This window comes from Jaculus jaculus, unplaced genomic scaffold, assembly GCF_020740685.1.
Source record: "Jaculus jaculus isolate mJacJac1 unplaced genomic scaffold, mJacJac1.mat.Y.cur mat_scaffold_49_1_773495_arrow_ctg1, whole genome shotgun sequence".
In the NCBI taxonomy this organism is placed as follows: domain Eukaryota; kingdom Metazoa; phylum Chordata; class Mammalia; order Rodentia; family Dipodidae; genus Jaculus; species Jaculus jaculus.
The window spans coordinates 547178-619266 of record NW_025423501.1 but is presented as its reverse complement, the minus strand read 5'-3'; positions in this window follow the sequence as shown (position 1 = coordinate 619266).

Genomic DNA, 72089 nt, shown 5'->3' with positions numbered 1-72089 from the left:
CTGTGAGGCCATGAAGGAAGGGAGACTTTATAAAAATTAAATTTCCCTTTTATGAAATGTGCATATGGGATGGAAAAATGGTGAAGCAGCCAAGGCACTTGCCTTTGAAGCCTGAGGACCCAGGTTCAATTCCCAGTACCCATGTAAAACACATATATAGGTGGGAAATGTGTCCACAGATTGTTTGCAGTGAGTTGAGGCCCTGTCGTGCCATCACTCTAAGTCCCTCTCTCTCTGTCTCACTCTCAGAGCCCCATCCCCTCTTTGTCTTTCCATTACTTTCTCGACCTATCTCAAATAAATAAGTAAATATTTACATAAATCTTTGGAAAGGTCTGTTGTAGTGGCACAAACCTTCGATCCCAGCATGTGGGAGGAAAAGGTGTGGAGATTTCCATAAGCTCGAGACCACCATGAGATTCATAGTGAATTCTAGGTCAGACTGAGCTAGAGTGAGACCCTTCGTCAAAAAGCAAAGGACAAAACAAAGGAAAACAGAAAGAGTATGGTAAAATGTGTCTGTGCTGGAGAGATGGCTCAGGAGTTGAGGGGCTTGCCTAGGTGTCATTCTCCAGTAGCCATGTCAGCCAGATGCAGATGCTGGCATTTGCATCTGGAGTTCATTTGCAGTCGCTGGAAGCCCTGGCGAACCCCTTGTCTTTCTCCCTTTCTCTATGTCACTTTGTCTCTTTCCCTCTCACATCTAAATAAACGACAATAGAAGTATATAGATATTTTAAATTCACCTCAGCAATAAGCAGCACATAGCAGTGTAAGACAGTGCCGTGTGATTCAAGGAATGACACAATGTTACCAAGTCCAGAGCTAGGTGAGGACAGGAGCCCGGTCCTAGTTCCACCATGACGACTTAGCCCAGAGCTAGGCACAAGTGCCCAGACCGTGACTACATGCGGGAGGACCTGGTCTACCGGAAAATGGTTTCAGAGGCTTCCAGAATTCATGGGGAACTGCCAATTTAGAAGAAAGCTGAGCTTGGAGCACCACCTAAGGCTTAAATGGTGATGAACAAGCAGCGTGCTGTAAACCTGCATTTCAGGAACCATCAAGTGCTGAGAGCAGAAAGACCTCCAGGCTCCCAGTAGGAAGCGGCCACTTGAATTTCTGCAGAAACAGACCCAACGCGAGGTGGTAATGCCTGCAACAGATACCTGATCCTTCCCATTGTGGATGACATCACACATCAACAGGCATCAAGAACTGCACATGGGGGCTGGAGGGATGATGGCTTATCAGTTAAGGCAATTGCCTATGACGCCTGAGGGTCAAGATTCAATACTCCAGGTGCCAGTTAAATAAGAAAACCATGTTGGCACATGCATCTGGACTTCCCTTGCCGTGGCTGGAGGGCCTGGTGCACCCACTATAGTAAGCTCACGCTCCCCCCCTCCGCGTCTTGTACTTTGTCACCACTAAGTCAGACATAAAGACTGCTCCTGAACAAGTGCAGAGTTAAGTCAGTGGTGAAGGCACTTGCTGGCCAAGCCAAAAGGACCTATCTTGGATTCCACAGTAGCCAGGAAAAGTCATGGGCATAAGGTGGTACATTTGGCTAGAGTTCATTGGCAGGGGCTGGAGGCCCTGGCATGCCCATTGTCCCTCTACTCTCCCTCAATGTATATCCAAAAACTGCTCCTGGACCTGAGTTGTGATCCACAGAACCCACATCACAAGCAAAATCCACAGTAAACATCTGGGAATCACAGTGCACCTACGAGAAAAGAGGAGGCCAAGCCACAGAACCACAGAAATGAACCAGCATGCTAAATAAGAGACTATCTCGAAGTAGAAGGAGCCGATATACACCCTATGTTGTCCTTTCACCTCCACATATGATCTGTGGTGCATGTGAACCAAAAGGCGTGTGCATGTTTGTGTGGGCGTTTATAGGACAGAGAAGCAGGATGTAACTATATAGTGCCAGAAACTAACCAGATAATAGGTATGTCCAAAAAGTCCACTGAAGAAGTGTTTAAAACCTTGCTGGAAATCCATGAGATTTCAGCAAACTTGAAGAAACTCATCAATATTCTAACAAAAACTCAACTGACAGGAAGAATTCATATTTGCTTGTTTCCAGTTATGGTCTCACTCTCGGCCTTGAACTCACCCTGGGTCTCCACGCTGACTTTGAACCAAGTAATCCTCCTATATCTGCCTAACAACTGCTGGAATTGAAGAAAACAAACCATCATGCCCTACATTTCAGTTTAAATGTTTCCAAGCTTCTATTTATATCCATGCAGAGAGAGAATGAAGAGATACATAGAGAGGAAGCGAGAGCGTGAGTGTTGATCACCAGGACGTCTCTGCTCTGCAAATGAACTCTAGATGCAAGCAGTATTGTGCATCTAGCTTTATGTGGGAAACGGAAAATAGAACTTGGGTCAATAGACTTTGCAGGAAACTAACGTGGCCTTTCAGGCATTTCTCCAGTACTTGAATAAAAGAAATCCAAAAGGGTGAGTATTGCAAATCATGTGACAGCTGACTTCTCAAAAGACACCCTAAAGACCAGCAGAAAGTGATGTCACATAAATCAGATTTTTTGACTAAGGAGGGAAAATACTACCTTTTCACCACCCAAACAGAGTCATTCTTAACAGTTTTACCACACAATTTATTTTCATTCATTTCCTTCATCGATAGAGAGGCAGAAAGAGAGATATTGAGAGAGGGAGGTAGAGAGAGAACTGTCACCACAAGGCCTCCAGCCACTGCCAATGAACTCCAGACCTACGTAGCCCCTTGTGCATCTGGCGAACCTGGGTCCTGAGAATTTGAACCTTGGTGCTTTGGCTATGGAGGCAAATGCCTTAATCACTAAGCCTACTATCTAGCCCATTCCTTCTAATACATGTTTGATTTTGTTGAGATGAGTAAAATAAAAAGTTCCATTTTCTAGGGGGTGAGTGCATACGCAGGCAAGTGTACACACACACACACACACACACACACACACACACACAGACCCGACAAAATAAAGGAGGGGACAAAGCTGATCCAAATATGACTTGCTGATGTCAACACTTTTGAAAACCTATGGGTTATCTCTCCATCCTTCTTTACTTCCTGATGTCACTAACCAGACCAAGAGCTTTTGTGAGCTCTCACTTGCATCTTCTGCTGATGAAATGTCCTTCATTTGCCTGACTTTCCCTAGGAAGTTATGTATCCTACCGCTTCTTTTTGATGGAGGGCATCACGATCACTACTTGTTTGCCTACCTAGTTAATACCGCGTTATCCTGGCAGAGTGTGCGACTCTACCACTAAAACGAGAACAAAACACAAAAAGATATGTTGAATGGGGTAGACAGATGGCACAGTGATAAAGGTGCTTCCTTGCAAACAGTTAGGGCCTGGCTTCAGTTCACTTACACTCAGGGCATGGTGGCACACACTTTTAATTCCAGTGCTCAGGAAGCAGAAGTGGGAGGACAGCTGTGAGTTCAAGTCATCCCTGGGCCATATAGTAAATTCGAGTAAAGCCTGCACTAGACTGAGATAGTGCCGTAAGAATTAAAGAAAAACATACAATAAAATCAGAGTGAGTGATAGAGACCGGGAGAGAGACAGAGGGAGGGAGATAGAGAGAGGGGCCGGCACAAAGTGGGGCATGAATCTGACATTACATGCTAGGGGACCCTGGCACATCCATTCTCTCTGTTTTTCTGTCTCTCTCTCTCTCCCCACCCTCTCTGTGACACATCCCAGCCCTCTCAGCTACACACAAAAATGTAATATATATATAAAATAACATAATGTTGAAGAGTGGAGAGATGGATGACTGGTTAAGGCACTGTCCTGTGAAGCCAAAAGTTCCATGTTCCACAATGCAGTTACTACACAAGGAAGACACATGAGCTGATGCATGTTGAAGGTCGCACATGCACTCAACACAGCAAATGCATGTGGAGTTCCATTCCATTGCCTGGAGGCCCTGGCCTGCCAATTATGTCTCTTTCGCGTTAAAAAATGAAAATGAATTAAAGGCCAGTCTATTGTGTTTGGCTCAAAAAATGAGATAAGGGGCTTGAGAGATGGCTTAGCGGTTAAGCGCTTGCCTGTGAAGCCTAAGAACTCCGGTTCGAGGCTCAATTGCTCAGGAACCACATCAGCCAGATGCACAATGGAGCACATGCGTCTGGAGTTTGTTTGCAGTGGCTGGAGGCTGTAGCACGCCCATTCTCACTCTCTCTCTGTCTCTCTTTCTTTCTGTCTGTTATACTGAAACAAATAAATAAAATTAAAACGATATTGAAACAAAGCGATGACGATGATTTGCAAATTTTGCATGTGAATGTGTCTTGTGTGCATGTGCATGACATTGTGTGTGTTTGTGTATCTGAGTTTGTTTTAAGTTCTGGCACATGCGTGTATACACAAAACAACTTCTTTAAATATAATCTGTGTACCCTAATCAAAATCCTCACAAAACAGTAACTTTCCCCAACCAATACCCCCTTAACAAACCCCTGCCATTTTCCAATTTAGTCTCCCTTCTCTTTGGTTGCCATCATGCTTTCCTCCTATAATGCAGGTCCTGTGCAGGTAGCATCAGCCACTTTGAGGTCGTGAAGGAAGGGAGACTTTATAAAAATTAAATTTCCCTTTTATGAAATGTGCATATGGGATGGAAAAATGGTGAAGCAGCCAAGGCACTTGCCTTTGAAGCCTGAGGACCCAGGTTCAATTCCCAGTACCCATGTAAAACACATATATAGGCGGAAAATATGTCCACAGACTGTTTGCAGTGAGTTGAGGCCCTGTCGTGCCATCACTCTAAGTCCCTCTCTCTCTGTCTCACTCTCAGAGCCCCATCCCCTCTTTATCTTTCCATTACTTTCTCGACCTATCTCAAATAAATAAGTAAATATTTACATAAATCTTTGGAAAGGTCTGTTGTAGTGGCACAAACCTTCGATCCCAGCATGTGGGAGGAAAAGTTGTGGAGATTTCCATACGCTCGAGACCACCAAGAGATTCATTGTGAATTCTTGGTCAGACTGAGCTAGAGTGAGACCCTTCGTCAAAAAGCAAAGGACAAAACAAAGGAAAACAGAAAGAGTATGTTAAAATATGTCTGTGCTGGAGAGATGGCTCAGGAGTTGAGGGGCTTGCCTAGGTGTCATTCTCCAGTAGCCATGTCAGCCAGATGCAGATGCTGGCATATGCATCTGGAGTTCACTTGCAGTCGCTGGAAGCCCTGGCAAACCCCTTCTCTTTCTCCCTTTCTCTATGTCACTTTGTCTCTTTCCCTCTCACATCTAAATAAACGACAATAAAGTATATAGATATTTTAAATTCACCTCAGCAATAAGCAGCACATAATAATAATAATAATAATAATAAGAAGAAGAAGAAGAAGAAGAAGAAGACAGTGCCGTGTGATTCAAGGAATGACACAATGTTACCAAGTCCAGGGCTAGGTGAGGACAGGAGCCCGGTCCTAGTTCCACCATGACGACTTAGCCCAGAGCTAGGCACAATTGCCCAGACCATGACTACAGGCGGGAGGACCTGGTCTACCGGAAAATGGTTTCAGAGGCTTCCAGATTTCATGGGGAACTGCCAATTTAGAAGAAAGCTGAGCTTGGAGCACCACCTAAGGCTTAAATGGTGATGAACAAGCAGCGTGCTGTAAACCTGCATTTCAGAAACCATCAAGTGCTGAGAGCAGAAAGACCTCCAGGCTCCCAGTAGGAAGCGGCCCTTGAATTTCTGCAGAAACAGACCCAACGCAAGGTGGTAATGCCTGCAACAGATACCTGATCCTTCCCATTGTGGATGACATCACACATCAACAGGCATCAAGAACTGCACATGGAGGCTGGAGGGATGATGGTTTATCAGTTAAGGCAATTGCCTATGACGCCTGAGGGTCAAGATTCAATACTCCAGGTGCCAGTTAAATAAGAAAACCATGTTGGCACATGCATCTGGACTTCCCTTGCCGTGGCTGGAGGGCCTGGTGCACCCACTATAGTAAGCTCACGCTCCCCCCCTCCGCTTCTTGTACTTTGTCACCACTAAGTCAGACATAAAGACTGCTCCTGAACAAGTGCAGAGTTAAGTCAGTGGTGAAGGCACTTGCTGGCCAAGCCAAAAGGACCTATCTTGGATTCCACAGTAGCCAGGAAAAGTCATGGGCATAAGGTGGTACATTTGGCTAGAGTTCATTGGCAGGGGCTGGAGGCCCTGGCATGCCCATTGTCCCTCTACTCTCCCTCAATGTATATCCAAAAACTGCTCCTGGACCTGAGTTGTGATCCACAGAACCCACATCACAAGCAAAATCCACAGTAAACATCTGGGAATCACAGTGCACCTACGAGAAAAGAGGAGGCCAAGGCACAGAACCACAGAAATGAACCAGCATGCTAAATAAGAGACTATCTCGAAGTAGAAGGAGCCGATATACACCCTATGTTGTCCTTTCACCTCCACATATGATCTGTGGTGCATGTAAACCAAAAGGCGTGTGCATGTTTGTGTGGGCATTTATAGGACAGAGAAGCAGGATGTAACTATAAAGTGCCAGAAACTAACCAGATAATAGGTATGTCCAAAAAGTCCACTGAAGAAGTGTTTAAAACCTTGCTGGAAATCCATGAGATTTCAGCAAACTTGAAGAAACTCATCAATATTCTAACAAAAACTCAACTGACAGGAAGAATTCATATTTGCTTGTTTCCAGTTATGGTCTCACTCTCGGCCTTGAACTCACCCTGGGCCTCCACGCTGACTTTGAACCAAGTCATCCTCCTATATCTGCCTAACAACTGCTGGAATTGAAGAAAACAAACCATCATGCCCTACATTTCAGTTTAAATGTTTCAAAGCTTCTATTTATATCCATGCAGAGAGAGAATGAAGAGAGACATAGAGAGGAAGCGAGAGCGTGAGTGTTGATCACCAGGACGTCTCTGCTCTGCAAATGAACTCTAGATGCAAGCAGTATTGTGCATCTAGCTTTATGTGGGAAACGGAAAATAGAACTTGGGTCAATAGACTTTGCAGGAAACTAACGTGGCCTTTCAGGCATTTCTCCAGTACTTGAATAAAAGAAATCCAAAAGGGTGAGTATTGCAAATCATGTGACAGCTGACTTCTCAAAAGACACCCTAAAGACCAGCAGAAAGTGATGTCACATAAATCAGATTTTTTGACTAAGGAGGGAAAATACTACCTTTTCACCACCCAAACAGAGTCATTCTTAACAGTTTTACCACACAATTTATTTTCATTCATTTCCTTCATCGATAGAGAGGCAGAAAGAGAGATATTGAGAGAGGGAGGTAGAGAGAGAACTGTCACCACAAGGCCTCCAGCCACTGCCAATGAACTCCAGACCTACGTAGCCCCTTGTGCATCTGGCGAACCTGGGTCCTGAGAATTTGAACCTTGGTGCTTTGGCTATGGAGGCAAATGCCTTAATCACTAAGCCTACTATCTAGCCCATTCCTTCTAAAACATGTTTGATTTTGTTGAGATGAGTAAAATAAAAAGTTCCATTTTCTAGGGGGTGAGTGCATACGCAGGCAAGTGTACACACACACACACACACACACACACACACACACACACACACAGACCCGACAAAATAAAGGAGGGGAGAAAGCTGATCCAAATATGACTTGCTGATGTCAACACTTTTGAAAACCTATGGGTTATCTCTCCATCCTTCTTTACTTCCTGATGTCACTAACCAGACCAAGAGCTTTTGTGAGCTCTCACTTGCATCTTCTGCTGATGAAATGTCCTTCATTTGCCTGACTTTCCCTAGGAAGGTATGTATCCTACCGCTTCTTTTCGATAGAGGGCATCACGAACACTAATTGTTTGCCTACCTAGTTAATACCACGTTATCCTGGCCCAGTGTGCGACTCTACCACTAAAACGAGAACAAAACACAAAAAGATATGTTGAATGGGGTAGACAGATGGTACAGTGATAAAGGTGCTTCCTTGCAAACAGTTAGGGCCTGCCTTCCGTTCACTTACAATCAGGGCATGGTGGCACACACGTTTAATTCCAGTGCTCAGGAAGCAGAAGTGGGAGGACAGCTGTGAGTTCAAGTCATCCCTGGGCTATATAGTAAATTCGAGTTCAGCCTGCACTAGACTGAGATAGTGCCGTAAGAATTAAAGAAAAACATACAATAAAATCAGAGTGAGTGATAGAGACCGGGAGAGAGACAGAGGGAGGGAGATAGAGAGAGGGGCCGGCACAAAGTGGGGCATGAATCTGACATTACATGCTAGGGGACCCTGCACATCCATTCTCTCTGTTTTTCTGTCTCTCTCTCTCTCTCTCCCCACCCTCTCTGTGACACATCCCAGCCCTCTCAGCTACACATAAAAATGTAATATATATATAAAATAACATAACGTTGAAGAGTGGAGAGATGGATGACTGGTTAAGGCACTGTCCTGCGAAGCCAAATGTTCCATGTTCCACAATGCAGTTACTACACAAGAAAGACACATGAGCTGATGCATGTTGCAGGTCGCACATGCACTCAACACAACAAATGCGTGGGGAGTTCCATTCCATTGCCTGGAGGCCCTGGCCTGCCAATTATGTCTCTTTCGGGTTAAAAAATAAAAATAAATTAAAGGCCAGTCTATTGTGTTTGGCTCAAAAAATGAGAAAAGGGGCTTCAGAGATGGCTTAGCGGTTAAGCGCTTGCCTGTGAAGCCTAAGCACTCCGGTTCGGGGCTCAATTGCTCAGGAACCACATCAGCCAGATGCACAATGGAGCACATGCGTCTGGAGTTTGTTTGCAGTGGCTGGAGGCTGTAGCACGCCCATTCTCTCTCTCTCTCTCTCTCTTTCTTTCTGTCTGTCGCACTCAAACAAATAAATAAAGTTAAAACGATATTGAAACAAAGAGATGAGGATGATATGCAAATTTTGCATGTGAATGTGTCTTGTGTGCATGTGCATGACATTGTGTGTGTGTGTGTGTCTGAATGTGTTTTAAGTTCAGGCACATGCGTGTGTGCACAAAACACCTTCTTTAAATATAATCTGTGCACCCTAATCAAAATCCGCTCAAAACAGTAACTTTCCCCAACCAATACCCCCTTAACAAACCCCTGCCATTTTCCAATTTAGTCTCTCTTCTCTTTTGTTGCCATCATGCTTTCCTCCTATAATGCAGGTCCTGTGCCGGTAGCATCAGCCACTGTGAGGCCATGAAGGAAGGGAGACTTTATAAAAATTAAATTTCCCTTTTATGAAATGTGCATATGGGATGGAAAAATGGTGAAGCAGCCAAGGCACTTGCCTTTGAAGCCTGAGGACCCAGGTTCAATTCCCAGTACCCATGTAAAACACATATATAGGCGGAAAATGTGTCCACAGATTGTTTGCAGTGAGTTGAGGCCCTGTCGTGCCATCACTCTAAGTCCCTCTCTCTCTGTCTCACTCTCAGAGCACCATCCCCTCTTTGTCTTTCCATTACTTTCTCGACCTATCTCAAATAAATAAGTAAATATTTACATAAATCTTTGGAAAGGTCTGTTGTAGTGGCACAAACCTTCAATCCCAGCATGTGGGAGGAAAAGGTGTGGAGATTTCCATACGCTCGAGACCACCAAGAGATTCATTGTGAATTCTTGGTCAGACTGAGCTAGAGTGAGACCCTTGGTCAAAAAGCAAAGGACAAAACAAAGGAAAACCGAAAGAGTATGTTAAAATGTGTCTGTGCTGGAGAGATGGCTCAGGAGTTGAGGGGCTTGCCTAGGTGTCATTCTCCAGTAGCCATGTCAGCCAGATACAGATGCTGGCATCTGCATCTGGAGTTCACTTGCAGTCGCTGGAAGCCCTGGCAAACCCCTTCTCTTTCTCCCTTTCTCTATGTCACTTTGTCTCTTTCCCTCTCACATCTAAATAAACGACAATAAAGTATATAGATATTTTAAATTCACCTCAGCGATAAGCAGCACATAGCAGTGTAAGACAGTGCCGTGTGATTCAAGGAATGACACAATGTTACCAAGTCCAGGGCTAGGTGAGGACAGGAGCCCGGTCCTAGTTCCACCATGACGACTTAGCCCAGAGCAAGGCACAAGTGCCCCGACCGTGACTACATGCGGGAGGACCTGGTCTACCGGAAAATGGTTTCAGAGGCTTCCAGATTTCATGGGGAACTGCCAATTTAGAAGAAAGCTGAGCTTGGAGCACCACCTACGGCTTAAATGGTGATGAACAAGCAGCGTGCTCTAAACCTGCATTTCAGGAACCATCAAGTGCTGAGAGCAGAAAGACCTCCAGGCTCCCAGTAGGAAGCGGCCACTTGAATTTCTGCAGAAACAGACCCAACGCGAGGTGGTAATGCCTGCAACAGATACCTGATCCTTCCCATTGTGGATGACATCACACATCAACAGGCATCAAGAACTGCACATGGGGGCTGGAGGGATGATGGCTTATCAGTTAAGGCAATTGCCTATGATGCCTGAGGGTCAAGATTCAATACTCCTGGTGCCAGTTAAAGAAGAAAACCATGTTGGCACATGCATCTGGACTTCCCTTGCCGTGGCTGGAGGGCCTGGTGCACCCACTATAGTAAGCTCACGCTCCCCCCCTCCGCTTCTTGTACTTTGTCACCACTAAGTCAGACATAAAGACTGCTCCTGAACAAGTGGAGAGTTAAGTCAGTGGTGAAGGCACTTGCTGGCCAAGCCAAAAGGACCTATCTTGGATTCCACAGTAGCCAGGAAAATTCATGGGCATAAGGTGGTACATTTGGCTAGAGTTCATTGGCAGGGGCTGGAGGCCCTGGCATGCCCATTGTCCCTCTACTCTCCCTCAATGTATATCCAAAAACTGCTCCTGGACCTGAGTTGTGATCCACAGAACCCACATCACAAGCAAAATCCACAGTAAACATCTGGGAATCACAGTGCACCTACGAGAAAAGAGGAGGCCAAGGCACAGAACCACAGAAATGAACCAGCATGCTAAATAAGAGACTATCTCGAAGTAGAAGGAGCCGATATACACCCTATGTTGTCCTTTCACCTCCACATATGATCTGTGGTGCATGTGAACCAAAAGGCGTGTGCATGTTTGTGTGGGCGTTTATAGGACAGAGAAGCAGGATGTAACTATAAAGTGCCAGAAACTAACCAGATAATAGGTATGTCCAAAAAGTCCACTGAAGAAGTGTTTAAAACCTTGCTGGAAATCCATGAGATTTCAGCAAACTTGAAGAAACTCATCAATATTCTAACAAAAACTCAACTGACAGGAAGAAGTCATATTTGCTTGTTTCCAGTTATGGTCTCACTCTCGGCCTTGAACTCACCCTGGGCCTCCACGCTGACTTTGAACCAAGTAATCCTCCTATATCTGCCTAACAACTGCTGGAATTGAAGAAAACAAACCATCATGCCCTACATTTCAGTTTAAATGTTTCCAAGCTTCTATTTATATCCATGCAGAGAGAGAATGAAGAGAGACATAGAGAGGAAGCGAGAGCGTGAGTGTTGATCACCAGGACGTCTCTGCTCTGCAAATGAACTCTAGATGCAAGCAGTATTGTGCATCTAGCTTTATGTGGGAAACGGAAAATAGAACTTGGGTCAATAGACTTTGCAGGAAACTAACGTGGCCTTTCAGGCATTTCTCCAGTACTTGAATAAAAGAAATCCAAAAGGGTGAGTATTGCAAATCATGTGACAGCTGACTTCTCAAAAGACACCCTAAAGACCAGCAGGAAGTGATGTCACTTAAATCAGATTTTTTGACTAAGGAGGGAAAATACTACCTTTTCACCACCCAAACAGAGTCATTCTTAACAGTTTTACCACACAATTTATTTTCATTCATTTCCTTCATCGATAGAGAGGCAGAAAGAGAGATATTGAGAGAGGGAGGTAGAGAGAGAACTGTCACCACAAGGCCTCCAGCCACTGCCAATGAACTCCAGACCTACGTAGCCCCTTGTGCATCTGGCAAACCTGGGTTCTGAGAATTTGAACCTTGGTGCTTTGGCTATGGAGGCAAATGCCTTAATCACTAAGCCTACTATGTAGCCCATTCCGTCTAAAACATGTTTGATTTTGTTGAGATGAGTAAAATAAAATGTTCCATTTTCTAGGGGGTGAGTGCATATGCACGCATGTGTACACACACACACACACACACACACACACACACACACAGACCCGACAAAATAAAGGAGGGGACAAAGCTGATCCAAATATGACTTGCTGATGTCAACACTTTTGCAAACCTATGGGTTATCTCTCCATCCTTCTTTACTTCCTGATGTCACTAACCAGACCAAGAGCTTTTGTGAGCTCTCACTTGCATCTTCTGCTGATGAAATGTCCTTCATTTGCCTGACTTTCCCTAGGAAGGTATGTATCCTACCGCTTCTTTTCGATAGAGGGCATCACGATCACTAATTGTTTGCCTACCTAATTAATACCACGTTTTCCTGGCAGAGTGTGCGACTCTACCACTAAAACGACAACAAAACACAAAAAGATATGTTGAATGGGGTAGACAGATGGCACAGTGATAAAGGTGCTTCCTTGCAAACAGTTAGGGCCTGGCTTCAGTTCACTTACAATCAGGGCAAGGTGGCACACACGTTTAATTACAGTGCTCAGGAAGCAGAAGTGGGAGGACAGCTGTGAGTTCAAGTCATCCCTGGGCTATATAGTAAATTCGAGTTCAGCCTGCACTAGACTGAGATAGTGCCGTAAGAATTAAAGAAAAACATACAATAAAATCAGTGTGAGTGATAGAGACCGGGAGAGAGACAGAGGGAGTGAGATAGAGAGAGGGGCCGGCACAAAGTGGGGCATGAATCTGACATTACATGCTAGGGGACCATGCACATCCATTCTCTCTGTTTTTCTGTCTCTCTCTCTCTCTCCCCACCCTCTCTGTGACACATCCCAGCCCTCTCAGCTACACATAAAAATGTAATATATATATAAAATAACATAACGTTGAAGAGTGGAGAGATGGATGACTGGTTAAGGCACTGTCCTGCGAAGCCAAAAGTTCCATGTTCCACAATGCAGTTACTACACAAGAAAGACACATGAGCTGATGCATGTTGCAGGTCGCACATGCACTGAACACAACAAATGCGTGGGGAGTTCCATTCCATTGCCTGGAGGCCCTGGCCTGTCAATTATGTCTCTTTCGGGTTAAAAAATAAAAATAAATTAAAGGCCAGTCTATTGTGTTTGGCTCAAAAAATGAGAAAAGGGGCTTCAGAGATGGCTTAGCGGTTAAGCGCTTGCCTGTGAAGCCTAAGCACTCCGGTTCGGGGCTCAATTGCTCAGGAACCACATCAGCCAGATGCACAATGGAGCACATGCGTCTGGAGTTTGTTTGCAGTGGCTGGAGGCTGTAGCACGCCCATTCTCTCTCTCTCTCTCTCTCTTTCTTTCTGTCTGTCGCACTCAAACAAATAAATAAAATTAAAATGATATTGAAAGAAAGAGATGAGGATGATATGCAAATTTTGCATGTGAATGTGTCTTGTGTGCATGTGCATGACATTGTGTGTGTGTGTGTGTCTGAATGTGTTTTAAGTTCAGGCACATGCGTGTGTGCACAAAACACCTTCTTTAAATATAATCTGATTAGGGAATCAAAATCTGCTCAAAACAGTAACTTTCCCCAACCAATACCCCCTTAACAAACCCCTGCCATTTTCCAATTTAGTCTCTGTTCTCTTTTGTTGCCATCATGCTTTCCTCCTATAATGCAGGTCCTGTGCCGGTAGCATCAGCCACTGTGAGGCCATGAAGGAAGGGAGACTTTATAAAAATTAAATTTCCCTTTTATGAAATGTGCATATGGGATGGAAAAATGGTGAAGCAGCCAAGGCACTTGCCTTTGAAGCCTGAGGACCCAGGTTGAATTCCCAGTACCCATGTAAAACACATATATAGGCGGGAAATGTGTCCACAGATTGTTTGCAGTGAGTTGAGGCCCTGTCGTGCCATCACTCTAAGTCCCTCTCTCTCTGTCTCACTCTCAGAGCACCATCCCCTCTTAATCTTTCCATTACTTTCTCGACCTATCTCAAATAAATAAGTAAATATTTACATAAATCTTTGGAAAAGTCTGTTGTAGTGGCACAAACCTTCGATCCCAGCATGTGGGAGGAAAAGGTGTGGAGATTTCCATACGCTCGAGACCACCAAGAGATTCATTGTGAATTCTTGGTCAGACTGAGCTAGAGTGAGACCCTTCGTCAAAAAGCAAAGGACAAAACAAAGGAAAACCGAAAGAGTATGTTAAAATGTGTCTGTGCTGGAGAGATGGCTCAGGAGTTGAGGGGCTTGCCTAGGTGTCATTCTCCAGTAGCCATGTCAGCCAGATGCAGATGCTGGCATCTGCATCTGGAGTTCACTTGGAGTCGCTGGAAGCCCTGGCAAACCCCTTCTCTTTCTCCCTTTCTCTATGTCACTTTGTCTCTTTCCCTCTCACATCTATATAAACGACAATAAAGTATATAGATATTTTAAATTCACCTCAGCAATAAGCAGCACATAGCAGTGTAAGACAGTGCCGTGTGATTCAAGGAATGACACAATGTTACCAAGTCCAGGGCTAGGTGAGGACAGGAGCCCGGTCCTAGTTCCACCATGACGACTTAGCCCAGAGCAAGGCACAAGTGCCCCGACCGTGACTACATGCGGGAGGACCTGGTCTACCGGAAAATGGTTTCAGAGGCTTCCAGATTTCATGGGGAACTGCCAATTTAGAAGAAAGCTGAGCTTGGAGCACCACCTAAGGCTTAAATGGTGATGAACAAGCAGCGTGCTGTAAACCTGCATTTCAGGAACCATCAAGTGCTGAGAGCAGAAAGACCTCCAGGCTCCCAGTAGGAAGCGGCCACTTGAATTTCTGCAGAAACAGACCCAACGCGAGGTGGTAATGCCTGCAACAGATACCTGATCCTTCCCATTGTGGATGACATCACACATCAACAGGCATCAAGAACTGCACATGGGGGCTGGAGGGATGATGGCTTATCAGTTAAGGCAATTGCCTATGAAGCCTGAGGGTCAAGATTCAATACTCCTGGTGCCAGTTAAAGAAGAAAACCATGTTGGCACATGCATCTGGAGTTCCCTTGCCGTGGCTGGAGGGCCTGGTGCACCCACTATAGTAAGTTCACGCTCCCCCCCTCCGCTTCTTGTACTTTGTCACCACTAAGTCAGACATAAAGACTGCTCCTGAACAAATGGAGAGTTAAGTCAGTGGTGAAGGCCTTGCTGGCCAAGCCAAAAGGACCTATCTTGGATTCCACAGTAGCCAGGAAAAGTCATGGGCATAAGGTGGTACATTTGGCTAGAGTTCATTGGCAGGGCCTGGAGGCCCTGGCATGCCCATTGTCCCTCTACTCTCCCTCAATGTATATCCAAAAACTGCTCCTGGACCTGAGTTGTGATCCACAGAACCCACATCACAAGCAAAATCCACAGTAAACATCTGGGAATCACAGTGCACCTACGAGAAAAGAGGAGGCCAAGGCACAGAACCACAGAAATGAACCAGCATGCTAAATAAGAGACTATCTCGAAGTAGAAGGAGCCGATATACACCCTATGTTGTCCTTTCACCTCCACATATGATCTGTGGTGCATGTGAACCAAAAGGCGTGTGCATGTTTGTGTGGGCGTTTATAGGACAGAGAAGCAGGATGTAACTATAAAGTGCCAGAAACTAACCAGATAATAGGTATGTCCAAAAAGTCCACTGAAGAAGTGTTTAAAACCTTGCTGGAAATCCATGAGATTTCAGCAAACTTGAAGAAACTCATCAATATTCTAACAAAAACTCAACTGACAGGAAGAAGTCATATTTGCTTGTTTCCAGTTATGGTCTCACTCTCTTGCCTTGAACTCACCCTGGGCCTCCACGCTGACTTTGAACCAAGTAATCCTCCTATATCTGCCTAACAACTGCTGGAATTGAAGAAAACAAACCATCATGCCCTACATTTCAGTTTAAATGTTTCCAAGCTTCTATTTATATCCATGCAGAGAGAGAATGAAGAGAGACATAGAGAGGAAGCGAGAGCGTGAGTGTTGATCACCAGGACGTCTCTGCTCTGCAAATGAACTCTAGATGCAAGCAGTATTGTGCATCTAGCTTTATGTGGGAAACGGAAAATAGAACTTGGGTCAATAGACTTTGCAGGAAACTAACGTGGCCTTTCAGGCATTTCTCCAGTACTTGAATAAAAGAAATCCAAAAGGGTGAGTATTGCAAATCATGTGACAGCTGACTTCTCAAAAGACACCCTAAAGACCAGCAGGAAGTGATGTCACTTAAATCAGATTTTTTGACTAAGGAGGGAAAATACTACCTTTTCACCACCCAAACAGAGTCATTCTTAACAGTTTTACCACACAATTTATTTTCATTCATTTCCTTCATCAATAGAGAGGCAGAAAGAGAGATATTGAGAGAGGGAGGTAGAGAGAGAACTGTCACCACAAGGCCTCCAGCCACTGCCAATGAACTCCAGACCTACGTAGCCCCTTGTGCATCTGGCGAACCTGGGTCCTGAGAATTTGAACCTTGGTGCTTTGGCTATGGAGGCAAATGCCTTAATCACTAAGCCTACTATCTAGCCCATTCCGTCTAAAACATGTTTGATTTTGTTGAGATGAGTAAAATAAAAAGTTCCATTTTCTAGGGGGTGAGTGCATACGCACGCATGTGTACACACACACACACACACACACACACACACACACACACACAGACCCGACATAATAAAGGAGGGGACAAAGCTGATCCAAATATGACTTGCATATGTCAACACTTTTGCAAACCTATGGGTTATCTCTCCGTCCTTCTTTACTTCCTGATGTCACTAACCAGACCAAGAGCTTTTGTGAGCTCTCACTTGCATCTTCTGCTGATGAAATGTCCTTCATTTGCCTGACTTTCCCTAGGAAGGTATGTATCCTACCGCTTCTTTTCGATAGAGCGCATCACGATCACTAATTGTTTGCCTACCTAGTTAATACCACGTTATCCTGGCAGAGTGTGCGACTCTACCACTAAAACGACAATAAAACACAAAAAGATATGTTGAATGGGGTAGACAGATGGCACAGTGATAAAGGTGCTTCCTTGCAAAAAGTTAGGGCCTGGCTTCAGTTCACTTACAATCAGGGCATGGTGGCACACACGTTTAATTCCAGTGCTCAGGAAGCAGAAGTGGGAGGACAGCTGTGAGTTCAAGTCATCCCTGGGCTATATAGTAAATTCGAGTTCAGCCTGCACTAGACTGAGATAGTGCCGTAAGAATTAAAGAAAAACATACAATAAAATCAGAGTGAGTGATAGAGACCGGGAGAGAGACAGAGGGAGGGAGATAGAGAGAGGGGCCAGCACAAAGTGGGGCATGAATCTGACATTACATGCTAGGGGACCCTGCACATCCATTCTCTCTGTTTTTCTGTCTCTCTCTCTCTCACCACCCTCTCTGTGACACATCCCAGCCCTCTCAGCTACACATAAAAATGTAATATATATATAAAATAACATAACGTTGAAGAGTGGAGAGATGGATGACTGGTTAAGGCACTGTCCTGCGAAGCCAAATGTTCCATGTTCCACAATGCAGGTTCTACATAAGAAAGACACATGAGCTGATGCATGTTGCAGGTCGCACATGCACTCAACACAACAAATGCGTGGGGAGTTCCATTCCATTGCCTGGAGCCCCTGGCCTGCCAATTATGTCTCTTTCGCGTTAAAAAATAAAAATAAATTAAAGGCCAGTCTATTGTGTTTGGCTCAAAAAATGAGAAAAGGGGCTTCAGAGATGGCTTAGAGGTTAAGCGCTTGCCTGTGAAGCCTAAGCACTCCGGTTCGAGGCTCAATTGCTCAGGAACCACATCAGCCAGATGCACAATGGAGCACATGCGTCTGGAGTTTGTTTGCAGTGGCTGGAGGCTGTAGCACGCCCATTCTCTCTCTCTCTCTCTCTTTCTTTCTGTCTGTCGCACTCAAACAAATAAATAAAATTAAAACGATATTGAAACAAAGAGATGAGGATGATATGCAAATTTTGCATGTGAATGTGTCTTGTGTGCATGTGCATGACATTGTGTGTGTGTGTGTGTGTCTGAATGTGTTTTAATTTCAGGCACATGCGTGTGTGCACAAAACACCTTCTTTAAATATAATCTGATTAGGGAATCAAAATCCGCTCAAAACAGTAACTTTCCCCAACCAATACCCCCTTAACAAACCCCTGCCATTTTCCAATTTAGTCTCTCTTCTCTTTTGTTGCCATCATGCTTTCCTCCTATAATGCAGGTCCTGTGCCGGTAGCATCAGCCACTGTGAGGCCATGAAGGAAGGGAGACTTTATAAAAATTAAATTTCCCTTTTATGAAATGTGCATATGGGATGGAAAAATGGTGAAGCAGCCAAGGCACTTGCCTTTGAAGCCTGAGGACCCAGGTTCAATTCCCAGTCCCCATGTAAAACACATATATAGGCGGGAAATGTGTCCACAGATTGTTTGCAGTGAGTTGAGGCCCTGTCGTGCCATCACTCTAAGTCCCTCTCTCTCTGTCTCACTCTCAGAGCCCCATCCCCTCTTTCTCTTTCCATTACTTTCTCGACCTATCTCAAATAAATAAGTAAATATTTACATAAATCTTTGGAAAGGTCTGTTGTAGTGGCACAAACCTTCGATCCCAGCATGTGGGAGGAAAAGGTGTGGAGATTTCCATAAGCTCGAGACCACCATGAGATTCATAGTGAATTCTAGGTCAGACTGAGCTAGAGTGAGACCCTTCGTCAAAAAGCAAAGGACAAAACAAAGGAAAACAGAAAGAGTATGGTAAAATGTGTCTGTGCTGGAGAGATGGCTCAGGAGTTGAGGGGCTTGCCTAGGTGTCATTCTCCAGTAGCCATGTCAGCCAGATGCAGATGCGGGCATTTGCATCTGGAGTTCATTTGCAGTCGCTGGAAGCCCTGGCGAACCCCTTGTCTTTCTCCCTTTCTCTATGTCACTTTGTCTCTTTCCCTCTCACATCTAAATAAACGACAATAGAAGTATATAGATATTTTAAATTCACCTCAGCAATAAGCAGCACATAGCAGTGTAAGACAGTGCCGTGTGATTCAAGGAATGACACAATTTTACCAAGTCCAGGGCTAGGTGAGGACAGGAGCCCGGTCCTAGTTCCACCATGATGACTTAGCCCAGAGCTAGGCACAAGTGCCCCGACCATGACTACATGCGGGAGGACCTGGTCTACCGGAAAATGGTTTCAGAGGCTTCCAGATTTCATGGGGAACTGCCAATTTAGAAGAAAGCTGAGCTTGGAGCACCACCTAAGGCTTAAATGGTGATGAACAAGCAGCGTGCTCTAAACCTGCATTTCAGGAACCATCAAGTGCTGAGAGCAGAAAGACCTCCAGGCTCCCAGTAGGAAGCGGCCACTTGAATTTCTGCAGAAACAGACCCAACGCGAGGTGGTAATGCCTGCAACAGATACCTGATCCTTCCCATTGTGGATGACATCACACATCAACAGGCATCAAGAACTGCACATGGGGGCTGGAGGGATGTTGGCTTATCAGTTAAGGCAATTGCCTATGAAGCCTGAGGGTCAAGATTCAATACTCCTGGTGCCAATTAAAGAAGAAAATCATGTTGGCACATGCATCTGGAGTTCCCTTGCCGTGGCTGGAGGGCCTGGTGCACCCACTATAGTAAGCTCACGCTCCCCCCCTCCGCTTCTTGTACTTTGTCACCACTAAGTCAGACATAAAGACTGCTCCTGAACAAGTGCAGAGTTAAGTCAGTGGTGAAGGCACTTGCTGGCCAAGCCAAAAGGACCTATCTTGGATTCCACAGTAGCCAGGAAAAGTCATGGGCATAAGGTGGTACGTTTGGCTAGAGTTCATTGGCAGGGGCTGGAGGCCCTGGCATGCCCATTGTCCCTCTACTCTCCCTCAATGTATATCCAAAAACTGCTCCTGGACCTGAGTTGTGATCCACAGAACCCACATCACAAGCAAAATCCACAGTAAACATCTGGGAATCACAGTGCACCTACGAGAAAAGAGGACGCCAAGGCACAGAACCACAGAAATGAACCAGCATGCTAAATAAGAGACTATCTCGAAGTAGAAGGAGCCGATATACACCCTATGTTGTCCTTTCACCTCCACATATGATCTGTGGTGCATGTGAACCAAAAGGCGTGTGCATGTTTGTGTGGGCATTTATAGGACAGAGAAGCAGGATGTAACTATAAAGTGCCAGAAACTAACCAGATAATAGGTATGTCCAAAAAGTCCACTGAAGAAGTGTTTAAAACCTTGCTGGAAATCCATGAGATTTCAGCAAACTTGAAGAAACTCATCAATATTCTAACAAAAACTCAACTGACAGGAAGAAGTCATATTTGCTTGTTTCCAGTTATGGTCTCACTCTCGGCCTTGAACTCACCCTGGGCCTCCACGCTGACTTTGAACCAAGTAATCCTCCTATATCTGCCTAACAACTGCTGGAATTGAAGAAAACAAACCATCATGCCCTACATTTCAGTTTAAATGTTTCCAAGCTTCTATTTATATCCATGCAGAGAGAGAATGAAGAGAGACATAGAGAGGAAGCGAGAGCGTGAGTGTTGATCACCAGGACGTCTCTGCTCTGCAAATGAACTCTAGATGCAAGCAGTATTGTGCATCTAGCTTTATGTGGGAAACGGAAAATAGAACTTGGGTCAATAGACTTTGCAGGAAACTAACGTGGCCTTTCAGGCATTTCTCCAGTACTTGAATAAAAGAAATCCAAAAGGGTGAGTATTGCAAATCATGTGACAGCTGACTTCTCAAAAGACACCCTGAAGAACAGCAGAAAGTGATGTCACATAAATCAGATTTTTTGACTAAGGAGGGAAAATACTACCTTTTCACCACCCAAACAGAGTCATTCTTAACAGTTTTACCACACAATTTATTTTCATTCATTTCCTTCATCGATAGAGAGGCAGAAAGAGAGATATTGAGAGAGGGAGGTAGAGAGAGAACTGTCACCACAAGGCCTCCAGCCACTGCCAATGAACTCCAGACCTACGTAGCCCCTTGTGCATCTGGCAAACCTGGGTCCTGAGAATTTGAACCTTGGTGCTTTGGCTATGGAGGCAAATGCCTTAATCACTAAGCCTACTATGTAGCCCATTCCGTCTAAAACATGTTTGATTTTGTTGAGATGAGTAAAATAAAAAGTTCCATTTTCTAGGGGGTGAGTGCATACGCACGCATGTGTACACACACACACACACACACACACAGACCCGACATAATAAAGGAGGGGACAAAGCTGATCCAAATATGACTTGCTGATGTCAACACTTTTGCAAACCTATGGGTTATCTCTCCATCCTTCTTTACTTCCTGATGTCACTAACCAGACCAAGAGCTTTTGTGAGCTCTCACTTGCATCTTCTGCTGATGAAATGTCCTTCATTTGCCTGACTTTCCCTAGGAAGGTATGTATCCTACCGCTTCTTTTCGATAGAGGGCATCACGATCACTAATTGTGTGCCTACCTAATTAATACCACGTTTTCCTGGCATAGTGTGCGACTCTACCAATAAAACGACAACAAAACACAAAAAGATATGTTGAATGGGGTAGACAGATGGCACAGTGATAAAGGTGCTTCCTTGCAAACAGTTAGGGCCTGGCTTCAGTTCACTTACAATCAGGGCAAGGTGGCACACACGTTTAATTCCAGTGCTCAGGAAGCAGAAGTGGGAGGACAGCTGTGAGTTCAAGTCATCCCTGGGCTATATAGTAAATTCGAGTTCAGCCTGCACTAGACTGAGATAGTGCCGTAAGAATTAAAGAAAAACATACAATAAAATCAGAGTGAGTGATAGAGACCGGGAGAGAGACAGAGGGAGGGAGATAGAGAGAGGGGCCGGCACAAAGTGGGGCATGAATCTGACATTACATGCTAGGGGACCCTGGCACATCCATTCTCTCTGTTTTTCTGTCTCTCTCTCTCTCCCCACCCTCTCTGTGACACATCCCAGCCCTCTCAGCTACACACAAAAATGTAATATATATATAAAATAACATAATGTTGAAGAGTGGAGAGATGGATGACTGGTTAAGGCACTGTCCTGTGAAGCCAAAAGATCCATGTTCCACAATGCAGTTACTACACAAGGAAGACACATGAGCTGATGCATGTTGAAGGTCGCACATGCACTCAACACAGCAAATGCATGTGGAGTTCCATTCCATTGCCTGGAGGCCCTGGCCTGCCAATTATGTCTCTTTCGCGTTAAAAAATGAAAATGAATTAAAGGCCAGTCTATTGTGTTTGGCTCAAAAAATGAGATAAGGGGCTTGAGAGATGGCTTAGCGGTTAAGCGCTTGCCTGTGAAGCCTAAGAACTCCGGTTCGAGGCTCAATTGCTCAGGAACCACATCAGCCAGATGCACAATGGAGCACATGCGTCTGGAGTTTGTTTGCAGTGGCTGGAGGCTGTAGCACGCCCATTCTCACTCTCTCTCTGTCTCTCTTTCTTTCTGTCTGTTATACTGAAACAAATAAATAAAATTAAAACGATATTGAAACAAAGCGATGACGATGATTTGCAAATTTTGCATGTGAATGTGTCTTGTGTGCATGTGCATGACATTGTGTGTGTGTGTGTATCTGAGTTTGTTTTAAGTTCTGGCACATGCGTGTATACACAAAACAACTTCTTTAAATATAATCTGTGTACCCTAATCAAAATCCTCACAAAACAGTAACTTTCCCCAACCAATACCCCCTTAACAAACCCCTGCCATTTTCCAATTTAGTCTCCCTTCTCTTTGGTTGCCATCATGCTTTCCTCCTATAATGCAGGTCCTGTGCAGGTAGCATCAGCCACTTTGAGGTCGTGAAGGAAGGGAGACTTTATAAAAATTAAATTTCCCTTTTATGAAATGTGCATATGGGATGGAAAAATGGTGAAGCAGCCAAGGCACTTGCCTTTGAAGCCTGAGGACCCAGGTTCAATTCCCAGTACCCATGTAAAACACATATATAGGCGGAAAATATGTCCACAGATTGTTTGCAGTGAGTTGAGGCCCTGTCGTGCCATCACTCTAAGTCCCTCTCTCTCTGTCTCACTCTCAGAGCCCCATCCCCTCTTTATCTTTCCATTACTTTCTCGACCTATCTCAAATAAATAAGTAAATATTTACATAAATCTTTGGAAAGGTCTGTTGTAGTGGCACAAACCTTCGATCCCAGCATGTGGGAGGAAAAGGTGTGGAGATTTCCATACGCTCGAGACCACCAAGAGATTCATTGTGAATTCTTGGTCAGACTGAGCTAGAGTGAGACCCTTCGTCAAAAAGCAAAGGACAAAACAAAGGAAAACAGAAAGAGTATGTTAAAATATGTCTGTGCTGGAGAGATGGCTCAGGAGTTGAGGGGCTTGCCTAGGTGTCATTCTCCAGTAGCCATGTCAGCCAGATGCAGATGCTGGCATATGCATCTGGAGTTCACTTGCAGTCGCTGGAAGCCCTGGCAAACCCCTTCTCTTTCTCCCTTTCTCTATGTCACTTTGTCTCTTTCCCTCTCACATCTAAATAAACGACAATAAAGTATATAGATATTTTAAATTCACCTCAGCAATAAGCAGCACATAATAATAATAATAATAAGAAGAAGAAGAAGAAGAAGAAGAAGAAGACAGTGCCGTGTGATTCAAGGAATGACACAATGTTACCAAGTCCAGGGCTAGGTGAGGACAGGAGCCCGGTCCTAGTTCCACCATGACGACTTAGCCCAGAGCTAGGCACAATTGCCCAGACCATGACTACAGGCGGGAGGACCTGGTCTACCGGAAAATGGTTTCAGAGGCTTCCAGATTTCATGGGGAACTGCCAATTTAGAAGAAAGCTGAGCTTGGAGCACCACCTAAGGCTTAAATGGTGATGAACAAGCAGCGTGCTGTAAACCTGCATTTCAGAAACCATCAAGTGCTGAGAGCAGAAAGACCTCCAGGCTCCCAGTAGGAAGCGGCCCTTGAATTTCTGCAGAAACAGACCCAACGCAAGGTGGTAATGCCTGCAACAGATACCTGATCCTTCCCATTGTGGATGACATCACACATCAACAGGCATCAAGAACTGCACATGGAGGCTGGAGGGATGATGGTTTATCAGTTAAGGCAATTGCCTATGACGCCTGAGGGTCAAGATTCAATACTCCAGGTGCCAGTTAAATAAGAAAACCATGTTGGCACATGCATCTGGACTTCCCTTGCCGTGGCTGGAGGGCCTGGTGCACCCACTATAGTAAGCTCACGCTCCCCCCCTCCGCTTCTTGTACTTTGTCACCACTAAGTCAGACATAAAGACTGCTCCTGAACAAGTGCAGAGTTAAGTCAGTGGTGAAGGCACTTGCTGGCCAAGCCAAAAGGACCTATCTTGGATTCCACAGTAGCCAGGAAAAGTCATGGGCATAAGGTGGTACATTTGGCTAGAGTTCATTGGCAGGGGCTGGAGGCCCTGGCATGCCCATTGTCCCTCTACTCTCCCTCAATGTATATCCAAAAACTGCTCCTGGACCTGAGTTGTGATCCACAGAACCCACATCACAAGCAAAATCCACAGTAAACATCTGGGAATCACAGTGCACCTACGAGAAAAGAGGAGGCCAAGCCACAGAACCACAGAAATGAACCAGCATGCTAAATAAGAGACTATCTCGAAGTAGAAGGAGCCGATATACACCCTATGTTGTCCTTTCACCTCCACATATGATCTGTGGTGCATGTAAACCAAAAGGCGTGTGCATGTTTGTGTGGGCATTTATAGGACAGAGAAGCAGGATGTAACTATAAAGTGCCAGAAACTAACCAGATAATAGGTATGTCCAAAAAGTCCACTGAAGAAGTGTTTAAAACCTTGCTGGAAATCCATGAGATTTCAGCAAACTTGAAGAAACTCATCAATATTCTAACAAAAACTCAACTGACAGGAAGAATTCATATTTGCTTGTTTCCAGTTATGGTCTCACTCTCGGCCTTGAACTCACCCTGGGCCTCCACGCTGACTTTGAACCAAGTAATCCTCCTATATCTGCCTAACAACTGCTGGAATTGAAGAAAACAAACCATCATGCCCTACATTTCAGTTTAAATGTTTCCAAGCTTCTATTTATATCCATGCAGAGAGAGAATGAAGAGAGACATAGAGAGGAAGCGAGAGCGTGAGTGTTGATCACCAGGACGTCTCTGCTCTGCAAATGAACTCTAGATGCAAGCAGTATTGTGCATCTAGCTTTATGTGGGAAACGGAAAATAGAACTTGGGTCAATAGACTTTGCAGGAAACTAACGTGGCCTTTCAGGCATTTCTCCAGTACTTGAATAAAAGAAATCCAAAAGGGTGAGTATTGCAAATCATGTGACAGCTGACTTCTCAAAAGACACCCTAAAGACCAGCAGAAAGTGATGTCACATAAATCAGATTTTTTGACTAAGGAGGGAAAATACTACCTTTTCACCACCCAAACAGAGTCATTCTTAACAGTTTTACCACACAATTTATTTTCATTCATTTCCTTCATCGATAGAGAGGCAGAAAGAGAGATATTGAGAGAGGGAGGTAGAGAGAGAACTGTCACCACAAGGCCTCCAGCCACTGCCAATGAACTCCAGACCTACGTAGCCCCTTGTGCATCTGGCGAACCTGGGTCCTGAGAATTTGAACCTTGGTGCTTTGGCTATGGAGGCAAATGCCTTAATCACTAAGCCTACTATCTAGCCCATTCCTTCTAAAACATGTTTGATTTTGTTGAGATGAGTAAAATAAAAAGTTCCATTTTCTAGGGGGTGAGTGCATACGCAGGCAAGTGTACACACACACACACACACACACACACACACACATACACACAGACCCGACAAAATAAAGGAGGGGAGAAAGCTGATCCAAATATGACTTGCTGATGTCAACACTTTTGAAAACCTATGGGTTATCTCTCCATCCTTCTTTACTTCCTGATGTCACTAACCAGACCAAGAGCTTTTGTGAGCTCTCACTTGCATCTTCTGCTGATGAAATGTCCTTCATTTGCCTGACTTTCCCTAGGAAGGTATGTATCCTACCGCTTCTTTTCGATAGAGGGCATCACGAACACTAATTGTTTGCCTACCTAGTTAATACCACGTTATCCTGGCCCAGTGTGCGACTCTACCACTAAAACGAGAACAAAACACAAAAAGATATGTTGAATGGGGTAGACAGATGGTACAGTGATAAAGGTGCTTCCTTGCAAACAGTTAGGGCCTGCCTTCCGTTCACTTACAATCAGGGCATGGTGGCACACACGTTTAATTCCAGTGCTCAGGAAGCAGAAGTGGGAGGACAGCTGTGAGTTCAAGTCATCCCTGGGCTATATAGTAAATTCGAGTTCAGCCTGCACTAGACTGAGATAGTGCCGTAAGAATTAAAGAAAAACATACAATAAAATCAGTGTGAGTGATAGAGACCGGGAGAGAGACAGAGGGAGTGAGATAGAGAGAGGGGCCGGCACAAAGTGGGGCATGAATCTGACATTACATGCTAGGGGACCATGCACATCCATTCTCTCTGTTTTTCTGTCTCTCTCTCTCTCTCTCCCCACCCTCTCTGTGACACATCCCAGCCCTCTCAGCTACACATAAAAATGTAATATATATATAAAATAACATAACGTTGAAGAGTGGAGAGATGGATGACTGGTTAAGGCACTGTCCTGCGAAGCCAAATGTTCCATGTTCCACAATGCAGTTACTACACAAGAAAGACACATGAGCTGATGCATGTTGCAGGTCGCACATGCACTCAACACAACAAATGCGTGGGGAGTTCCATTCCATTGCCTGGAGGCCCTGGCCTGTCAATTATGTCTCTTTCGGGTTAAAAAATAAAAATAAATTAAAGGCCAGTCTATTGTGTTTGGCTCAAAAAATGAGAAAAGGGGCTTCAGAGATGGCTTAGCGGTTAAGCGCTTGCCTGTGAAGCCTAAGCACTCCGGTTCGGGGCTCAATTGCTCAGGAACCACATCAGCCAGATGCACAATGGAGCACATGCGTCTGGAGTTTGTTTGCAGTGGCTGGAGGCTGTAGCACGCCCATTCTCTCTCTCTCTCTCTCTCTTTCTTTCTGTCTGTCGCACTCAAACAAATAAATAAAGTTAAAACGATATTGAAACAAAGAGATGAGGATGATATGCAAATTTTGCATGTGAATGTGTCTTGTGTGCATGTGCATGACATTGTGTGTGTGTGTGTGTCTGAATGTGTTTTAAGTTCAGGCACATGCGTGTGTGCACAAAACACCTTCTTTAAATATAATCTGTGCACCCGGAATCAAAATCCTGCTCAAAACAGTAACTTTCCCCAACCAATACCCCCTTAACAAACCCCTGCCATTTTCCAATTTAGTCTCTCTTCTCTTTTGTTGCCATCATGCTTTCCTCCTATAATGCAGGTCCTGTGCCGGTAGCATCAGCCACTGTGAGGCCATGAAGGAAAGGGAGACTTTATAAAAATTAAATTTCCCTTTTATGAAATGTGCATATGGGATGGAAAAATGGTGAAGCAGCCAAGGCACTTGCCTTTGAAGCCTGAGGACCCAGGTTCAATTCCCAGTACCCATGTAAAACACATATATAGGCGGGAAATGTGTCCACAGATTGTTTGCAGTGAGTTGAGGCCCTGTCGTGCCATCACTCTAAGTCCCTCTCTCTCTGTCTCACTCTCAGAGCACCATCCCCTCTTTGTCTTTCCATTACTTTCTCGACCTATCTCAAATAAATAAGTAAATATTTACATAAATCTTTGGAAAGGTCTGTTGTAGTGGCACAAACCTTCGATCCCAGCATGTGGGAGGAAAAGTTGTGGAGATTTCCATACGCTCGAGACCACCAAGAGATTCATTGTGAATTCTTGGTCAGACTGAGCTAGAGTGAGACCCTTCGTCAAAAAGCAAAGGACAAAACAAAGGAAAACCGAAAGAGTATGTTAAAATGTGTCTGTGCTGGAGAGATGGCTCAGGAGTTGAGGGGCTTGCCTAGGTGTCATTCTCCAGTAGCCATGTCAGCCAGATGCAGATGCTGGCATCTGCATCTGGAGTTCACTTGGCAGTCGCTGGAAGCCCTGGCAAACCCCTTCTCTTTCTCCCTTTCTCTATGTCACTTTGTCTCTTTCCCTCTCACATCTAAATAAACGACAATAAAGTATATAGATATTTTAAATTCACCTCAGCGATAAGCAGCACATAGCAGTGTAAGACAGTGCCGTGTGATTCAAGGAATGACACAATGTTACCAAGTCCAGGGCTAGGTGAGGACAGGAGCCCGGTCCTAGTTCCACCATGACGACTTAGCCCAGAGCAAGGCACAAGTGCCCCGACCGTGACTACATGCGGGAGGACCTGGTCTACCGGAAAATGGTTTCAGAGGCTTCCAGATTTCATGGGGAACTGCCAATTTAGAAGAAAGCTGAGCTTGGAGCACCACCTAAGGCTTAAATGGTGATGAACAAGCAGCGTGCTCTAAACCTGCATTTCAGGAACCATCAAGTGCTGAGATCAGAAAGACCTCCAGGCTCCCAGTAGGAAGCGGCCACTTGAATTTCTGCAGAAACAGACCCAACGCGAGGTGGTAATGCCTGCAACAGATACCTGATCCTTCCCATTGTGGATGACATCACACATCAACAGGCATCAAGAACTGCACATGGGGGCTGGAGGGATGATGGCTTATCAGTTAAGGCAATTGCCTATGATGCCTGAGGGTCAAGATTCAATACTCCTGGTGCCAGTTAAAGAAGAAAACCATGTTGGCACATGCATCTGGACTTCCCTTGCCGTGGCTGGAGGGCCTGGTGCACCCACTATAGTAAGCTCACGCTCCCCCCCTCCGCTTCTTGTACTTTGTCACCACTAAGTCAGACATAAAGACTGCTCCTGAACAAGTGGAGAGTTAAGTCAGTGGTGAAGGCACTTGCTGGCCAAGCCAAAAGGACCTATCTTGGATTCCACAGTAGCCAGGAAAAGTCATGGGCATAAGGTGGTACATTTGGCTAGAGTTCATTGGCATGGGCCTGGAGGCCCTGGCATGCCCATTGTCCCTCTACTCTCCCTCAATGTATATCCAAAAACTGCTCCTGGACCTGAGTTGTGATCCACAGAACCCACATCACAAGCAAAATCCACAGTAAACATCTGGGAATCACAGTGCACCTACGAGAAAAGAGGAGGCCAAGGCACAGAACCACAGAAATGAACCAGCATGCTAAATAAGAGACTATCTCGAAGTAGAAGGAGCCGATATACACCCTATGTTGTCCTTTCACCTCCACATATGATCTGTGGTGCATGTGAACCAAAAGGCGTGTGCATGTTTGTGTGGGCGTTTATAGGACAGAGAAGCAGGATGTAACTATAAAGTGCCAGAAACTAACCAGATAATAGGTATGTCCAAAAAGTCCACTGAAGAAGTGTTTAAAACCTTGCTGGAAATCCATGAGATTTCAGCAAACTTGAAGAAACTCATCAATATTCTAACAAAAACTCAACTGACAGGAAGAAGTCATATTTGCTTGTTTCCAGTTATGGTCTCACTCTCTTGCCTTGAACTCACCCTGGGCCTCCACGCTGACTTTGAACCAAGTAATCCTCCTATATCTGCCTAACAACTGCTGGAATTGAAGAAAACAAACCATCATGCCCTACATTTCAGTTTAAATGTTTCCAAGCTTCTATTTATATCCATGCAGAGAGAGAATGAAGAGAGACATAGAGAGGAAGCGAGAGCGTGAGTGTTGATCACCAGGACGTCTCTGCTCTGCAAATGAACTCTAGATGCAAGCAGTATTGTGCATCTAGCTTTATGTGGGAAACGGAAAATAGAACTTGGGTCAATAGACTTTGCAGGAAACTAACGTGGCCTTTCAGGCATTTCTCCAGTACTTGAATAAAAGAAATCCAAAAGGGTGAGTATTGCAAATCATGTGACAGCTGACTTCTCAAAAGACACCCTAAAGACCAGCAGGAAGTGATGTCACTTAAATCAGATTTTTTGACTAAGGAGGGAAAATACTACCTTTTCACCACCCAAACAGAGTCATTCTTAACAGTTTTACCACACAATTTATTTTCATTCATTTCCTTCATCGATAGAGAGGCAGAAAGAGAGATATTGAGAGAGGGAGGTAGAGAGAGAACTGTCACCACAAGGCCTCCAGCCACTGCCAATGAACTCCAGACCTACGTAGCCCCTTGTGCATCTGGCAAACCTGGGTTCTGAGAATTTGAACCTTGGTGCTTTGGCTATGGAGGCAAATGCCTTAATCACTAAGCCTACTATGTAGCCCATTCCGTCTAAAACATGTTTGATTTTGTTGAGATGAGTAAAATAAAAAGTTCCATTTTCTAGGGAGTGAGTGCATATGCACGCATGTGTACACACACACACACACACACACACACACACACACACACACAGACCCGACATAATAAAGGAGGGGACAAAGCTGATCCAAATATGACTTGCTGATGTCAACACTTTTGCAAACCTATGGGTTATCTCTCCATCCTTCTTTACTTCCTGATGTCACTAACCAGACCAAGAGCTTTTGTGAGCTCTCACTTGCATCTTCTGCTGATGAAATGTCCTTCATTTGCCTGACTTTCCCTAGGAAGGTATGTATCCTACCGCTTCTTTTCGATAGAGCGCATCACGATCACTAATTGTTTGCCTACCTAGTTAATACCACGTTATCCTGGCAGAGTGTGCGACTCTACCACTAAAACGACAATAAAACACAAAAAGATATGTTGAATGGGGTAGACAGATGGCACAGTGATAAAGGTGCTTCCTTGCAAAAAGTTAGGGCCTGGCTTCAGTTCACTTACAATCAGGGCATGGTGGCACACACGTTTAATTCCAGTGCTCAGGAAGCAGAAGTGGGAGGACAGCTGTGAGTTCAAGTCATCCCTGGGCTATATAGTAAATTCGAGTTCAGCCTGCACTAGACTGAGATAGTGCCGTAAGAATTAAAGAAAAACATACAATAAAATCAGAGTGAGTGATAGAGACCGGGAGAGAGACAGAGGGAGGGAGATAGAGAGAGGGGCCAGCACAAAGTGGGGCATGAATCTGACATTACATGCTAGGGGACCATGCACATCCATTCTCTCTGTTTTTCTGTCTCTCTCTCTCTCTCCCCACCCTCTCTGTGACACATCCCAGCCCTCTCAGCTACACATAAAAATGTAATATATATATAAAATAACATAACGTTGAAGAGTGGAGAGATGGATGACTGGTTAAGGCACTGTCCTGCGAAGCCAAATGTTCCATGTTCCACAATGCAGGTACTACACAAGAAAGACACATGAGCTGATGCATGTTGCAGGTCGCACATGCACTGAACACAACAAATGCGTGGGGAGTTCCATTCCATTGCCTGGAGGCCCCTGGCCTGCCAATTATGTCTCTTTCGCGTTAAAAAATAAAAATAAATTAAAGGCCAGTCTATTGTGTTTGGCTCAAAAAATGAGAAAAGGGGCTTCAGAGATGGCTTAGAGGTTAAGCGCTTGCCTGTGAAGCCTAAGCACTCCGGTTCGAGGCTCAATTGCTCAGGAACCACATCAGCCAGATGCACAATGGAGCACATGCGTCTGGAGTTTGTTTGCAGTGGCTGGAGGCTGTAGCACGCCCATTCTCTCTCTCTCTCTCTCTCTTTCTTTCTGTCTGTCGCACTCAAACAAATAAATAAAATTAAAACGATATTGAAACAAAGAGATGAGGATGATATGCAAATTTTGCATGTGAATGTGTCTTGTGTGCATGTGCATGACATTGTGTGTGTGTGTGTGTCTGAATGTGTTTTAATTTCAGGCACATGCGTGTGTGCACAAAACACCTTCTTTAAATATAATCTGATTAGGGAATCAAAATCCGCTCAAAACAGTAACTTTCCCCAACCAATACCCCCTTAACAAACCCCTGCCATTTTCCAATTTAGTCTCTCTTCTCTTTTGTTGCCATCATGCTTTCCTCCTATAATGCAGGTCCTGTGCCGGTAGCATCAGCCACTGTGAGGCCATGAAGGAAGGGAGACTTTATAAAAATTAAATTTCCCTTTTATGAAATGTGCATATGGGATGGAAAAATGGTGAAGCAGCCAAGGCACTTGCCTTTGAAGCCTGAGGACCCAGGTTCAATTCCCAGTCCCCATGTAAAACACATATATAGGCGGGAAATGTGTCCACAGATTGTTTGCAGTGAGTTGAGGCCCTGTCGTGCCATCACTCTAAGTCCCTCTCTCTCTGTCTCACTCTCAGAGCCCCATCCCCTCTTTCTCTTTCCATTACTTTCTCGACCTATCTCAAATAAATAAGTAAATATTTACATAAATCTTTGGAAAGGTCTGTTGTAGTGGCACAAACCTTCGATCCCAGCATGTGGGAGGAAAAGGTGTGGAGATTTCCATAAGCTCGAGACCACCATGAGATTCATAGTGAATTCTAGGTCAGACTGAGCTAGAGTGAGACCCTTCGTCAAAAAGCAAAGGACAAAACAAAGGAAAACAGAAAGAGTATGGTAAAATGTGTCTGTGCTGGAGAGATGGCTCAGGAGTTGAGGGGCTTGCCTAGGTGTCATTCTCCAGTAGCCATGTCAGCCAGATGCAGATGCGGGCATTTGCATCTGGAGTTCATTTGCAGTCGCTGGAAGCCCTGGCGAACCCCTTGTCTTTCTCCCTTTCTCTATGTCACTTTGTCTCTTTCCCTCTCACATCTAAATAAACGACAATAGAAGTATATAGATATTTTAAATTCACCTCAGCAATAAGCAGCACATAGCAGTGTAAGACAGTGCCGTGTGATTCAAGGAATGACACAATTTTACCAAGTCCAGGGCTAGGTGAGGACAGGAGCCCGGTCCTAGTTCCACCATGATGACTTAGCCCAGAGCTAGGCACAAGTGCCCCGACCATGACTACATGCAGGAGGACCTGGTCTACCGGAAAATGGTTTCAGAGGCTTCCAGATTTCATGGGGAACTGCCAATTTAGAAGAAAGCTGAGCTTGGAGCACCACCTAAGGCTTAAATGGTGATGAACAAGCAGCGTGCTCTAAACCTGCATTTCAGGAACCATCAAGTGCTGAGAGCAGAAAGACCTCCAGGCTCCCAGTAGGAAGCGGCCACTTGAATTTCTGCAGAAACAGACCCAACGCGAGGTGGTAATGCCTGCAACAGATACCTGATCCTTCCCATTGTGGATGACATCACACATCAACAGGCATCAAGAACTGCACATGGGGGCTGGAGGGATGTTGGCTTATCAGTTAAGGCAATTGCCTATGAAGCCTGAGGGTCAAGATTCAATACTCCTGGTGCCAATTAAAGAAGAAAATCATGTTGGCACATGCATCTGGAGTTCCCTTGCCGTGGCTGGAGGGCCTGGTGCACCAACTATAGTAAGCTCACGCTCCCCCCCTCCGCTTCTTGTACTTTGTCACCACTAAGTCAGACATAAAGACTGCTCCTGAACAAGTGGAGAGTTAAGTCAGTGGTGAAGGCACTTGCTGGCCAAGCCAAAAGGACCTATCTTGGATTCCACAGTAGCCAGGAAAAGTCATGGGCATAAGGTGGTACGTTTGGCTAGAGTTCATTGGCAGGGGCTGGAGGCCCTGGCATGCCCATTGTCCCTCTACTCTCCCTCAATGTATATCCAAAAACTGCTCCTGGACCTGAGTTGTGATCCACAGAACCCACATCACAAGCAAAATCCACAGTAAACATCTGGGAATCACAGTGCACCTACGAGAAAAGAGGACGCCAAGGCACAGAACCACAGAAATGAACCAGCATGCTAAATAAGAGACTATCTCGAAGTAGAAGGAGCCGATATACACCCTATGTTGTCCTTTCACCTCCACATATGATCTGTGGTGCATGTGAACCAAAAGGCGTGTGCATGTTTGTGTGGGCGTTTATAGGACAGAGAAGCAGGATGTAACTATAAAGTGCCAGAAACTAACCAGATAATAGGTATGTCCAAAAAGTCCACTGAAGAAGTGTTTAAAACCTTGCTGGAAATCCATGAGATTTCAGCAAACTTGAAGAAACTCATCAATATTCTAACAAAAACTCAACTGACAGGAAGAAGTCATATTTGCTTGTTTCCAGTTATGGTCTCACTCTCGGCCTTGAACTCACCCTGGGCCTCCACGCTGACTTTGAACCAAGTAATCCTCCTATATCTGCCTAACAACTGCTGGAATTGAAGAAAACAAACCATCATGCCCTACATTTCAGTTTAAATGTTTCCAAGCTTCTATTTATATCCATGCAGAGAGAGAATGAAGAGAGACATAGAGAGGAAGCGAGAGCGTGAGTGTTGATCACCAGGACGTCTCTGCTCTGCAAATGAACTCTAGATGCAAGCAGTATTGTGCATCTAGCTTTATGTGGGAAACGGAAAATAGAACTTGGGTCAATAGACTTTGCAGGAAACTAACGTGGCCTTTCAGGCATTTCTCCAGTACTTGAATAAAAGAAATCCAAAAGGGTGAGTATTGCAAATCATGTGACAGCTGACTTCTCAAAAGACACCCTGAAGAACAGCAGAAAGTGATGTCACATAAATCAGATTTTTTGACTAAGGAGGGAAAATACTACCTTTTCACCACCCAAACAGAGTCATTCTTAACAGTTTTACCACACAATTTATTTTCATTCATTTCCTTCATCGATAGAGAGGCAGAAAGAGAGATATTGAGAGAGGGAGGTAGAGAGAGAACTGTCACCACAAGGCCTCCAGCCACTGCCAATGAACTCCAGACCTACGTAGCCCCTTGTGCATCTGGCAAACCTGGGTCCTGAGAATTTGAACCTTGGTGCTTTGGCTATGGAGGCAAATGCCTTAATCACTAAGCCTACTATGTAGCCCATTCCGTCTAAAACATGTTTGATTTTGTTGAGATGAGTAAAATAAAAAGTTCCATTTTCTAGGGGGTGAGTGCATACGCACGCATGTGTACACACACACACACACACACACACAGACCCGACATAATAAAGGAGGGGACAAAGCTGATCCAAATATGACTTGCTGATGTCAACACTTTTGCAAACCTATGGGTTATCTCTCCATCCTTCTTTACTTCCTGATGTCACTAACCAGACCAAGAGCTTTTGTGAGCTCTCACTTGCATCTTCTGCTGATGAAATGTCCTTCATTTGCCTGACTTTCCCTAGGAAGGTATGTATCCTACCGCTTCTTTTCGATAGAGGGCATCACGATCACTAATTGTGTGCCTACCTAATTAATACCACGTTTTCCTGGCATAGTGTGCGACTCTACCAATAAAACGACAACAAAACACAAAAAGATATGTTGAATGGGGTAGACAGATGGCACAGTGATAAAGGTGCTTCCTTGCAAACAGTTAGGGCCTGGCTTCAGTTCACTTACAATCAGGGCAAGGTGGCACACACGTTTAATTCCAGTGCTCAGGAAGCAGAAGTGGGAGGACAGCTGTGAGTTCAAGTCATCCCTGGGCTATATAGTAAATTCGAGTTCAGCCTGCACTAGACTGAGATAGTGCCGTAAGAATTAAAGAAAAACATACAATAAAATCAGTGTGAGTGATAGAGACCAGGAGAGAGACAGAGGGAGGGAGATAGAGAGAGGGGCCGGCACAAAGTGGGGCATGAATCTGACATTACATGCTAGGGGACCCTGCACATCCATTCTCTCTGTTTTTCTGTCTCTCTCTCTCTCTCCCCACCCTCTCTGTGACACATCCCAGCCCTCTCAGCTACACATAAAAATGTAATATATATATAAAATAACATAACGTTGAAGAGTGGAGAGATGGATGACTGGTTAAGGCACTGTCCTGCGAAGCCAAAAGTTCCATGTTCCACAATGCAGTTACTACACAAGAAAGACACATGAGCTGATGCATGTTGCAGGTCGCACATGCACTGAACACAACAAATGCGTGGGGAGTTCCATTCCATTGCCTGGAGGCCCTGGCCTGTCAATTATGTCTCTTTCGGGTTAAAAAATAAAAATAAATTAAAGGCCAGTCTATTGTGTTTGGCTCAAAAAATGAGAAAAGGGGCTTCAGAGATGGCTTAGCGGTTAAGCGCTTGCCTGTGAAGCCTAAGCACTCCGGTTCGGGGCTCAATTGCTCAGGAACCACATCAGCCAGATGCACAATGGAGCACATGCGTCTGGAGTTTGTTTGCAGTGGCTGGAGGCTGTAGCACGCACATTCTCTCTCTCTCTCTCTCTCTTTCTTTCTGTCTGTCGCACTCAAACAAATAAATAAAATTAAAACGATATTGAAACAAAGAGATGAGGATGATATGCAAATTTTGCATGTGAATGTGTCTTGTGTGCATGTGCATGACATTGTGTGTGTGTGTGTGTCTGAATGTGTTTTAAGTTCAGGCACATGCGTGTGTGCACAAAACACCTTCTTTAAATATAATCTGTGCACCCTAATCAAAATCCGCTCAAAACAGTAACTTTCCCCAACCAATACCCCCTTAACAAACCCCTGCCATTTTCCAATTTAGTCTCTCTTCTCTTTTGTTGCCATCATGCTTTCCTCCTATAATGCAGGTCCTGTGCCGGTAGCATCAGCCACTGTGAGGCCATGAAGGAAGGGAGACTTTATAAAAATTAAATTTCCCTTTTATGAAATGTGCATATGGGATGGAAAAATGGTGAAGCAGCCAAGGCACTTGCCTTTGAAGCCTGAGGACCCAGGTTCAATTCCCAGTACCCATGTAAAACACATATATAGGCGGGAAATGTGTCCACAGATTGTTTGCAGTGAGTTGAGGCCCTGTCGTGCCATCACTCTAAGTCCCTCTCTCTCTGTCTCACTCTCAGAGCCCCATCCCCTCTTTGTCTTTCCATTACTTTCTCGACCTATCTCAAATAAATAAGTAAATATTTACATAAATCTTTGGAAAGGTCTGTTGTAGTGGCACAAACCTTCGATCCCAGCATGTGGGAGGAAAAGGTGTGGAGATTTCCATACGCTCGAGACCACCAAGAGATTCATTGTGAATTCTTGGTCAGACTGAGCTAGAGTGAGACCCTTCGTCAAAAAGCAAAGGACAAAACAAAGGAAAACCGAAAGAGTATGTTAAAATGTGTCTGTGCTGGAGAGATGGCTCAGGAGTTGAGGGGCTTGCCTAGGTGTCATTCTCCAGTAGCCATGTCAGCCAGATGCAGATGCTGGCATCTGCATCTGGAGTTCACTTGCAGTCGCTGGAAGCCCTGGCAAACCCCTTCTCTTTCTCCCTTTCTCTAGGTCACTTTGTCTCTTTCCCTCTCACATCTAAATAAACGACAATAAAGTATATAGATATTTTAAATTCACCTCAGCAATAAGCAGCACATAGCAGTGTAAGACAGTGCCGTGTGATTCAAGGAATGACACAATGTTACCAAGTCCAGGGCTAGGTGAGGACAGGAGCCAGGTCCTAGTTCCACCATGACGACTTAGCCCAGAGCTAGCCACAATTGCCCAGACCATGACTACATGCGGGAGGACCTGGTCTACCGGAAAATGGTTTCAGAGGCTTCCAGATTTCATGGGGAACTGCCAATTTAGAAGAAAGCTGAGCTTGGAGCACCACCTAAGGCTTAAATGGTGATGAACAAGCAGCGTGCTGTAAACCTGCATTTCAGGAACCATCAAGTGCTGAGAGCAGAAAGACCTCCAGGCTCCCAGTAGGAAGCGGCCACTTGAATTTCTGCAGAAACAGACCCAACGTGAGGTGGTAATGCCTGCAACAGATACCTAATCATTCCCATTGTGGATGACATCACACATCAACAGGCATCAAGAACTGCACATGGAGGCTGGATTGATGATGGCTTATCAGTTAAGGCAATTGCCTACGAAGCCTGAGGGTCAAGATTCAATACTCCAGGTGCCAGTTAAATAAGAAAACCATGTTGGCACATGCATCTGGAGTTCCCTTGCCGTGGCTGGAGGGCCTGGTGCACCTACTATAGTAAGCTCACGCTCCCCCCCCCCCGCTTCTTGTACTTTGTCACCACTAAGTCAGACATAAAGACTGCTCCTGAACAAGTGGAGAGTTAAGTCAGTAGTGAAGGCACTTGCTGGCCAAGCCAAAAGGACCTATCTTGGATTCCACAGTAGCCAGGAAAAGTCATGGGCATAAGGTGGTACATTTGGCTAGAGTTCATTGGCAGGGGCTGGAGGCCCTGGCATGGCCATTGTCCCTCTACTCTCCCTCAATGTATATCCAAAAACTGCTCCTGGACCTGAGTTGTGATCCACAGAACCCACATCACAAGCAAAATCCACAGTAAACATCTGGGAATCACAGTGCACCTATGAGAAAAGAGGAGGCCAAGGCACAGAACCACAGAAATGAACCAGCATGCTAAATAAGAGACTATCTCGAAGTAGAAGGAGCTGATATACACCCTATGTTGTCCTTTCACCTCCACATATGATCTGTGGTGCATGTAAACCAAAAGGCGTGTGCATGTTTGTGTGGGCATTTATAGGACAGAGAAGCAGGATGTAACTATAAAGTGCCAGAAACTAACCAGATAATAGGTATGTCCAAAAAGTCCACTGAAGAAGTGTTTAAAACCTTGCTGCAAATCCATGAGATTTCAGCAAACTTGAAGAAACTCATCAATATTCTAACAAAAACTCAACTGACAGGAAGAATTCATATTTGCTTGTTTCCAGTTATGGTCTCACTCTCGGCCTTGAACTCACCCTGGGCCTCCACGCTGACTTTGAACCAAGTAATCCTCCTATATCTGCCTAACAACTGCTGGAATTGAAGAAAACAAACCATCATGCCCTACATTTCAGTTTAAAAGTTTCCAAGCTTCTATTTATATCCATGCAGAGAGAGAATGAAGGGAGACATAGAGAGGAAGCGAGAGCGTGAGTGTTGATCACCAGGACGTCTCTGCTCTGCTAATGAACTCTAGATGCAAGCAGTATTGTGCATCTAGCTTTATGTGGGAAACGGAAAATAGAACTTCGGTCAATAGACTTTGCAGGAAACTAACGTGGCCTTTCAGGCATTTCTCCAGTACTTGAATAAAAGAAATCTAAAAGGGTGAGTATTGCAAATCATGTGACAGCTGACTTCTCAAAAGACACCCCAAAGACCAGCAGAAAGTGATGTCACATAAATCAGATTTTTTGACTAAGGAGGGAAAATACTACCTTTTCACCACCCAAACAGAGTCATTCTTAACAGTTTTACCACACAATTTATTTTCATTCATTTCCTTCATCGATAGAGAGGCAGAAAGAGAGATATTGAGAGAGGGAGGTAGAGAGAGAACTGTCACCACAAGGCCTCCAGCCACTGCCAATGAACTCCAGACCTACGTAGCCCCTTGTGCATCTGGCGAACCTGGGTCCTGAGAATTTGAACCTAGGTGCTTTGGCTATGGAGGCAAATGCCTTAATCACTAAGCCTACTATCTAGCCCATTCCTTCTAAAACATGTTTGATTTTGTTGAGATGAGTAAAATAAAAAGTTTCATTTTCTAGGGTGTGAGTACATACGCACGCATGTGTACACACACACACACACACACACACACACACACACACACACAGACCCGACATAATGAAGGAGGGGACAAAGCTGATCCAAATATGACTTGCTGATGTCAACACTTTTGCAAACCTATGAGTTATCTCTCCATCCTTCTTTACTTCCTGATGTCACTAACCAGACCAAGAGCTTTTGTGAGCGCTCACTTGCATCTTCTGCTGATGAAATGTCCTTCATTTGCCTGACTTTCCCTAGGAAGTTATGTATCCTACCGCTTCTTTTCGATAGAGGGCATCACGATCACTAATTGTTTGCCTACCTAGTTAATACCACGTTATCCTGGCCCAGTGTGCGACTCTACCACGAAAACGAGAAAAAAACAGAAAAAGATATGTTGAATGGGGTAGACAGATGGCACAGTGATAAAGGTGCTTCCTTGCAAACAGTTAGGGCCTGGCTTCAGTTCACTTACACTCAGTGCATGGTGACACACACGTTTAATTCAGTGCTCAGGAAGCAGAAGTGGGAGGACAGCTGTGAGTTCACGTCATCCCTGGGCTATATCGTAAATTCGAGTTCAGCCAGCACTAGACTGACATAGTGCCGTAAGAATTAAAGAAAAACATACAATAAAATCAGAGTGAGTGATAGAGACCGGGAGAGAGACAGAGGGAGGGAGATAGAGAGAGGGGCCGGCACAAAGTGGGGCATGAATCTGACATTACATGCTAGGGGACCCTGCACATCCATTCTCTCTGTTTTTCTGTCTCTCTCTCTCTCTCCCCACCCTCTCTGTGACACATCCCAGCCCTCTCAGCTACACATAAAAATGTAATATATATATAAAATAACATAACGTTGAAGAGTGGAGAGATGGATGACTGGTTAAGGCACTGTCCTGCAAAGCCAAAAGTTCCATGTTCCACAATGCAGTTACTACACAAGAAAGACACATAAGCTGATGCATGTTGAAGGTCGCACATGCACTCAACACAGCAAATGCATGTGGAGTTCCATTCCATTGCCTGGAGGCCCTGGCCTGCCAATTATGTCTCTTTCGCGTTAAAAAATGAAAATGAATTAAAGGCCAGTCTATTGTGTTTGGCTCAAAAAATGAGATAAGGGGCTTGAGAGATGGCTTAGCAGTTAAGCGCTTGCCTGTGAAGCCTAAGAACTCCGGTTCGAGGCTCAATTGCTCAGGAACCACATCAGCCAGATGCACAATGGAGCACATGCGTCTGGAGTTTGTTTGCAGTGGCTGGAGGCTGTAGCACGCCCATTCTCACTCTCTCTCTGTCTCTCTTTCTTTCTGTCTGTTACACTGACACAAATAAATAAAATTAAAACGATATTGAAACAAAGAGATGACGATGATTTGCAAATTTTGCATGTGAATGTGTCTTGTGTGCATGTGCATGACATTGTGTGTGTGTGTGTATCTGAGTTTGTTTTAAGTTCTGGCACATGCGTGTATACACAAAACAACTTCTTTAAATATAATCTGTGTACCCTAATCAAAATCCTCACAAAACAGTAACTTTCCCCAACCAATACCCCCTTAACAAACCCCTGCCATTTTCCAATTTAGTCTCTCTTGTCTTTGTTTGCCATCATGCTTTCGTCCTATAATGCATGTCCTGTGCAGGTAGCATCAGCCACTGTGAGGTCATGAAGGAAGGGAGACTTTATAAAAATTAAATTTCCCTTTTATGAAATGTGCATATGGGATGCAAAAATGGTGAAGCAGCCAAGGTACTTGCCTTTGAAGCCTGAGGACCCAGGTTCAATTCCCAGTACCCATGTAAAACACATATATAGGTGGAAAATGTGTCCACAGATTGTTTGCAGTGAGTTGAGGCCCTGTCGTGCCATCACTCTAAGTCCCTCTCTCTCTGTCTCACTCTCAGAGCCCCATCCCCTCTTTCTCTTTCCATCACTTTCTCGACCTATCTCAAATAAATAAGTAAATATTTACATAAATCTTTGGAAAGGTCTGTTGTAGTGGCACAAACCTTCGATCCCAGCATGTGGGAGGAAAAGGTGTGGAGATTTCCATAAGCTCGAGACCACCATGAGATTCATAGTGAATTCTAGGTCAGACTGAGCTAGAGTGAGACCCTTCGTCAAAAAGCAAAGGACAAAACAAAGGAAAACAGAAAGAGTATGTTAAAATGTGTCTGTGCTGGAGAGATGGCTCAGGAGTTGAGGGCCTTCCTAGGTGTCATTCTCCAGTAGCCATGTCAGCCAGATGCAGATGCTGGCATATGCATCTGGAGTTCATTTGCAGTCGCTGGAAGCCCTGGCAAACCCCTTCTCTTTCTCCCTTTCTCTATGTCACTTTGTCTCTTTCCCTCTCACATCTAAATAAACGACAATAAAGTATGTAGATATTTTAAATTCACCTCAGCAATAAGCAGCACATAGCAGTGTAAGACAGTGCCGTGTGATTCAAGGAATGACACAATGTTACCAAGTCCAGGGCTAGGTGAGGACAGGAGCCCGGTCCTAGTTCCACCATGACGACTTAGCCCAGAGCTAGGCACAATTGCCCAGACCGTGACTACATGCGGGAGGACCTGGTCTACCGGAAAATGGTTTCAGAGGCTTCCAGATTTCATGGGGAACTGCCAATTTAGAAGAAAGCTGAGCTTTGAGCACCACCTAAGGCTTAAGTGGTGATGAACAAGCAGCGTGCTGTAAACCTGCATTTCAGGAACCATCAAGTGCTGAGAGCAGAAAGACCTCCAGGTTCCCAGTAGGAAGCGGCGACTTGAATTTCTGCAGAAACAGACCCAACGCGAGGTGGTAATGCCTGCAACAGATACCTGATCCTTTCCATTGTGGATGACATCACACATCAACAGGCATCAAGAACTGCACATGGGGGCTGGAGGGATGATGGCTTATCAGCTAAGGCAATTGCCTATGAAGCCTGAGGGTCAAGATTCAATACTCCACGTGCCAGTTAAATAAGAAAACCATGTTGGCACATGCATCTGGAGTTCCCTTGCCGTGGCTGGAGGGCCTGGTGCACCTGCTACGTCTACGGCGACCTCGCCTGTGTAGCAAGCAGAAATGCTTCTGCACTGGAAGAGAGCTGAGGACAGAGGGCCAGCCCTCCTCGGAGGGATGCCCCCGGTGACCCCTTGGCAGTCAGTTACTGTAAAGGTTCCTGCTGCCCTTGAAGTCATTACGACCTAATTGCTGGCGCCAATGCTGTTTCTTTCCTGCTTTCTTCTAGCTGTTTGTCTAAGAACAACTAATTCAACACTTATTAGTAATCATGCACGCAATCAGAATACAAGAAACAATCTAAGCATTGAATGTGCCCCTCATATGATTAGGGCAATGGAGGATATGTATAACTCTACTGGGAATAAAAGATTAACTCTAGAAGAGTTTTCAGATGGTATAGAGTAGAAACAGCTTATGATGTTTTAGAACAATACTGATCCTGAGAAAGCAAAAGTAGAAATGTTAATCGGTAATGTTCATTAGAAGTATGACAGTTCTACAGATAAGGAGTTGTAAAACTTAGGCTTTCCCACCAGGAAACTTCCTGGGGGGTATGTTCAGTACTTGATCATGGGCTGATAGTAGACTCCCAGAGCTGGGAACTACCTAGATCCACTCCCCTATGAGGGGGGATATGATAAATTCGGTAATAGATGGATGAATTATGAAGAAATAAGGACGCTATGGCATTCTCTTCCATTTATGAAATGCTTAGCAAGAAAGCGTAAGCCTTGGTGTTTATACAGTCCTTGGGGTATAAGAAATAAGTAACCTGTTATTCACCTTACACCTTTTACCCTAGTTTCTGTTCGTATAATGTTGTGGTCAATGGTGCGAGACATGCTTCTCAGAAAATGGGTACATTCCTGCCTGATAAACATTACATGTATGCTTACAATAGAACAATACTTAAGATTGTTTAGGTTAATGATTTCTGAGATCACTTGTTGGCTTGCTAAGTTTCTCTGTTCAATCTGTATAAAACCTTCATGAAACCTTCAGTAAATTGCAGCAGCATATTCTACTTAGAGTGTGTCTGTCTGTCATTTCCTCGCCGAATCCCAAGTTCTCCTTGAGCCTTCGCCCTTGTTCTCCCTCGGTCCTGATCTCCCCGAGAGTCAGTCCGCGGCATGCACCCACTATAGGAAGCTCACGCTCCCCCCCTCCGCTTCTTGTACTTTGTCACCACTAAGTCAGACATAAAGACTGCTCCTGAACAAGTGGAGAGTTAAGTCAGTGGTGAAGGCACTTGCTGGCCAAGCCAAAAGGACCTATCTTGGATTCCACAGTAGCCAGGAAAAGTCATGGGCATAAGGTGGTACATTTGGCTAGAGTTCATTGGCAGGGGCTGGAGGCCCTGGCATGGCCATTGTCCCTCTACTCTCCCTCAATGTATATCCAAAAACTGCTCCTGGACCTGAGTTGTGATCCACAGAACCCACATCACAAGCAAAATCCACAGTAAACATCTGGGAATCACAGTGCACCTACGAGAAAAGAGGAGGCCAAGGCACAGAAGCACAGAAATGAACCAGTTTGCTAAATAAGAGACTATCTCGAAGTAGAAGGAGCCGATATACACCCTATGTTGTCCTTTCACCTCCACATATGATCGGTGGTGCATGTGAACCAAAAGGCTTGTGCATGTTTGTGTGGGCGTTTATAGGACAGAGAAGCAGGATGTAACTATAAAGTGCCAGAAACTAACCGGATAATAGGTATGTCCAAAAAGTCCACTGAAGAAGTGTTTAAAACCTTGCTGTTAAGGGAAATCCATGAGATTTCAGCAAACTTGAAGAACCTCATCAGTATTCTAACAAAAACTCAACTGAACAGGAAGAATTCATATTTGCTTGTTCCCAGTTATGGTCTCACTCTCGGCCTTGAACTCACCCTGGGCCTCCACGCTGACTTTGAACCAAGTAATCCTCCTATATCTGCCTAACAACTGCTGGAATTGAAGAAAACAAACCATCATGCCCTACATTTCAGTTTAAATGTTTCTAAGCTTCTATTTCTATCCACGCAGAGAGAGAATGAAGAGAGACATAGAGAGGAAGTGAGAGCGTGACAGTTGATCACCAGGACGTCTCTGCTCTGCAAATGAACTCTAGATGCAAGCAGTACTGTGCATCTAGCTTTATGTGGGAAACGGAAAATAGAACTTGGGTCAATGGACTTTGCAGGAAACTAACCTGGCCTTTCAGGCATTTCTCCAGTACTTGAATAAAAGAAATCTAAAAGGGAGAGTATTGCAAATCATGTGACAGCTGACTTCTCAAAGGACACCCTAAAGACCAGCAGAAAGTGATGTCACTTAAATCAGATTTTTTGACTAAGGAGGGAAAATACTACCTTTTCACCACCCAAACAGAGTCATTCTTAACAGTTTTACCACACAATTTATTTTCATTCATTTCCTTCATCGATAGAGAGGCAGAAAGACAGATATTGAGAGAGGGAGGTAGAGAGAGAACTGTCACCACAAGGCCTCCAACCACTGCCAATGAACTCCAGACCTACATAGCCCCTTGTGCATCTGGCGAACCTGGGTCCTAAGAATTTGAACCTTGGTGCTTTGGCTTTGGAGGCAAATGCCTTAATCGCTAAGCCTACTGTGTAGCCCATTCCTTCTAAAACATGTTTGATTTTGTTGAGATGAGTAAAATAAAAAATTTTATTTTCTAGGGGGTGAGTGCATACGCACGCATGTGTGTACACACACACACACACACACCCGACAAAATAAAGGAGGGGACAAAGCTGATCCAAATATGACTTGCTGATGTCAACACTTTTGCAAACCTATGGGTTATATCTCCATCCTTCTTTACTTCCTGATGTCACTAACCAGACCAAGAGCTTTTGTGAGCTCTCACTTGCATCTTCTGCTGATGAAATGTCCTTCATTTGCCTGACTTTCCCTAGGAAGGTATGTATCCTACTGCTTCTTTTCGATAGAGGGCATCACGATCACTAATTGTTTGCCTACCTAGTTAATACCACGTTATCCTGGCCCAGTGTGCGACTCTACCACGAAAACGAGAAAAAAACACAAAAAGATATGTTGAATGGGGTAGACAGATGGCACAGTGATAAAGGTGCTTCCTTGCAAACAGTTAGGGCCTGGCTTCAGTTCACTTACACTCAGGGCATGGTGGCACACACGTTTAATTCCAGTGCTCAGGAAGCAGAAGTGGGAGGACAGCTGTGAGTTCAAGTCATCCCTGGGCTATATAGTAAATTCGAGTTCAGCCTGCACTAGACTGAGATAGTGCCGTAAGAATTAAAGAAAAACATACAATAAAATCAGAGTGAGTGATAGAGACCGGGAGAGAGACAGAGGGAGGGAGATAGAGAGAGGGGCAGGCATAAAGTGTTGCATGAATCTGACATTACATGCTAGGGGGCCCTGGCACATCCATGCTCTCTGTTTTTCTGTCTCTCTCTCTCTCACCACCCTCTCTGTGACACATCCCAGCCCTCTCAGCTACACACAAAAATGTAATATATATATAAAATAACATAACGTTGAAGAGTGGAGAGATGGATGACTGGTTAAGGCACTGTCCTGCAAAGCCAAAAGTTCCATGTTCCACAATGCAGTTACTACACAAGAAAGACACATGAGCTGATGCATGTTGAAGGTCGCACATGCACTCAACACAGCAAATGCATGTGGAGTTCCATTCCATTGCCTGGAGGCTCTGGCCTGCCAATTATGTCTCTTTTGCGTTAAAAAGTGAAAATGAATTAAAGGCCAGTCTATTGTGTTTGGCTCAAAAAATGAGAAAATGGGCTTGAGAGATGGCTTAGCGGTTAAGCGCTTGCCTGTGAAGCCTAAGAACTCCGGTTCGAGGCTCAATTGCTCAGGAACCACATCAGCCAGATGCACAATGGAGCACATGCGTCTGGAGTTTGTTTGCAGTGGCTGGAGGCTGTAGCACGCCCATTCTCACTCTCTCTCTGTCTCTCTTTCTTTCTGTCTGTTATACTGAAACAAATAAATAAAATTAAAACGATATTGAAACAAAGAGATGACGATGATTTGCAAATTTTGCATGTGAATGTGTCTTGTGTGCATGTGCATGACATTGGGTGTGTGTGTGTATCTGAGTTTGTTTTAAGTTCTGGCACATGCGTGTATACACAAAACAACTTCTTTAAATATAATCTGTGTACCCTAATCAAAATCCTCACAAAACAGTAACTTTCCCCAACCAATACCCCCTTAACAAACCCCTGCCATTTTCCAATTTAGTCTCTCTTCTCTTTGGTTGCCATCATGCTTTCCTCCTATAATGCAGGTCCTGTGCAGTTAGCATCAGCCACTGTGAGGTCATGAAGGAAGGGAGACTTTATAAAAAGTAAATTTCCCTTTTATGAAATGTGCATATGGGTTGGAAAAATGGTGAAGCAGCCAAGGCACTTGCCTTTGAAGCCTGAGGACCCAGGTTCAATTCCCAGTACCCATGTAAAACACATATATAGGTGGAAAATGTGTCCACAGATTGTTTGCAGTGAGTTGAGGCCCTGTCGTGCCATCACTCTAAGTCCCTCTCTCTCTGTCTCACTCTCAGAGCCCCATCCCCTCTTTCTCTTTCCATTACTTTCTCGACCTATCTCAAATAAATAAGTAAATATTTACATAAATCTTTGGAAAGGTCTGTTGTAGTGGCACAAACCTTCGATCCCAGCATGTGGGAGGAAAAGGTGTGGAGATTTCCATAAGCTCGAGACCACCATGAGATTCATAGTGAATTCTAGGTCAGACTGAGCTAGAGTGAGACCCTTCGTCAAAAAGCAAAGGACAAAACAAAGGAAAACAGAAAGAGTATGTTAAAATGTGTCTGTGCTGGAGAGATGGCTCAGGAGTTGAGGGGCTTGCCTAGGTGTCATTCTCCAGTAGCCATGTCAGCCAGATGCAGATGCTGGCATATGCATCTGGAGTTCATTTGCAGTTGCTGGAAGCCCTGGCGAACCCCTTCTCTTTCTCCCTTTCCCTATGTCACTTTGTCTCTTTCCCTCTCACATCTAAATAAACGACAGTAAAGTATATAGATATTTTAAATTCACCTCAGCAATAAGCAGCACATAGCATGTAAGACAGTGCCGTGTGATTCAAGGAATGACACAATGTTACCAGGTCCTGGGCTAGGTGAGGAAGGCGCCTGGTCCTAGTTCCACCATGACGACTTAGCCCAGAGCTAGGCACAATTGCCCAGACTGAGAGTACATGTGGGAGGACCTGGTCTACCAGGAAATAGTTTCAGAGGCTTCCAGATTTCATGGGGAACTGCCAATTTAGAAGAAAGCTGAGCTTGGAGCACCACCTAAGCCTTTAATGGTGATGAACAAGCAGCGTGCTGTAAACCTGCATTTCAGGAACCATCAAGTGCTGAGAGCTGAAAGACCTCCAGGCTCCCAGTAGGAAGCGGCCACTTGAATTTCTGCAGAAACAGACCCAACGCGAGGTGGTAATGCCTGCAACAAATACCTGATCCTTTCCATTGTGGATGACATCACACATCAACAGGCATCAAGAACTGCACATGGGGGCTGGAGGGATGATGGCTTATCAGTTAAGGCAATTGCCTATGAAGCCTGAGGGTCAAGATTCAATACTCCAGGTGCCATTTAAGAAGAAAATCATGTTGGCACATGCATCTGGAGTTCCCTTGCCGTGGCTGGAGGGCCTGGTGCACCCACTGTAGTAAGCTCACGCTCCCACCCTCCGCTTCTTGTACTTTGTCACCACTAAGTCAGACATAAAGACTGCTCCTGAACAAGTGGAGAGTTAAGTCAGTGGTGAAGGCACTTGCTGGCCAAGCCAAAAGGACCTATCTTGGATTCCACAGTAGCCAGGAAATGTCATGGGCATAAGGTGGTACATTTGGCTAGAGTTCATTGGCAGGGGCTGGAGGCCCTGGCATGCCCATTGTCCCTCTACTCTCCCTCAATGTATATCCAAAATCTGCTCCTGGACCTGAGTTGTGATCCACAGAACCCACATCACAAGCAAAATCCACAGTAAACATCTGGGAATCACAGTGCACCTACAAGAAAAGAGGAGGCCAAGGCACAGAACCACAGAAATGAACCAGCATGCTAAATAAGAGACTATCTCGAAGTAGAAGGAGCCGATATACACCCTATGTTGTCCTTTCACCTCCACATATGATCTGTGGTGCATGTGAACCAAAAGGCATGTGCATGTTTGTGTGGGCATTTATAGGACAGAGAAGCATGATGTAACTATAAAGTGCCAGAAACTAACCAGTGCCGGAGACGGCAAGCATGCCATTTCAGGATCATGAGGAATCGAGCGCTGAAGAGCTGCTTGACACACTTCCAGCCCAGCTGTCTCATCCTTGAAGTCCGATGTGGCCCCTCTATAGAAAAATCTTTGGCTCTCTACGCCACAGCAATATGTGGTTTTCTGTATAATGTTTGTCTTTCTCTGTCTTTCACTTGGTGTCCCAATCTCTAAGTTTACTTTTCCAGTAAAAATTGTTATCGGTAAAGTGTTGGTCAATGTACCTGAAAGAGGCTCTGGCATAGAATTGGAAAAACAAGAAAATGGGTCAAAGATAATTGTTTTCTTTAAAGGTCTTAAACAAAGTCAGGCGTGGAGTACAGTAAACTTAGGAGGAAACAATGAACCTCCTGGAACAACGTAAACATTGTTATATGACTAATTTTTCTAAATGGTGGCAATTGCAATTTACTCTTTACCAGAAATCCTTACAGAAAAACAACCGAAGTCACAAATAGTTCAAGGGGGGACCAAAGTCTAAGTATTGGAGGGACGTAAAAAGAAAACTTCAAATCAAATAATTAAAGGATAAATGGATCTGCTGGATCAGTGATTAATGATGGGAAGCCCCATTTGTGGTTGTTTTGCCTCTCACCTTTAATAAAGTAATTGAAAGTAGAAGTCCAGGAAATCACAAGTGCTTGACCGCACATACATGGAGAAAATGTAAAAACAGTTAATCATTACAGGGGCCTGACGACTTTACTTGAGGTGAATAATTATGGGATTGTTTGATGATAAGGAATACCAAAAAGTTTCTATGAATTCTGTGAAATTGTACCTTTCTTGAAGTCTGTTCTTGCATGACGTGATCAGAAAATAAAAGACTGAGGCTAAGAGCTGTGGCAGGAAGAGAGAAAAAGAGAGAAAGAAAAAGATAGAAAAACTCAGCTGCCTTCAGCATTAGCCTGTCAGCTTGCACCAGAACTTGACTTCGAGTCGTTATTTCGCCGCTCCCTTTCACACCTCTTTTCGGGGACCCTCCTTCAAGCCAGGGCTGGACCCCGGACATATGCCTACGGGGGTGATTTGGCAGGAGGGGCCTCTAGAATGGGTACATTTGCCCTCAAGCCCCAAGAAGATCCTATCTCATTACTCCTTGTTAATTACTCAAATTATAATGAAGGCAAGAAAAAGGTTAAGAGAAATATTGGGTAAAGATTTTGAGGAAATTATTATACCTTATAATAATGAACAATTCAATTGGCTGCTTAACTTTTCTGAGGAATGGCAGATTGCATTAATTGCTTACCCAGGCCAAATTCTTTTCCATTTACCCCAGCACCCACTTTTACAGTTCCTATCACGCCAAAAAATTATTTTTCCCTCAAATTATTCTCCAGACCCTATAGAAGGTGCTATTGTAATTTTTACTGATGGTTCCTCTAATGGGAAGGCTGCACTCATGACTCCCACAGACATAAAAGTGGAACAGACTTCCTTTTCTTTCACAGAAAAAACTGAAATTTATGCAGTTATTATGGCCTTTAAAGTTCTTATGAATATTTCCTTTAACCTTTACACTGATTCTCACTTTGTGTCAAGACTATTTCCTGTTATTGAAACTGCAATGATAAATGATGATCGTACTCAAATTAATAATTTGCTCATCCAGTTACAGAATTTGGTACAAATCAGGACTCAACCTTACTATGTGTGCCATATTAGAGCTCATACTGTCCTTCCAGGTCCTCTCAGTGAAGGAAATGCATATGCTGACTCTCTGACGAGAGTTATGACACTATTAGATCCTGTTGCTGAGGCTACTCAATCCCATGCCCTCCACCATCAAAACTCACAAGCACTACGTTTGCAATTTGGAATTTCTAGAGAGACTGCCAGGCAGATTATTAAAAATTGCAAAGTCTGTCCTCAGTCATTTCCCTCTCTTCCAATGGGAGTTAATCCCAGAGGGCTCATAGCTGGAAACTTATGGCAAATGGATGTTACTCACTATGCCCCTTTTGGAAAATTAGCTTTTGTACATGTAACTGTAGATACCTTTTCCCATCTTGTAATGGCAACAGCTCGGACTGGGGAAGCATATAAAGATGTAGTCCAGCACCTTTTCCACTGTTTTTCTATTGCTGGGATGCCTCAACACTTAAAAACAGATAATGCTCCTACTTATACTAGTAAAGCTTTTAAAACTTTTTGCCTGCAGTTTTCCATTAAACATACTACAGGAATCCCTTACAATCCACAAGGACAAGCTATTATAGAGAGAACTCATCAACAGCTTAAGGGTCAAATTGAAAAACTCTGCTCTGGGGATTTCCCCTATTCCTCTCCTCATCACTTATTAAATCATGCCTTATTTACACTTAATTTTCTTAATAAAGATAGTAAAGGTCATTCTGCTATTGAAAGGCATTGGGAAGCTTCTGATTGTAATATTAAACCATTAGTCATGTGGAAGGATCTTTTGACCTCTACATGGAAGGGGCCAGACCCCCTTTTAACATCAGGGCGAGGCTATGCTTGTGTTTTTCCACAGGATGCCGAGTCACCAATCTGGATTCCTGACAGGCTCATTCGGCCTTTCAGGGCCTCCAGCTCTGAGTCTGAAAAGAAAGAGCAGACCGTGCCACCGTCAACGGCGCCTTCCTGTGACACCAATTCATCAAACTAAAATCACGGCATCGGCTCCGACTCCAGCTTCCGCAGAGGAGATGAAAGAAAGTACTTTGACTACAGCTTTCGTCCGCCTTCAGCTTTCACCTCAACAGCAACAGCGTGTTCCTAGATCAGCAGCAACTCGCAGCGGTGCGATGCCATCCTGGGGCTGGCTGAAGGAGCTCACTCCTTGGTGGCTGCAGCTCATCTACCGCCCTCGGCGCCGAATCTGTTTGTTGCTATGCTTTCACTTTTGGCTGCTGAGGTATGGTGTCTCTCGCTCTTTCCTGTTGTTGCTGCAGATATGTCCTATTGGGCCTATCTTCCAGACCCTCCAATGTTTCATCCTGCTACTTGGGATTTTGGACCTATTAAGGTCACCAATAATAACACCAATTTATTGGGAGGAGAAAGTAATTCTTATTTGACACAAAAGACTAAATACAATTTTAGTTATACAGGCATGTCAGACATTCTTCCTGTTTGCTTCTCTATTAATAAGGATATGTCTGGCTATGTTCCTTTGGCTGAACATCAATTAATTGCTGACTCCCCTACTCCTCCTACTAATACCCGAGGGGATGATGGACAGGAGCAACGAGATGTATGGTTCCTTAAGTTATATCTCCCAAAAATGTATAATGCTTCTGCTTACGAGATAGAGCCTACAGCCTTGCCCAAAAAGTTACCTGCTTGTCAAAACAGTACAGATTTAGATTCCATTTGGGAAAAAATACCACCCTCAGGGTACCCAAAATGGTTTTCATGTGGTTTTCCTACTAAAACTGTTAAATATACTCCTTTTAATTCTTCTCTGTCCTTGTTGGATTGGTCAGTCAGTAGCCCAGACCATGACTATACACAGACTTTAAAACAAGCAAAATATATACGAGGAGACAGTACTATGCCTACTGTTAGGGCAAGTGCTTGGTATAGTCCAGGTTGGGTTGCACCCTCATTTCGTCCTCAAACACGGGGAAAAAAGGACTTCCCGGTACAATTGGATCTTTTTAGACTGTTTGCAGCCACCCATATAGTCACTATAATCAGACCCCGGGGGACAGTTATACAAACCTCTGCCCCTGTGACTGCTTGTGTGGCTGCCCCTTTCTCCATTATTCATCCTGGAATGAAGGGCCACTTTTATTTGCAACAAAGTTCTCATGGGATATTTCATGTTTCTTGTTCTAATTGTATTCTCTCTAATTGTATCACGGAAACTTCTAAGGATGTTTTCCTGATTTTACGTCAACCTTCATATGTTATGCTGCCAGTAAATATTACTGGAAATTGGTTTTCTAATCCTGGGATTGAAGCTCTCCATAGAGCTACAGTTCTGATCACACGCCCCAAAAGATTTGTAGCAACTTTAATTTTAGGTATTACAGCCTTAATTGGAATTATTTCAAGTTTTGCTCTCTCAACTACATCCTTGGTAAAAGAAATACATACTGCTAATCATGTTAATCAGCTTTCTAAGAATGTCAGTCTAGCACTTATGATTCAAGAAAATATAGATAGAGGAATAGAGGATAGACTCAATGCTTTGGAAGAGGCAATCCTCTTTATAGGAAATGAAATTCAAAACCTAAAAATTAGACTGTCAGTGCAATGCCACTCATTATTTAAATGAATATGTGTTACTCCACTGCCCTATAATGACTCTGAACATTATTGGTCACAAGTTAAATCCCACCTACAAGGCCTTTGGAACAATTCTCGGCTGACTATGGATATAGATCTTTTGCATGAAAAGATCTCAGATATTAGTAATTCTCATGTAGGATCTGCCTCTCTAGAGGAAGTTTCTACAGCCTTTGCTTCTGCAGTTACTGATTTCATTTCCAACACTTCCTGGCGCAATTTATTATTTAACATCTGTATCATTGCTGGTCTTGTTCTTGTTCTTCTTTTTCTTCTCCCAGTCATCTTCAGACAACTCTGCCACTCGCTCTCAGCATTAACTGTGGATGTTCGAGCCATTCAATTAAAACAAAAAGGGGGAGATGCCGGAGACGGCAAGCATGCCATTTCAGGATCATGAGGAATCGAGCGCTGAAGAGCTGCTTGACACACTTCCAGCCCAGCTGTCTCATCCTTGAAGTCCGATGTGGCCCCTCTATAGAAAAATCTTTGGCTCTCTACGCCACAGCAATATGTGGTTTTCTGTATAATGTTTGTCTTTCTCTGTCTTTCACTTGGTGTCCCAATCTCTAAGTTTACTTTTCCAGAAAAAATTGTTGTCGGTAAAGTGTTGGTCAATGTACCTGAATGAGGCTCTGGCATAGAATTGGAAAAATAAGAAAATGGGTCAAAGATAATTGTTTTCTTTAAAGGCCTTAAAGAAAGTCAGGCGTGGAGTACAGTAAACTTAGGAGGAAACAATGAACCTCCTGGAACAACGTAAACACTGTTATATGACTAATTTTTCTAAATGGTGGCAATTGCAATTGACTCTTTACCAGAAATCCTTACAGAAAAACAACCGAAGTCAGAAATAGTTCAAGGGGGCACCAAAGTCTAAGTATTGGAGGGACGTAAAAAGAAAACTTCAAAATAAATAATTAAAGGATAAATGGATCTGCTGGATCAGTGATTAATGATGGGAAGCCCCATTTGTGGTTGTTTTGCCTCTCACCTTTAATAAAGTAATTGAAAGTAGAAGTCCAGGAAATCACAAGTGCTTGACCGCACATACATGGAGAAAATGTAAAAACAGTTAATCATTACAGGGGCCTGACGACTTTACTTGAGGTGAATAATTATGGGATTGTTTGATGATAAGGAATACCAAAAAGTTTCTATGAATTCTGTGAAATTGTACCTTTCTTAAAGTTTGTTCTTGCATGACGTAATCAGAAAATAAAAGTCTGAGGCTAAGAGCTGTGGCAGGAAGAGAAAAAGAGAGAAAGAAAAAGATAGAAAAACTAAGCTGCCTTCAGCATTAGCCTGTCAGCTTGCACCAGAACTTGACTTCGAGTCGTTATTTCGCCACTCCCTTTCACACCTCTCTTCAGGGACCCTCTTTCAAGCCAGGGCTGGACCCCGGCAAACCAGATAATAGGTATGTCCAAAAAGTCCACTGAAGAAGTGTTTAAAACCTAGATGTTAAGGGAAATCCATGAGATTTCAGCAAACTTGAAGAAACTCATCAATATTCTAACAAAAACTCAACTGACAGGAAGAATTCATATTTGCTTGTTTCCAGTTATGGTCTCACTCTCGGCCTTGAACTCACCCTGGGCCTCCACGCTGACTTTGAACGAAGTAATCCTCCTATATCTGCCTAACAACTGCTGGAATTGAAGAAAACAAACCATCATGCCCTACATTTCAGTTTAAATGTTTCTAAGCTTCTATTTACATCCATGCAGAGAGAGAATGAAGAGAGACATAGAGAGGAAGCGAGAGCGTGACAGTTGATCACCAGGTCGTCTCTGCTCTGCAAATGAACTCTAGAGGCAAGCAGTATTGTGCATCTAGCTTTATGTGGGAAATGGAAAATAGAACTTGGGTCAATAGACTTTGCAGGAAACTAACCTGGCCTTTCAGGCATTTCTCCAGTACTTGAATAAAAGAAATCCAAAAGGGTGAGTATTGCAAATCATGTGACAGCTGACTTCTCAAAAGACACCCTAAAGACCAGCAGAGAGTGATGTCACTTAAATCAGATTTTTTGACTAAGGAGGGAAAATACTACCTTTTCACCACCCAAACAGAGTCATTCTTAACAGTTTTACCACACAATTTATTTTCATTCATTTCCTTCATCGATAGAGAGGCAGAAAGAGAGATATTGAGAGAGGGAGGTAGAGAGAGAACTGTCACCACAAGGCCTCCAGCCACTGCCAATGAACTCCAGACCTACGTAGCCCCTTGTGCATCTGGCAAACCTGGGTCCTGAGAATTTGAACCTTGGTGCTTTGGCTTTGGAGGCAAATGCCTTAATCGCTAAGCCTACTATCTAGCCCATTCCTTCTAAAACATGTTTGATTTTGTTGAGATGAGTAAAATAAAAAGTTCCATTTTCTAGGGGGTGAGTGCATACGCACACATGTGTACACACACACACACACACACACACACACACACACACCCGACAAAATAAAGGAGGGGACAAAGCTGATCCAAATATGACTTGCTGATGTCAACACTTTTGCAAACCTATGGGTTATATCTCCATCCTTCTTTACTTCCTGATGTCACTAACCAGACCAAGAGCTTTTGTGAGCTCTCACTTGCATCTTCTGCTGATGAAATGTCCTTCATTTGCCTGACTTTCCCTATGAAGGTATGTATCCTACCGCTTCTTTTCGATAGAGGGCATCACGATCACTAATTGTTTGCCTACCCAGTTAATACCACGTTATCCTGGCCCAGTGTGCGACTCTACCACTAAAACGAGAACAAAACACAAAAAGATATGTTGAATGGGATTGACAGATGGCACAGTGATAAAGGTGCTTCCTTGCAAACAGTTAGGGCCTGGCTTCAGTTCACTTACAATCAGGGCATGGTGGCACACACGTTTAATTCCAGTGCTCAGGAAGCAGAAGTGGGAGGACAGCTGTGAGTTCAAGTCATCCCTGGTCTATATAGTAAATTCGAGTTCAGCCTGCACTAGACTGAGATAGTGCCGTAAGAATTAAAGAAAAACATACAATAAAATCAGAGTGAGTGATAGAGACCAGGAGAGAGACAGAGGGAGAGAGACAGAGGGAGGGAGATAGAGAGAGGGGCAGGCACAAAGTGGGGCATGAATCTGACATTACATGCTAGGGGACCATGCACATCCATTCTCTCTGTTTTTCTGTCTCTCTCTCTCTCCCCACCCTCTCTGTGACACATCCCAGCCCTCTCAGCTACACATAAAAATGTAATATATATATAAAATAACATAACGTTGAAGAGTGGAGAGATGGATGACTGGTTAAGGCACTGTCCTGCGAAGCCAAAAGTTCCATGTTCCACAATGCAGTTACTACACAAGAAAGACACATGAGCTGATGCATGTTGAAGGTCGCACATGCACTCAACACAGCAAATGCATGTGGAGTTCCATTCCATTGCCTGGAGGCCCTGGCCTGCCAATTATGTCTCTTTCGCGTTAAAAAATAAAAATGAATTAAAGGCCAGTCTATTGTGTTTGGCTCAAAAAATGAGATAAGTGGCTTCAGAGATGGCTTAGCGGTTAAGCGCTTGCCTGTGAAGCCTATGAACTCCGGTTCGAGGCTCAATTGCTCAGGAACCACATCAGCCAGATGCACAATGGAGCACATGCGTCTGGAGTTTGTTTGCAGTGGCTGGAGGCTGTAGCACGCCTATCTCACTCTCTCTCTGTCTCTCTTTCTTTCTGTCTGTCGCACTCAAACAAATAAATAAAATTAAAACTATATTGAAACAAAGAGATGACGATGATATGCAAATTTTGCATGTGAATGTGTCTTGTGTGCATGTGCATGACATTGTGTGTGTGTGTGTGTCTGAGTGTGTTTTAAGTTCAGGCACATGCGTGTGTGCACAAAACACCTTCTTTAAATATAATCTGTGCACCCTAATCAAAATGCTCTCAAAACCGTAACTTTCCCCAACCAATACCCCTTAACAAACCCCTGCCATTTTCCAATTTAGTCTCTCTTCTCTTTTGTTGCCATCATGCTTTCCTCCTATAATGCAGGTCCTGTGCAGGTAGCATCAGCCACTGTGAGGCCATGAAGGAAGGGAGACTTTATAAAAATTAAATTTCCCTTTTATGAAATGTGCATATGGGATGCAAAAATGGTGAAGCAGCCAAGGCACTTGCCTTTGAAGCCTGAGGACCCAAGGTTGAATTCCCAGTACCCATGTAAAACACATATATAGGCGGGAAATGTGTCCACAGATTGTTTGCAGTGAGTTGAGGCCCTGTCGTGCCATCACTCTAAGTCCCTCTCTCTCTGTCTCACTCTCAGAGCCCCATCCCCTCTTTCTCTTTCCATTACTTTCTCGACCCATCTCAAATAAATTAGTAAATATTTACATATATCTTTGGAAAGGTCTGTTGTAGTGGCACAAACCTTCGATCCCAGCATGTGGGAGGAAAAGGTGTGGAGATTTCCATAAGCTCAAGACCACCATGAGTGAATTCTAGGTCAGACTGAGCTAGAGTTAGACCCTTCGTCGAAAAGCAAAGGACAAAACAAAGGAAAACAGAAAGAGTATGTTAAAATGTGTCTGTGCTGGAGAGATGGCTCAGGAGTTCAGGGGCTTGCCTAGGTGTCATTCTCCAGTAGCCATGTCAGCCAGATGCAAATGCTGGCATATGCATCTGGAGTTCATTTGCAGTTGCTGGAAGCCCTAGCGAACCCCTTCTCTTTCTCCCTTTCTCTATGTCACTTTGTCTCTTTCCCTCTCACATCTAAATAAACGACAATAAAGTATATAGATATTTTAAATTCACCTCAGCAACAAGTAGCACATAGCAGTGTAAGACAGTGCCGAGTGATTCAAGGAATGACACAAGGTTACCAATTACAGGGCTAGGTGAGGACAGGAGCCCGGTCCTAGTTCCACCATGACGACTTAGCCCAGAGCTAGGCACAATTGCCCAGACCGAGACTACATGCGGGAGGACCTGGTCTACCGAAAAATTGTTTCAGAGGCTTCCAGATTTCATGGGGAACTGCCAATTTAGAAGAAAGCTGAGCTTGGAGCACCACCTAAGGCTTAAATGGTGATGAACAAGCAGCGTGCTGTAAACCTGCATTTCAGGAACCATCAAGTGCTGAGAGCAGAAAGACCTCCAGGCTCCCAGTAGGAAGCGGCCCCTTGAATTTCGGCAGAAACAGACCCAACGCGAGGTGGTAATGCCTGCAACAGATACCTGATCCTTCCCATTGTGGATGACATCACACATCAACAGGCATCAAGAACTGCACATGGGGGCTGGAGGGATGATGGCTTATCAGTTAAGGCAATTGCCTATGAAGCCTGAGGGTTAAGATTCAATACTCCAGGTGCCAGTTAAATAAGAAAACCATGTTGGCACATGCATCTGGAGTTCCCTTGCTGGAGGGCCTGGTGCATCCACTATAGTAAGCTCACGCTCCCCCCCTCCACTTCTTGTACTTTGTCACCACTAAGTCAGAAATACAGACTGCTCCTGAACAAGTCGAAAGTTAAGTCAGTGGCGAAGGTACTTGCTGGCCAAGCCCAAAGGACCTATCTTGGATTCCACAGTAGCCAGGAAAAGTCATGGGCATAAGGTGGTACGTTTGGCTAGAGTTCATTGGCAGGGGCTGGAGGCCCTGGCATGCCCATTGTCCCTCTACTCTCCCTCAATGTATATCCAAAAACTGCTCCTGGACCTGAGTTGTGATCCACAGAACCCACATCACAAGCAAAATCCACAGTAAACATCTGGGAATCACAGTGCACCTATGAGAAAAGACAGGCCATGGCAAAGAACCACAGAAATGAACCAGCATGCTAAATAAGAGACTATCTTGAAGTAAAAGGAGCCGACATACACCCAAAGTTGTCCTTTCACCTCCACATATGATCTGTGGTGCATGTAAACCAAAAGGCGTGTGTATGTTTATGTGGGCGTTTATAGGACAGAGAAGCAGGATGTAACTATAAAGTGCCAGAAACTTACCAGATAATAGGTATGTCCAAAAAGTAAACTGAAGAAGTGTTTAAAACCTAGATGTTAAGGGAAATCCATGAGATTTCAGCAAACTTGAAGAAATTGATCAATATTCTAACAAAAACTCAACTGACAGGAGAATTCATATTTGCTTGTTTCCAGTTATGGTCTCACTCTCGGCCTTGAACTCACCCTGGGCCTCCACGCTGACTTTGAACCAAGTAATCCTCCTATATCTGCCTAACAACTGCTGGAATTGAAGAAAACAAACCATCATGCCCTATATTTCAGTTTAAATGTTTCTAAGCTTCTATTTATATCCATGCAGAGAGAGAATGAAGAGAGACATAGAGAGGAAGCGAGAGCGTGACAGTTGATCACCAGGACGTCTCTGTTCTGCAAATGAAGTCTAGATGCAAGCAGTACTGTGCATCTAGGTTTATGTGGGAAACGGAAAATAGAACTTGGGTCAATAGACTTTGCAGGAAACTAACCTGGCCTTTCAGGCATTTCTCCAGCACTTGAATAAAAGAAATCCAAAAGGGTGAGTATTGCAAATCATGTGACAGCTGACTTCTCAAATTAAATCAGATTTTTTGACTAAGGAGGGAAAGTACTACCTTTTCACCACCCAAACAGAGTCATTCTTAACAGTTTTACAACACATTTTATTTCCATTTATTTCCTTTATCGATAGAGAGGTGGAAAGAGAGATATTGAGAGAAGGAGGTAGAGAGAGAACTGTCACCACAAAGCCTCCAGCCACTGCCAATGAACCTATGTACCCACTTGTGCATCTGGCGAATCTGGGTCCTGAGAATTTGAACCTTGGTGCTTTGGCTTTGGAGGAAAATGCCTTAATCGCTAAGCCTACTGTCTAGCCCATTCCTTCTAAAATATGTCTGATCATTTTGTTGAGAAGAGTAAAGTAAAAAGTATAATTTTCTAGGGGGTGAGTGCATACGCACGCATGTGTACACACACACACACTCATACACACACCTGACAAATAAAGGAGGGTACAAAGCTGATCCAAATATGACTTGCTGATGTCAACAATTTTGACCATCCACCTTTACTTCCTGATGTCACTAACCAGACCAAGAGCTTTTGTGAGCTCTCACTTGCATCTTCTGCTGATGAAATGTCCTGCAATTGCTTGACTTTCCCTATGAAGGTATGTATCCTACCGCTTCTTTTCGATAGAGGGCATCACGATCACTAATTGTTTGCCTACCTAGTTATTTCCACGTTATCCTGGCTCAGTGTGTGACTCTAACCCAAAAATGAGAAAAAAACACAAAAAGATATGTTGAATGGGGTAGACAGATGGCACAGTGATAAAGGTGCTTCCTTGCAAATAGTTAGGGCCTGGCTTCAGTTCACTGTACAATCAGGGATGGTGGCACACACGTTTAATTCCAGTGCTCAGGAAACAGAAGTGGGAGGACAATTGTGAGTTCAAGTCATCCTTGAGCTATATAGTAAATTCGAGTTCAGCCTGCGCTAGACTGAGATAGTGCTGTAAGAATTAAAGAAAAACATACAATAAAATCAGAGTGAGTGATAGAGACCGGGAGAGAGACAGAGGGAGGGAGATAGAGAGAGAGAGGGGCAGGCACAAAGTGGGGCATGAATCTGACATTACATGCTAGGGCACCCTGGCCCATCCATTTTCTCTGTTTCTCTGTCTCTCTCTCTCTCTCCCCACCCTCTCTGTGACACATCCCAGCCCTCTCAGCTACACATAAATTGTAATATATATATAAAATAACATAAAGTTTAAGAGTGGAGAGATGGATTACTGGTTAAGGCACTGTTCTGCAAAGCCAAAAGTTCCATGTTCCACAACGCACTACCTACATAAGAAAGACACATGAGCTGATGCATGTTGATGGTCGCACATGCACTCAACACAACAAATGCATGTGGAGTTCCATTCTATTGCCTGGAGGCCCTGGGCTGCCAATTATGACTCTTTCGCGTTAAAAAAATAAAATGAATTAAAGGCCAGTCTATTGTGTTTGGCTCAAAAAATGAGATAAGGGGCTTGAGAGATGGCTTAGGGGTTAAGCGCTTGCCTGTGAAGCCTAAGAACTCCGGTTCGAGGTTCAATTGCTCAGGATCCACATCAGCCAGATGCAAAATGGAGCACATGCGTCTGGAGTTTGTTTGCAGTGCCTGGAGGTTGTAGCACGCCCATTCTCTCTCTCTGTGTGTCTCTCTTTCTTTCTGTCTGTCGCACTCAAACATATAAATAAAATTAAAACTCTATTGGAACCAAGAGATGAGGATGATATGCAAATTTTGCATGTGAATATGTCTTGTGTGCATGTGCATGACATTGTGTGGGTGTGTGTCTGAGTGTGTTTTAAGTTCAGCCCACACGAGTGTGTGCACAGTACACCTTCTTTAAATATAATCTGTGTACCCTAATCAAAATCCTCTCAAAACAGTAACTTTCCCCAAACAATACCCCCTTAAGAAGCCTCTGCCATTTTCCAATTTAGTCTCTCTTGTCTTTTTTTGCCATCATGCTTTCCTCCTATAATGCAGGTCTTGTGCAGGTAGCATCAGCCACTGTGAGGGTACAAAGGAAGGGAGACTTTATAAAAATTCAATTTCCCTTTTAATAAATGTTTATATGAGATGTAAAAATGGTGAAGCAGCCAAGGTACTTGCCTTTGAAGTCTGAGGACCCAGGTTCTATTCCCAGGCCCCATGTAAAACACATATATAAGCGGTAAACGTGTCCACAGATTGTTTGCAGTGAGTTGAGGCCCTGTCGTGCCATCACTCTAAGTCCCTCTCTCTCTGTCTCACTCTCAGATCCCCATCCCCTCTTTCTCTTTCCATTACTTTCTCGTTCTATCTCAAATAAATAAGTAAATATTTACATAAAACTTTTCAAAAGTCTGTTGTAGTTGTTGGGGACCACCCTTAAGAAATGCTTCATCTTTCCCTTACCGTCTCCTGCACCCCCGCTGTATTCTGGCTAAAGAACAAACATCCTGCTCTGCGCCTGCAGTTTCAAGGTCCCTGAGTTATGACTTCCCAGAACTACCACAATGTTTCTGGCCTGAGTTCAAGAAGAGTTTGTAACCTTCCACCACCTTGGTCACCCTGACCCCCTTCCATATGATTCATTGCTTCCATATGATTCATTTCTTGTGCAAGAAGATTCTGTACTGTCTCACCCTCTACTCCCATTACCCCTTTCCTTACCTAAAACTCACTCTAAAAGATGAGCCTTCTGGCTGAATAAATGACTCTCGAGAAGCATTGGTTTGCCTGAGTCCATTCCCCTCTTTTGCCCATTTTCTTCACAGGCTAAGGTCCTCCTGGTGCCCTCACGAATAACTGGGTCCCGTGGGTCGGGGCAAGTGGCTCCCAAATGTGGGGCCCAGGCACGGACCTAGTCGGATGCAGACCCCTTATTGACGATCCTCTGGAGGAGTTCTCTTGTGATCACCGCTTCTTTGCCTGAGGAGACGGCTAGATCTGGTAAGTTCACTCATTCTGTCCCATAAAATGGGCCATTCTTTGTCTAAGCTTCCTTTGTTAAGGACTTAAAGTCTTCTGTCACAGAAAGGGGAATTAAGGTAAAGAAAAAGGACTTAAACTCTGATTATGCACAAATAAGATATGTAGACATAACTGTACAAGCTTGGCAAATGCCCTTGTGAAACACCCCCCCCCCTTTCCCTTCCTTGCTAAAAACCCTATAAAAAGAAACACCCAATAGGGCAAAGAGTTGACTCCTCTGTCTCCTGCATGAGATATGAGTTGACCCCAGAGCTCTGGTTTCCCGAATAAAGCCTCATGCTTTTGCAGCAAGTTGGGTCTCCCGTGTGTCTTTGGGTGTGTGCTATCTTGAGACTTGAGTGAAGGTCTCCCTCTGGGGGGGTCTTTCAATTGGGAGCTTATCGGGGATTTGCACGTCTACCCAGGACTCCGGAGACCCCCTTGGAGGTAAACAATGTAAATGTCTGCAGCACTGCTTGTCTGAGTGTTTGTCTGAGTGATTTCTGTAATTTCTGTTGCTCTCATCTGTTTTAATTTCGGTTTGGGCAGCTGTTGTTTGGGACCGTGAGGACCTGACAACGGTGGGTGACAGGACCACAGACTACAATCCTGGAGGACGCCCCAGGATCTGAGGAGAGTCAGGGTGGCTGACAGTCTCCTATCTGGTAAAGGAAGATTGTGTATTTCTCCTTCAGGAGAAACCACGGAGGCATCTTCCATCTGAAACTGCATTTGGTTTTCTGTTCTGGACGCATGGGAGGCGTCACGGTTTTTGGTTTCTTTTTGTCACTATCTATTTTGTGGTTGTTTGTGGACTCTTGTTTCTAATTATGGGACAGACTGTGATGACCCCCCCCCCCCGACTCTGACGGTATCTCATTTCTCTGAAGTTAGAAGTAGGACTCATAACTTGTCTGTAGAAATTAAAAAAGGTAAATAGCAGACTTTCTGCTCCTTTGAGTGGCTGCCAGAGGGAGCATTTGATCTAACCATTATTTCTGCTGTTAAGAATATTGTTTTTCAGAAGGGACCACATTCTCACCCAGATCAACAGCCATACATCCTGGTCTGGAAGAGCCTAGTGACGGATCCCCCGGCATGGGTCAAGCCCTGGATCCACCCCCTGCCACGGTCAGGCTCCCGAGTCCTGGCAGTGGCCCAACAAGCCACGAGAAAAACAAGCTGAATGGCCCTGGACCCCTCAGCTCAGCCCAAAATATATCCTGATATAGAGGACCCTCCCGAGTGGCCCTCTGCCCTGATTCCATCTCCCCCACCTTACCCTCCTGCTCTCCCCGCTTCAGCTTTGGCTGAGGGAGGAAGAGATGGGCCTGCTGCAGGGACTAAAGACTGAAGGACCTGATTCTACCATGGCCCTGCCCCTATGAGCCTTTGGTCCTCCCCCTGACCCTAGCATGTCCCAGGCCCAAATGAGCAACCTACCCAGCTCCCAAATGAGATTGATGCAGGATTCTCCCTCACCCGACGTGAATGGAATTATAACTTGGCAGAAGGTAGAGAGCGACTGACAGTCTACCGCCAGGCTCTGATGGCAGGTCTCAGGGGGGCTGCCCGCCGCCCCACAAATCTGGCTAAAGTAACCTCCCTCTATCTTTTTAGAATGCTTGATGGAGGCTTCCCGGAGATATACTCCTTTTGACCCTACTTCTCTGGGTCAACAGGCAATGATAACAATGACATATATAGGGCAGTCTGCTCCAGACATTAAAAAGAAATTACAACATCTGGAGGGCTTACAAGATCTAGCTTTGACAGACATAATTAAGGGAGCTAAAAAGGTTTATCATAAAAGAGAGAAAAAAAAAGAAAGACAGAGAAAAAAAAAAGAAAGCAAAAGAGAGAGAAAATAAGCGGGAAAGGAGACAGGAAAGAAACTTAAGTAGGATATTGGCTGCAGTGATAGGAGAAAAAAAAAAAAGAGAGAGAGCATCAGGATCAGAAAGGCCTAAATAGCCAGGGTACCTGGGCAACAAGCAAACAAGGAAAAAGGAACCTGAGGGCTTTAGGAAGCCCCTTGAGAAGGATCAATGTACATATTGTAAGGAAAGAGGATATTGGGTTCACGAATGCCCCCCCCCAAAAAAATACTGGGAAGGAATTTTTCAATGTTGGGACATAAAGTGCTTATTAAAAATGCCTTTTGAGTGGTACTTAGATCATAATGTTAAAGTATATAAATAAAGGTGTGCGGATGTAAAAAAAAAAAGAAATTTTCAGGCTGAAGTATGTTGGGATAATTTGCTTGAGCTTTATCAAATTTAAGTCATGGGTAAAACATAAAATTGTTTTATGTTAATAAAAATTTCTATGGTACATGAAATCAATAGTTATCAAGTAAGCCAAAATCATTGGTTGTCAAATAATGTTTTTTCTTTCAAGATTTATCAAGGGTTATATTAATATTTAGCTAGCTGTTTGGGCTCAGAAAAGACCAGATTCTACTCTGTTGTATGTAAAGTAACTGTCTCAATTTTGGCATCTTAAGTCCAGTGCTTATAACAAAATTAACCCTTAAGACATATTCCCTACTTTAGGGCACAGCCTCATGCTCAAACAATGGTCCTCATCTGAAAAAAAAAAAAAAATTCAAACTCCATGGTTCTGTTTCCAATGTTCTCTGGGTAATTTGTACCCACACAGGTATCTAAACTAATCAAAGATGTTTTCACACAGGTGCTAAGACCTTATACTATCTTACTTGTTTTCTAGGTTAAATGAGTTAAGTTTGTAAATCAACTGGTACTGTTTTAAAGACTGATAACAGGTTCTGCCTATATTTACAAATGTTAGATATTTAAAATATGAGATATGCCTATTTTCTATACCTCAGATATATGGCTTATGCTACCACAGTACAATAAAAATTTTAAAGATAGGACAAAATGATTTTAGAAGCCCTGTGCCATTCTTTAGTTAAGTCTATTTCAGTAATTAAATGTGCTCTATATGTATGTACATCCAAGCTGGTATAACTTCCTTTCTAAGTGTGTTAATCACCTATGTAGAAGCCAAAGCCAATTGGAATCATCGGAGTAAAAAGTGTCAATATTTTGGCCTGTGCTCCCATGTCATGAGGCCACTGGAGATGATGGGACACTTCTACACTGGCCCCCTGGTAAGTCACCTGTCTTCCTGAGCAGGGAGGATATGGAGACCCAAACAAAAGTGGTGAACAATGTGAAACAGGAGAGTCACAATTGAGGAGCAATCAGTCCTCCTGACTTCCCAAACAAGGGAAAACTACTTGGCCAGCATGGCCCTGACTCATCATAACAGGCAAAAGATACCAGTAAGCTATGGGGCTACTCCTGTGTGCCTAAAGTCTCTTTGGAGAGCCATTAATGACCTCCAAAATTAATCCTTAATTAACGTTTGGCTATCTGCATGGTCTTAAACACTCAGAGAGAACTGTATAACCAAAGATAAAAAATAGCTTAAATATATAAATGGCCTATTAAGTAATACAAGAACTATTCAAGAGGGGAAACAAACAAACATTAAGATATCTCTTCCCCACAGTTCTAATTTTATAATAAAGAAAAACAACTATAGATGTTCAAAGGGTTATTTTCAAATCTAAAATATATAAATAAGTTCTGAGACCAAAAATACATTTGTATAGCCTTTAATGGCACCCAATAGCTCTTTATTATTAAGATTAAATGTTATGTATATGTTTCTGATAACTCTGCTAACATCTCATCTGTTTTACAAGCCATGTTAAATACTACTGTGCCATTTAATGAACAGTTCTGAAAGAAAATCTCAGCCAGCTCATCCTCAGATGGTCCTGAGATGATCCAAGCCTGTCAACCTGGATTCCCTTGACCTACAAAAAGACCAGCTTGCTGTGTGCTCACTTCTCAATAACTCCTTACTTTTATTCTTTCTTTCCAAAGTTCTCTTTCAAGATTATCTTCCTACACTCTGTGGTACATTAAAATAGTTCCCCTCTCTAGGAGAGATTCTCTAACTGCAACAAGTCTCCACTTCGTGTCCCATTCAGCAGGAAGTAGTAAATGATCTGATGTCTTCGACCCAGTCCCCTAAAGCAGTTAGAGTGTCTTCTCATGAGAGGAAAAAATAAAAGGGGAATAGACTGTCTACACATACCTTGTTTCGTCCCACCATTCCTAAAGGACCCCCAAACTCTGCTGATCTTATTGTTTCCTTGGTCAATGCCTCCTTAGAGGCTATCCATAATACTAGTAATCCTGCCTACCAGGAATGCTGGATTTGTTTCTCTCCAATACCTCCCTTTTATGAGGGAATTGCCATCCTTACATCTCCTGTGTCTACTAACAGTGCAGAGGGATTATTCTGGCACTCTACCTCAGAGGGGGTATTACTCTTACATCCATTTTTGGCCTCGGACTGTGTCTATTAGGCCCTGATATGCTCCCTGCCCTGACTCTTGAACCGGTATGCAACCAAACTGCTATTATCAATGACTCCTTTATATATACTAAATCCCCTAGTAACTCCTATCTTGCTTGTTCCATGGGGCTGACTCCCTTTATTGTCAACAAAGACTTTTTACAGACTAAGGACTATTGTGTTGTAGTTATAGTTTTGCCACGATTTTTCATTCATGATTCTGAAAGTTTTACAACTACTATAGCTCAAGGCATTGCCATTAGACCAAAATGAGAGCCTTTAACTGCCCTCACCCTGACTGTGCTCCTGGGACTTGGTGTTGTGGGAGCTGGAACAGACATTGCCTCGCTGGTAACCTCCCAACAGCATTTTTCACAATTCAGTGCCTTAGTGGACAGAGATCTTAACCTCATACATGAGGGGATATAAGATCTCAAAGACTCTTTGGCCTCGCTCTCTGAGGTTGTACTCCAAAACCGAAGGGAGCTAAATTTGGTGTTCCTAAATGAAGGTGGACTTTGTGTGGCTCTAAAGGAGGAATGCTGTTTCTACTCTGATAAGACTGGCTTGGTAAAAAACAGTCTTAACAAAATAAAAAGAAATCTAGAGGACAGAAAGAGAGCCCGAGAACAACAAGAGTCATGGTACAAAAGTTGGTTCTCTACATCCCCCTGGCTAACTACTTTGCTTCCTAGCCTTTTAGGCCCTTTTGTTGGATTCCTTTTGCTATCTCCTTTGGCCCCTGGGCCTTCAGATGACTAACCAGTTTCATTAAGAATCAGGTGGATGCCGCCATCAAGCCGGTGGAAGTTCACTACCATCGCCTGGCAACTGAAGAAGTCTCCGCCACATATGCAGCCAAAGAACCTGCTGGCCCTCCCCCTCAACCTTAGACTTTACCACCCTACAAAAACCCTCCTTTCAGTGGAAATTCTGGTCCCGTCCCTCCATGTGATGGTTCAAGTCTCTGCGATCCCCCTCCTACTATTGGCTACAAAAAGAACTTCAAATGCTTAAGGTCATCTTTTTAACATACAAGGTCCATCCTTTGGGATCCCGGGAGGACCCTATCGGCTTATTCTGAGGGAGAGGTACGTTGTGCTGCCACAAAGTGAGTGACCTGGTAAGTCAGTGACGGAACAGGTGACTAAGTCTTGGCCCACCTAAGACAGGGCAACCTCGCTGAGAGGAGGCTGACCCAATGATGGGTAAGGGTCTAGCATCGCCTTTCTAACAGGCTCAGGTCCCGTTTGTGCCCCTACTGTCGGGATCACTCTAGACACTCTGGCCACAGAAACATCCTGCCAAAATGATATAATGGCTTTGTCCGATCCCTGGGGGATGCTTGCCTCCCTGTTTAACATCCTCAGGGCTACCCTGGGACCCACTGAACGTGACAAATAATTGGCACTAAAACCTAAATGTTGTTAACATGTGACCAAGGGAATCTCAATGACTGCCTCTCTTGCCTCATTTTTTACATAAGAGAGGGGGAAATGTTGGGGACCACCCTTAAGAAATGCTTCATCTTCCCCTTACCCTCTCCTCCACCCACGCTGTATTCTGGCTAAAGAACAAACATCCTGCTCAGCGCCTGCAGTATCAAGGCCCCTGAGTTATAACTTCCCAGAACAACCACAATGTTTCTGGCCTGAGGCCAAGAAGAGTTTGTAAACTTCCACCACCTAGGTCACTCTGACCCCCTTCCATATGATTCATGTCTTCCATATGATTCATGCCTTGTGCAAGAAGATTCTGTACTGTCTCACCCTCTACTCCCCTTACCCCTCCCCTACCTAAAACTGACATTAAAAGATGAGCCTTCTGGCTGAATAAACGACTCTTGACAAGAATTGGTTTGCCTGAGTCCATTCCCCTGTCTCGCCCATTTTCTTCACAGGCTAAGGTCCTCCTGGTGCCCTCATGAATAACTAGGACCCGCGGGTTGGGGCAGTAGTGGCACAAACCTTCGATCCCAGCATGTGGGAGGAAGAGGTGTGGAGATTTCCATGAGCTCGAGACCACCATGAGATTCTTAGTAAATTCTAGGTCAGACTGATCTAGAGTGAGACCCTTCGTCAAAAAGCAAAGGACAAAACAAAGGAAAACAGAAAGAGTATGTTAAAATTTGTGCTGGAGAGATGGCTCAGGAGTTCAGGGGCTTGCCTAGGTTTCATTCTCCAGTACCCATGTAAGCCAGATGCAGATGCTGGCATCTGCATCTGGAGTTCATTTGCAGTAGCTGGAAGCCCAGGCAAACCCCTTCCTTTCTCCCTTTCTCTATGTCACTTTGTCTCTTTCCCTCTCACACCGAAATAAATGACAATAAATTATATATACATTTTAAATTCACCTCAGCAATAAGCAGCACATAGCAGTGTAAGACAGTGCCATGTGATTCAAGGAATGACACAATGTTACCAAGTCCAGGGCTAGGTGAGGACAGGAGCCCGGTCCTAGTTCCTCCATGACAATTTTGCAAAGAGCTAGGCACAATTGCCCAGACCGAGACTACTTGCAGGAGGACCTGGTCTACCGGAAAATGGTTTCAGAGGCTTCCAGATTTCATGGGGAACTGCCAATTTAGAAGAAAGCTGAGCTTGGAGCACCACCTAAGGCTTAAATGGTGATGAACAAGCAGCGTGCTGTAAACCTGCATTTCAGGAACCATCAAGTGCTGACAGCAGAAAGACCTCCAGGCTCCCAGTAGGAAGAGGCCACTTGAATTTCTGCAGAAACAGACCCAACGTGAGGTGGTAATGCCTGCAACAGATACCTAATCCTTCCCATTGTGGATGACATCACACATCAACAGGCATCAAGAAGTGCACATGGGGGCTGGAGGGATGATGGCTTATCAGTTAAGGCAATTGCCTATGAAGCCTGAGGGTCAAGATTCAATACTCCAGGTGCCAGTTAAAGAAGAAAATCATGTTGGCACATGCATCTGGAGTTCCCTTGCCGTGGCTGGAGGGCCTGGTGCACCCACTATAGTAAGCTCACGCTCCCCCCCTCCGCTTCTTGTACTTTGTCACCACTAAGTCAGACATAAAGACTGCTCCTGAACAAGTGGAGAGTTAAGTCAGTGGTGAAGGCACTTGCTGGCCAAGCCAAAAGGACCTATCTTGGATTCCACAGTAGCCAGGAAAAGTCATGGGCATAAGGTGGTACGTTTGGCTAGAGTTCATTGTCAGGGGCTGGAGGCCTGGCATGCCCATTGTCCCTCTACTCTCCCTCAATGTATATCCAAAAACTGCTCCTGGACCTGAGTTGTGATCCAGAGAGCCCCCATCACAAGCAAAATCCACAGTAAACATCTGGGAATCACAGTGCACCTATGAGAAAAGAGGAGGCCAAGGCACAGAACCACAGAAATGAACCAGCATGTTAAATAAGAGACTATCTCGAAGTAGAAGGAGCCGATATACACCCTATGTTGTCCTTTCACCTCCACATATGATCTGTGGTGCATGTGAACCAAATGGGGTGTGCATGTTTGTGTGAGCTTTTATAGGACAGAGAGCAGGACGTAACTACAAAGTGCCAGACACTAACCAGAAAATAGGTATGTCCAAAAGTACACTGAAGAAGTGTTTAAAACCTTGTTGTTAAGGGAAATCCATGAGATTTCAGCAAACCTGTAGAAATTAATCCATATTATAACAACAAACTCAACAGGACAAATTCGTATTTGCTTGATTCCAGTTATGGTCTCACTCTTGGCTTTGAAGTAACTCTGTAGGCCCACGCTGACTTTGAAATGAGTAATCCTCCTATATCAGCCTAAAAACTGCTGGAATTGAAGAAAATAAACCTTCATGCCCAACATTTCGGTTTACATGTTTTCAAGCGTCTATTTATTTCCATACAGACAGAGAATGAAGAGAGACATACAGAGGAAGAGAGAGCATGACAATTGATCACCAGGACCTCTCTGCACTGCCAATGAACTCTAGATGCAAGCAGTACTGTGCATCGAGCTTTATGTGGGAAATGGAAAATAGAACTTAGGTCAATAGACTTGGCAGGAAACTAACCTGGCCTTTTAGGCATTTCTCCAGTCCTTGAATAAAAGAAATCCAAAAGGGTGAGTATTGCAAATCATGTGACAGCTGACTTCTCAAAAGACCCCTTAAAGACCAGCAGAAAGTGATATCACTGAAATCAAATTTTTTGACTGAAGTAGGGAAAATACTACCTTTTCATCACCCAAACAGAGATATTCTTAACAGTTTTACAACACATTTTATTGTCATTAATATCCTTCATTGATAGAGAGGCAGAAAGAGAGATATTAAGAGGGAAGTAGAGAGAGAACTGTCAGGACAAGGCCTCCAGCCACTGCCAATGAACTCCAGACCATGTATCCCCTTGTGCATCTCGTGAACCTGGGTCCTGAGGGTTTGAACCTTGGTGCTTTGGCGTTGCAGGAAAATGCCTTATTCACTAGGCCTACTCTCTAGGCCATTCCTACTTAACATATTTTATCATTGGGCTGAGAAGAGTAAAATCAAAAGATGCATTTTCTTAGGGTGTGAGTGCATATGCACGCATGTGTACACACACACCCCACAAAATAAAAGAGGGGACAAGGCTGATCCAAATGTGACTTGCTGATGTCAACCCTTTGGCAAACCTATGGGTTATCTGACCATCCTCCTTTACTTCCTGATGTCACTAACCATACAAAGAGCTTTTGTGAGCTCTCACTTGCATCTTCTGTTGATGAAATTTACTTCATTTGCCTCTGACTTTCCCTAGGAAGGTATGTGTGCTACCGCTTCTTTCCTATAGAGGGCATCATGATCACTCATTGTTTGCCTGCTTCCCTCCTCCTTCCCTCGACAAGTTGAAAGGTTCTCAATTTAAAGTTAAAATAATTCAGAGTTAAGTTGATGTTGTATTATTTCTGGGATTTTTGTAGAGCCCGAG